We start from the raw sequence: 71,597 nt of genomic DNA, 5'->3' as shown, positions 1-71,597 counted from the left end.
CCACACGCGCGCGCGCGCGCCGCCGCCGCCGCCGGCCGGGCCGTGGTCGTGGCTCGTGGCTCGTGGTAGATCGGACCTTGGTCCGAATATTCCTTTCAAACGGTTGCGCATTTTGCCTGGAGTGATGACCGTCATGATAACCGTCCGTTTCCTGTCTTATGGCTAGTAACGGACGCCAGTTACTGTCGTCAGTTTCCAGTTCTAATGCGCGACCGTTTCTGTCCGTTTTCTTCTCCCTCCTTCTGACCGCCTATACGAATGGAGAGGGAGGGCTCTTCCAGGGACGCGAATTGCAAACAACACATTCCCGTCCCATCTTCTGCGAGCACAGAGAGAGTGGGAGAGCAGGCCTCCGAAATCACCGACCGCAGAGATACACTTGCACGGGTGTGCGGGCGATCAGATTTTTGGGGAGCGTCTTCGCGACTGCTCGCGTGATCTGTTTGTCCAGCTGCTTCGTTCACAGCTTGCTGTTCGTCGCCTTCCCGAGATGACGCGTGCTGCTGTTCTTCTTCCCGGCGACCGTTCGAGGGACTGCACAGCGTACATCTTCCTGCACCGACTTCGTACGGCTACATCGAACAAACACACGAGATGTCTCGTGTGAATGGAGCCACTGATGCCTTGAGCATCGGTCCCTCCGCTGGGTACACTCTGTTCTTCGTATTTGTGCATGTTTCATTGCTGTTTACTGTTTATGCGAGTAGTTATACACACATGCACATACATGTCATCACATATATCGTACCGTTTTTCTGGATTAAATTAAAACAAAAAATGCCTAACTTTCTAACAATCCAAAAATCTGATATTAGGCATTTTTCTGTTAGTGGTTTTGCTGCTGCGTTAAAACCAAGTGAACCTTTTGATGGGACATTTTACAAGAGATGGCGTAGTAAGATGATACTGTGGTTGACCGCAATGAACTGCTATCACGCCGCACAGGGGAAACCCGAACAGTTCACTCCTGAACAGGAGAGAATGTTCGACGTTGCCGATAACCTGTTTCGAGGCGCCGTGATTGGCGCTCTTGCCAACAAGTATGTTGATTCTTATCTAACGTGCACATCTGCAAAAGAGTTATGGGATGCATTAGATGAGAAGTTTGGTGTTTCTGATGCTGGTAGCGAGTTGTACATCATGGAGCAGCTATTTGACTATAAGATGGTGGAAAACCGTCCTGTAGTTGAACAGGCTCATGAAATACAGGCACTGGCTAAAGAACTCGAACAATTCCCATGTGTCTTGCCTGACAAGTTCGTGGCCGGCGGTATTATCGCTAAACTGCCACCTTCTTGGACAGACTTTGCTACCACTCTAAAACATAAGAGACAAGAGTTTAGCGTGGCTGAGCTTATTGGTTCTCTTGATGTTCAGGAGAGGGCGAGAGCAAAAGACACTCGTGGAAAAGGAGTTGAGACTTCTAGTGCCAATATGGTACAAAAGAAGAACTCCAATGCATCACATAATAATAAAAAGAAGAACAAGCAACAGAATGCCACGAAGCCCAAGCAGGCAGCCTCGTTCAAAAAGAAGAACAAAGGAGCTGGTTGCTTTGTTTGCGGGAGTACTGATCATTGGGCAAGCGCTTGTCCAGACCGCAAATTTAAGCAAGAGAAAAAACCAGCTCAAGAGAAGAAAACAGTAAACATGGTTGTTAGCGAGACTGCAGAAGGAACATCGGGGTATGGTAATCTTTTACCTACTGTTCTTTCAGTGTGTCAATCCCCTGAGTGGTGGGCTGATACCGGTGCTAATATTCATGTGTGTGCTGATATTTCTTTATTTTCTTCTTATCAGTGCAAAGGGACTGGAGCCTTGCTGATGGGGAACGGATCACATGCGTGTGTTCTTGGTGTTGGTACAGTCATTCTGAAGTTTACTTCGGGAAAGACGGTGCTATTGAAGAACGTGCAGCATGTCCCCTCCATCAAAAAGAATCTAGTTAGTGGCTCTCAATTGTGTCGAGATGGCTACAAAATTGTCTTTGAGTCTAATAAATGTATACTGTCTAAGTATGGAACGTTTGTTGGAAAAAGCTATGACAGCGGAGGCTTGTTCCGCTTATCTTTGCATGATGCGTGTAATAAGTCTGTGAACAATGTTGTTTCGAATGAGTCGTATATTTGGCATTCACGACTTTGTCATATCAATTTTGGTTGTGTCTCGCGGTTAGCAGATTTAAATTTAATCCCGAAATTTGATTTAGTCAAAGGTTCTAAGTGCCAGGTGTGCGTGCAATCTAAGCAACCTCGCAAGCCTCACAAGGCTGCGGAGGCGAGGAATTTGGCACCACTAGACTTAATACATTCCGATTTATGTGAGATGAACGGAATATTGACTAAAGGAGGCAAGCGATATTTTATTACTTTTATCGATGACTCTACTAGATTTTGTTATGTGTATCTCTTAAAATCAAAAGATGAAGCTTTGCATTATTTTAAGACCTACAAAGCTGAAGTTGAAAATCAACTCGAGAGGAAAATTAAACGGTTAAGGTCTGATCGTGGTGGAGAATATTTTTCGGGTGATTTTTCTGATTTTTGTGTGGAACATGGTATTATTCATGAGAGGACACCGCCATACTCACCACAATCCAATGGGGTTGCTGAAAGAAAGAACCGTACTCTAACTGATTTGGTTAACGCCATGTTAGAGACTTCAGGGCTATCTAAGGAATGGTGGGGTGAGGCGATCTTGACGGCGTGTCATGTCCTGAATAAAGTTCCCACAAAGAACAAAGAAATCACACCATTCGAGGAATGGGAAAAGAAGAAATTAAATATCTCCTATTTGCGCACCTGGGGTTGTTTGGCTAAAGTGAATGTGCCAATTAACAAGAAGCGCAAATTAGGACCGAAAACTGTTGATTGTGTTTTCCTTGGGTATGCTTTCCACAGCATTGGATATAGGTTTTTAATTATAAACTCTGGAGTACCGGACATGTTGGTTGGTACAATTATGGAGTCCAGAGATGCTACGTTTTTTGAGGACGAATTTCCCATGAAAGCTACACATGATACGTCTAATGATGAACCAACGATACCCCATGAGCATTTTATTCCGGTAGAACACACTGAGGAATCCCATATACATAATCATGTGGAAAATGACAATGTATCAACTCGAAAGAGTAAGAGACCAAGGATTGCAAAGTCCTTTGGTGATGATTACATTGTATATCTTGTGGATGACACACCAAGTACCATTGAAGAGGCATATTCCTCTCCTGATGCTGACTTTTGGAAGGAAGCAATAAGGAGTGAGATGGATTCTATTATGTCTAATGCAACTTGGGAGGTAGTTGAGCGTCCTTATGGGTGTAAGCCCATTGGAAGTAAATGGGTGTTCAAGAAAAAACTTAGGCCTGATGGTACTATTGAAAGGTACAAGGCGAGGCTTGTAATTAAAGGCTATTCACAGAAGGAAGGTGAGGATTTCTTTGATACTTATTCACCTGTGGCTCGATTGACCACAATTCGTGTGCTACTTTCTTTGGCTGCCTCTCATGGTCTACTCGTCCATCAAATGGATGTTAAGACAGCATTCCTAAATGGAGAGCTAGATGAGGAAATTTACATGGAGCAGCCAGCTGGGTTTGTAGCAAACGGTCAAGAAGGCATGGTGTGTAAATTATTGAAATCCTTATATGGCCTAAAACAAGCACCTAAGCAATGGCATGAAAAGTTCGATAAAACTTTGACATCTGCCGGTTTTGTTGTGAACGAAGCAGACAAGTGTGTATACTATCGGTATGGTGGGGGCGAGGGAGTAATTTTATGCCTATATGTTGATGACATTCTAATCTTGGGGACGAGTCTTGATGTGATTAAAGAGACAAAAGACTTTCTGTCTAATAATTTTGAAATGAAAGATTTGGGAGAAGCTGATGTTATTCTTAACATTAAGCTACTGAGAGAAGGCATTGGTGGGATCACACTTGTGCAATTCCATTATGTGGAAAAGGTTTTGAGTCGCTTTGGTTTTAGCGAATGTGAACCTGCTCCAACGCCTTATGATCCTAGTAAGCTTTTAAAGAAAAATCGAAGGATAGCTAGGGATCAATTGAGATATTCCCAAATAATTGGTTCACTCATGTATTTAGCTAGCGCTACGAGGCCTGACATCTCATTTGCTGTGAGCAAACTTAGTCGATTTGTTTCAAATCCGGGAGATGATCACTGGCGTACTCTTGAGAGAGTTTTGCGCTATCTAAAGGGTACTATGAGTTTAGGCATCCATTATACCGGGTACCCAACAGTTCTTGAGGGTTATTGTGATGCAAACTGGATATCTGATGCTGATGAGATATATGCCACAAGTGGATATGTGTTTTCACTTGGAGGTGGTGCTGTTTCATGGAAGTCTTGCAAGCAGACCATCTTAACGAGGTCGACTATGGAAGCAGAACTCACAGCATTAGATACCGCTTCAGTTGAGGCTGAGTGGCTTCGTGAACTCCTTATGGATTTACCGGTGGTTGAAAAACCTGTGCCGGCTATTTCCATGAACTGTGATAATCAGACTGTGATAATTAAGATAAACAGTTCTAAGGATAATATGAAGTCGACAAGGCACATAAAGAGGCGTTTGAAATCTGTCAGGAAATTGAGAAACTCCGGAGTAATAGCGTTGGATTATGTCCATACGTCTAAAAATCTGGCAGATCAATTTACTAAGGGGCTATCACGTAGTGTGATAGATAGTGCATCAAGTGAGATGGGCATGAGACCCACTGAAAGGGAATTAGGCTTACACCTAGTTCCTAAATAATTTTGGTGGTTGAATTGCCCAACACAAATATTGGACTGACTAGTTTGCTCTAGTGTATAAGTAATACAGGTGCAAAAGGTTCACATCTAGCCAATAAAAAGACCAAGTGTTGGATTCAACAAAGGAGCAATAAGGCAACCGAGGGCACCTCTGGCTGGAGGCACCGGACTGTCCGGTGTGCACCGGACAGTGTCCGGTGCGCCCGTAGACTTCGTTTTCTACCCTTCGCCAGAGGACTTCGACTTCAACCCTTCGCCCTCGGGAATTCGCGGAGGCCGGCGCGCTATAATTCACCGGACTGTCCGGTGTGCACCGGACATGTCCGGTGCGCCAACGAACCGCGGCCTCCGGAACTCGTCATCCTCGGGTTTTCACGACAGCCGCTCCGCTATAATTCACCGGACTGTCCGGTGTGCACCGGACTGTCCGGTGTGCCAGCGGAGCAACGGCTCTCTGCGGCGCCAACGGCTCCCTGCGCAGCATTAAATGCGCGCGCAGCGCGCGCAGACGTCAGGGCTGCCCATACCGGTGCACCGGACATCAAACAGTGCATGTCCGGTGTGCACCGGACACCTCGGCAGGCCCACAGGTCAGAAGCTTCAACGGTCAGAATCCAACGGCAATGGTGACGTGGCAGAGGCACCGGACTGTCCGGTGTGCACCGGACTGTCCGGTGCGCCATCGAACAGAGGCTGCCAGCAACGGTCACTTTTGGTGGTTGGGGCTATAAATACCCCAACCACCCCACCATTCATTGCATCCAAGTTTTCCACTTCTCAACCACTTACAAGAGCTAGGCATTCAATTCTAGACACATTCAAAGAGATCAAATCCTCTCCAATTCCACACAAAACCCTAGTGACTAGTGAGAGTGATTTGCCGTGTTCATTTGAGCTCTTGCGCTTGGATTGCTTCTTTTCTTTCTCACTTGTTCTTGTGATCAAAACTCCATTGTAATCAAGGCAAGAGGCACCAATTGTGTGGTGGCCCTTGCGGGGAAGTTTTGTTCCCGGCTTTGATTAGAGAAGAGAAGCTCACTCGGTCCGAGGGACCGTTTGAGAGAGGGAAGGGTTGAAAGAGACCCGGCCTTTGTGGCCTCCTCAACGGGGAGTAGGTTTGCAAGAACCGAACCTCGGTAAAACAAATCTCCGTGTCTCTCTTGCTTATTCGCTTGGAATTTGTTTTGCGCCCTCTCTCTCGGACTCATTTATATTTCTAACGCTAACCCGACTTGTAGTTGTGTTTATATTTGTAAATTTCAGTTTCGCCCTATTCACCCCCCTCTAGGCGACTATCAATTGGTATCAGAACCCGGTGCTTCATTAGAGCCTAACCGCTCGAAGTGATGTCGGGAGATCACGCCAGGAAGGAGATGGAGACCGGCGAAAAGCCCACTACAAGCTACGGGAGCACTTCATCGGAAGAGTCCCGCACCAAAAGGAGGGAGAAGAAGAAGAGCTCCTCCAACAAAGGGAAGGAGAAGAAATCTTCTTCTCACCACAAAGAGAAGAAGGAAAAATCTTCTTCCCACAAGCCGCATCGGAAAGGCGACAAGCACAAGAGGATGAGGAAGGTGGTCTACTACGAGACCGACACTTCATCAACATCGACCTCCGACTCCGATGCGCCCTCCGTCACTTCTAAGCGCCAAGAGCGCAAGAAGTATAGTAAGATCCCTCTACGCTACCCTCGCATTTCCAAACATGCACCTTTACTTTCCGTCCCACTAGGCAAACCACCAACTTTTGATGGTGAAGATTACGCTAGGTGGAGCGATTTAATGCGATTTCATCTAATCTCGCTCCACAAAAGCATATGGGATGTTGTTGAGTTTGGTGCGCAGGTACCATCCGTAGGGGATGAAAACTATGATGAGGATGAGGTGGCCCAAATCGAGCACTTCAACTCTCAAGCCACAACCATACTCCTTGCCTCTCTAAGCAAGGAAGAATACAACAAAGTGCAAGGGTTGAAAAATGCAAAGGAGATTTGGGATGTGCTCAAAACTGCGCACGAGGGAGATGAGCTCACCAAGATCACCAAGCGGGAAACGATCGAGGGGGAGCTCGGTCGGTTCCGGCTTCAAAAAGGGGAGGAGCCACAACACATGTACAACCGGCTCAAGACTTTGGTGAACCAAGTGCGCAACCTCGGGAGCAAGAAGTGGGATGACCACGAAGTGGTAAATGTTATTTTAAGATCTCTCATTTTTCTTAATCCCACTCAAGTTCAATTGATTCGTGGTAATCCTAGATATACTAAAATGACCCCCGAGGAAGTTATCGGGCATTTTGTAAGTTTTGAGTGCATGATAGAAGGCTCGAGGAAAATCAACGAGCTTGGCGACCCATCCGAAGCCCAACCCGTTGCATTCAAGGCAACGGAGGAGAAGAAGGAGGAGTCTACACCAAGTAGACAACCAATAGACGCCTCCAAGCTCGACAATGAGGAAATGGCGCTCGTCATCAAGAGCTTCCGCCAAATCCTCAAGCAAAGGAGGGGGAAGGACTACAAGTCCCGCTCCAAGAAGGTTTGCTACAAGTGTGGTAAGCCCGGTCATTTTATTGCTAAATGTCCTATATCTAGTGACAGTGACCGAGGCGACGACAAGAAGGGGAGAAGAAAGGAGAAGAAAAGGTACTACAAGAAGAAGGGTGGCGATGCCCATGTTTGTCGGGAATGGGATTCCGACGAAAGCTCAAGCGACTCCTCCGACGACGAGGACGCCGCCAACATCGCCGTCACCAAGGGACTCCACTTCCCCAACGTCGGCCACAAGTGCCTCATGGCAAAGGACGGCAAAAAGAAGAAGGTTAAATCCAACTCCTCCACTAAATATGAATCTTCTAGTGATGATAATGCTAGTGATGAGGAGGATAATTTGCGTTCCCTTTTTGCCAACCTTAACATAGCTCAAAAAGAAAAGTTAAATGAATTAGTTAGTGCTATTCATGAAAAGGATGACCTTTTGGACTCCCAAGAGGATTGTCTAATTAAAGAAAACAAGAAACATGTTAAGGTTAAAAAGGCTTATGCTCTAGAAGTAGAAAAATGTGAAAAATTGTCTAGTGAGCTAAGCACTTGCCGTGAGATGATTAACAACCTTAGAAATGAAAATGCTATTTTAAATGCTAAGGTTGATTCACATGTTTGTAATGTTTCAATTCCCAATCTTAGAGATGATAACATTGACTTGCTTGCTAAGATTGATGAATTGAATGCATCTCTTGCTAGCCTTAGATTAGAGAATGAAAATTTAATTGCTAAGGCTAAAGATTTTAATGTTTGCAATGCTACTATTTCCGACCTTAGAACTAAGAATGAAATGTTGCATGCTAAGGTTGTAGAACTTAAATCTTGCAAACCCTCTACATCTAATCTTGAGCATGTTTCTATTTGCACTAGATGTAGAGATATTGATGTTAATGCTATTCTTGATCATATGGCTTTAATTAAACAACAAAATGATCATATAGCAAAATTAGATGCTAAAATTGCCGAGCACAATCTAGAAAATGAGAAATTTAAATTTGCTCGTAGCATGCTTTATAATGGGAGACGCCCTGGCATTAAGGATGGCATTGGCTTCCAAAGGGGAGACAATGTCAAACTTAATGCTCCTCCAAAGAACTTATCTAACTTTGTTAAGGGCAAGGCTCCCATGCCTCAGGATAACGAGGGTTACATTTTGTACCCTGCCGGCTATCCTGAGAGCAAAATTAGAAAGATTCATTCTAGGAAGTCTCACTCTGGCCCTAATCATGCTTATATGTATAAGGGTGAGACATCTAGCTCTAGGCAACCAACCCATGCTAAGTTGCCTAAGAAGAAAATTCCTAATGCATCAAATGATCATGCCATTTCATTTAAAACTTTTGATGCATCTTATGTGCTTACTAGCAAATCCGGCAAAGTAGTTGCCAAATTTGTTGGGGGCAAACACAAGGATTCCAAGACTTGTGTTTGGGTACCCAAAGTTCTTGTATCTAATGCCAAAGGACCCAAAACAGTTTGGGTACCTAAAGTCAAGAACTAAATTTGTTTTGTAGGTTTATGCATCCGGGGGCTCAAGTTGGATACTCGACAGCGGGTGCACAAACCACATGACCGGGGAGAAAAGGATGTTCTCCTCATATGAGAAAAACAAAGATCCCCAACGGGCTATCACATTCGGGGATGGAAATCAAGGGTTGGTCAAAGGTTTGGGAAAAATTGCTATTTCACCTGACCATTCCATTTCCAATGTTTTTCTTGTTGATTCATTAGATTACAACTTGCTTTCTGTTTCCCAATTATGTCAAATGGGCTACAACTGTCTATTCACTGATGTAAATGTCACTGTCTTTAGAAGAAGTGATGATTCAATAGCATTTAAGGGAGTGTTAGAGGGTCAGCTATACTTGGTAGACTTTGATAGAGCTGAACTCGACACTTGCTTAATTGCTAAGACTAACATGGGTTGGCTCTGGCATCGCCGACTAGCTCATGTTGGGATGAAGAATCTTCATAAGCTTCTAAAGGGTGAACACATTTTAGGACTAACCAATGTTCATTTTGAGAAAGACAGGATTTGTAGCGCATGTCAGGCAGGAAAGCAAGTTGGAGCCCATCATCCACACAAGAACATCATGACGACCGACAGGCCGCTTGAGCTACTCCACATGGATCTATTCGGCCCGATTGCTTACATAAGCATCGGCGGGAGTAAGTATTGTCTTGTTATTGTGGATGATTATTCTCGCTTCACTTGGGTATTCTTTTTACAGGAAAAATCTCAAACCCAAGAGACCTTAAAGGGATTCTTGAGACGAGCTCAAAATGAGTTCGGCTTAAGGATCAAGAAAATAAGAAGCGACAACGGGACGGAGTTCAAGAACTCTCAAATTGAAGGCTTCCTTGAGGAGGAGGGCATCAAGCATGAGTTCTCCTCTCCCTACACGCCACAACAAAATGGTGTAGTGGAGAGGAAGAATCGAACTCTATTGGACATGGCAAGAACCATGCTTGATGAGTACAAGACACCGGACCGGTTTTGGGCCGAAGCGGTCAACACCGCCTGCTACGCCATCAACCGGTTATATCTTCACCGAATCCTCAAGAAGACATCATATGAACTCCTAACCGGTAAAAAGCCCAACATTTCATATTTTAGAGTTTTTGGTAGCAAATGCTTCATTCTTATTAAAAGAGGTAGAAAATCTAAATTTGCTCCTAAAACTGTAGAAGGCTTTTTACTTGGTTATGACTCAAACACAAGGGCATATAGGGTCTTTAACAAGTCCACTGGACTAGTTGAAGTCTCTTGTGACGTTGTGTTTGATGAAACTAACGGCTCTCAAGTAGAGCAAGTTGATCTTGATGAAGTAGGTGAAGAACAGGCTCCATGCATAGCGCTTAGGAACATGTCCATTGGGGATGTGTGTCCTAAGGAATCCGAAGAGCCTCCAAGTACACAAGATCAACCATCCTCCTCCATGCAAGCATCTCCACCAACTCAAAATGAGGATGAAGCTCAAAATGATGAAGAGCAAAATCAAGAAGACGAGCCACCTCAAGATGATAGCAATGATCAAGGGGGAGATACAAATGATCAAGAAAAGGAGGATGAGGAAGAACCAAGACCGCCACACCCAAGAGTCCACCAAGCAATCCAACGAGATCACCCCGTCGACACCATCCTCGGCGACATTCATAAGGGGGTAACTACTCGATCTCGGGTTGCTCATTTTTGTGAACATTACTCTTTTGTTTCCTCTATTGAGCCACACAGGGTAGAGGAAGCTCTCCAAGATTCGGATTGGGTGGTGGCGATGCAAGAGGAGCTCAACAATTTCACGAGGAATGAGGTCTGGCATTTAGTTCCACGTCCTAACCAAAATGTTGTAGGAACCAAATGGGTCTTCCGCAACAAGCAAGATGAGCATGGTGTGGTGACAAGGAACAAAGCTCGACTCGTAGCCAAAGGGTATTCACAAGTCGAAGGTTTGGATTTCGGTGAAACCTATGCACCCGTAGCTAGGCTTGAGTCAATTCGCATATTATTGGCCTATGCTACTTACCATGGCTTTAAGCTCTATCAAATGGACGTGAAAAGTGCCTTCCTCAATGGACCGATCAAGGAAGAGGTCTATGTTGAGCAACCTCCCGGCTTTGAAGACAGTGAGTATCCTAATCATGTCTATAGGCTCTCTAAGGCGCTTTATGGGCTCAAGCAAGCCCCAAGAGCATGGTATGAATGCCTTAGAGATTTCCTTATTGCTAATGGCTTCAAAGTCGGCAAGGCCGATCCTACACTCTTTACTAAAACTCTTGAAAATGACTTGTTTGTATGCCAAATTTATGTTGATGATGTTATATTTGGGTCTACTAACGAGTCTACATGTGAAGAGTTTAGTAGGATCATGACACAGAAATTCGAGATGTCGATGATGGGGGAGTTGAAATATTTTCTAGGATTCCAAGTCAAGCAACTCCAAGAGGGCACCTTCATTAGCCAAACGAAGTACACTCAAGACATTCTTGCTAAGTTTGGGATGAAGGATGCCAAGCCCATCAAGACACCCATGGGAACTAATGGGCATCTCGACCTCGACACGGGAGGTAAGTCCGTGGATCAAAAGGTATACCGGTCGATGATTGGTTCATTGCTTTATTTATGTGCATCTCGACCGGACATTATGCTTTCCGTTTGCATGTGTGCAAGATTCCAATCCGACCCTAAGGAATCACACCTTACGGCCGTAAAACGAATTTTGAGATATTTGGCTTATACACCTAAGTTTGGGCTTTGGTACCCTCAGGGATCCACATTTGATTTACTTGGTTATTCGGATGCCGATTGGGCGGGGTGCAAAATCAATAGGAAGAGCACATCGGGGACTTGCCAGTTCTTGGGAAGATCCTTGGTGTCTTGGGCTTCAAAGAAGCAAAATTCGGTCGCTCTTTCCACCGCCGAAGCCGAGTACATTGCCGCAGGACATTGTTGCGCGCAATTGCTTTGGATGAGGCAAACCCTGCGGGACTACGGTTACAAATTAACCAAAGTCCCTTTGCTATGTGATAATGAGAGTGCAATTAAAATGGCCGACAATCCCGTCGAGCATAGCCGCACTAAGCACATAGCCATTCGGTATCATTTTCTTAGGGATCACCAACAAAAGGGGGATATCGAGATTTCTTACATTAATACTAAAGATCAATTAGCCGACATCTTTACCAAGCCACTTGATGAACAATCTTTTACCAGACTTAGGCATGAGCTCAATATTCTTGATTCTAGAAATTTCTTTTGCTAAGCTTGCACACATAGCTCATTTGAATACCTTTGATCATATCTCCTTTATATGCTATGACTAATGTGTTTTCAAGTCTATTTCAAACCAAGTCATAGGTATATTGAAAGGGAATTGGAGTCTTCGGCGAAGACAAAGGCTTCCACTCCGTAACTCATGCTTCGCCATCACTCCGAGCAACTCTCTATTCCTTGGGGAGAAATGAGCATCAAAGAAAAGGACTTCATCCTTGGAGGAGAGAGTAAAAGCTCAAAAGCAAAAGGACCGGACCTCGTCTTTGGTATAATCTTAACTCATTTACTTATGACCAAAGGGGAGGAACTTACTTCAAGGGCTCTAATGATTCCGTTTTTGGCGATTCATGCCAAAAAGGGGGAGAAATGAGCCCAAAGCAAAAGGACCGCACCACCACCACCAAATTCAAAAACTTAGTGCTTTCCAAAAGTCTTTATCATTTGGTATCCTATTGTGTTCAAAAGGGGGAGAAAGTAGTATTTCAAAAATGGTATATCAAAACCCTCTTGAACACTAAGAGGTGGATCTCTTTTAGGGGGAGTTTTGTTTAGTCAAAGGAAAAGCATTTGAAACAGGGGGAGGAAATTTCAAATCTTGAAAATGCTTTTGCAAACTCTTATTTATTTACCTTTGACTATTTGCAAAAGATCTTTGAAATGGATTTACAAAAGGTTTTGCAAAAACAAAACAAGTGGTGCAAACGTGGTCCAAAATGTTATATAAGAAAGAAACATTCCATGCATATCTTGTAAGTAGTTTTATTGGCTCAATTCCAAGTAACCTTTGCACTTACATTATGTAAACTAGTTCAATTATGCACTTCTATATTTGCTTTGGTTTGTGTTGGCATCAATCACCAAAAAGGGGGAGATTGAAAGGGAATTAGGCTTACACCTAGTTCCTAAATAATTTTGGTGGTTGAATTGCCCAACACAAATATTGGACTGACTAGTTTGCTCTAGTGTATAAGTAATACAGGTGCAAAAGGTTCACATCTAGCCAATAAAAAGACCAAGTGTTGGATTCAACAAAGGAGCAATAAGGCAACCGAGGGCACCTCTGGCTGGAGGCACCGGACTGTCCGGTGTGCACCGGACAGTGTCCGGTGCGCCCGTAGACTTCGTTTTCTACCCTTCGCCAGAGGACTTCGACTTCAACCCTTCGCCCTCGGGAATTCGCGGAGGCCGGCGCGCTATAATTCACCGGACTGTCCGGTGTGCACCGGACATGTCCGGTGCGCCAACGAACCGCGGCCTCCGGAACTCGTCATCCTCGGGTTTTCACGACAGCCGCTCCGCTATAATTCACCGGACTGTCCGGTGTGCACCGGACTGTCCGGTGTGCCAGCGGAGCAACGGCTCTCTGCGGCGCCAACGGCTCCCTGCGCAGCATTAAATGCGCGCGCAGCGCGCGCAGACGTCAGGGCTGCCCATACCGGTGCACCGGACATCAAACAGTGCATGTCCGGTGTGCACCGGACACCTCGGCAGGCCCACAGGTCAGAAGCTTCAACGGTCAGAATCCAACGGCAATGGTGACGTGGCAGAGGCACCGGACTGTCCGGTGTGCACCGGACTGTCCGGTGCGCCATCGAACAGAGGCTGCCAGCAACGGTCACTTTTGGTGGTTGGGGCTATAAATACCCCAACCACCCCACCATTCATTGCATCCAAGTTTTCCACTTCTCAACCACTTACAAGAGCTAGGCATTCAATTCTAGACACATTCAAAGAGATCAAATCCTCTCCAATTCCACACAAAACCCTAGTGACTAGTGAGAGTGATTTGCCGTGTTCATTTGAGCTCTTGCGCTTGGATTGCTTCTTTTCTTTCTCACTTGTTCTTGTGATCAAAACTCCATTGTAATCAAGGCAAGAGGCACCAATTGTGTGGTGGCCCTTGCGGGGAAGTTTTGTTCCCGGCTTTGATTAGAGAAGAGAAGCTCACTCGGTCCGAGGGACCGTTTGAGAGAGGGAAGGGTTGAAAGAGACCCGGCCTTTGTGGCCTCCTCAACGGGGAGTAGGTTTGCAAGAACCGAACCTCGGTAAAACAAATCTCCGTGTCTCTCTTGCTTATTCACTTGGAATTTGTTTTGCGCCCTCTCTCTCGGACTCATTTATATTTCTAACGCTAACCCGACTTGTAGTTGTGTTTATATTTGTAAATTTCAGTTTCGCCCTATTCACCCCCCCCTCTAGGCGACTATCACCCACCTAAAGTTTATCATAGTGGTAACCTGTTCTATGTGATCGGAGATCCCGTGAATTAGAATGGTGAAACAAGCTAGTGGTAGACTGAGAGGAAAGACCCTTAATAAGGCTCATTTCAGATGCATATCTTTCCTTACTGTAAGGTAGGTTGGTGTTTACACCTTAATATGTTCCAAGTGGCTTTGTGAAGCAAAGATGTTGTCCTACAGAACATCTTTAGAGGAACATACCTATATGGGTTAACTGCTAGTCACAGTTTATGAGATCTGGGTGGTTTCTAGATACCCATGAAAGGCTATGGAGTTTGACTTATATGCTCCAACCAGAGGGGATGCGTTCAACAATCTAGTACTGGTAAAGAGTTTAGATGAAACTCATTCCACGCAAAACTGCCAATTCAAGGCCTAGTCCATTGTGCAGTTGTGGTCAAGTGTAGTCTAAGTTCTAGGTGGATGTTCAACTTAACAGTCTCCATCGAAACACCAGTATATCAAACGTTTGAGATGATGAGAGCTTTTTTGTGTGTGACTTAGCATTTGGTGGGGATTGTTGGATTAATGTGGGCTTGGCCCAAAATAATATTCAATAATAGTCAATGCTAATGGCCCACTTTAATGCTATGGTGTACTAATTATTTAGTACCATATTGGAAGTTCAAAGGACAAATCAATCAACTTAAATAGGTGGACCATTGGTGCATCTATTGAGAAGTTGAGAAAAGGATGAAGGACTGCCACACGCGCGCGCGCGCGCGCCGCCGCCGCCGCCGTGCCGTGCCGTGCCGTGCTCGTGGCTCGTGGTAGATCGGACCTTGGTCCGAATATTCCTTTCAAACGGTTGCGCATTTTGCCTGGAGTGATGACCGTCATGATAACCGTCCGTTTCCTGTCTTATGGCTAGTAACGGACGCCAGTTAATGTCGTCAGTTTCCAGTTCTAATGTGCGACCGTTTCTGTCCGTTGTTCTTCTCCCTCCTTCTGACCGCCTATAAGAATGGAGAGGGAGGGCTCTTCCAGGGACGCGAATTATCTCACACGAATTGCAAACAACACATTCCCGTCCCATCTTCTGCGAGCACAGAGAGAGTGGGAGAGCAGGCCTCCGAAATCACCGACCGCAGAGATACACTTGCACGGGTGTGCGGGCGATCAGATTTTTAGGGAGCGTCTTCGCGACTGCTCGCGTGATCTGTTTGTCCAGCTGCTTCGTTCACAGCTTGATGTTCGTCGCCTTCCCGAGTTGACGCGTGCTGCTGTTCTTCTTCCCGGCGACCGTTCGAGGGACTGCACAGCGTACATCTTCCTGCACCGACTTCGTACGGCTACATCGAACAAACACACGAGATGTCTCGTGTGAATGGAGCCACTGATGCCTTGAGCATCGGTCCCTCCGCTGGGTACACTCTGTTCTTCGTATTTGTGCATGTTTCATTGCTGTTTACTGCTTATGCGAGTAGTTATACACACATGCACATACATGTCATCACATATATCGTACCGTTTTTCTGGATTAAATTAAAACAAAAAATGCCTAACTTTCTAACACACCGCACCCCGTACCCGTAGTCCTGCGCTGGTGACCTGGTCTGCAGTACGTACGTGCATGGCAGAAGATGGCCAGGTTTTGGTTTTGGTGGGTGGGTATGTACGCGCGCCGCGGAGGCCAAGCACAAGCTGCCAAGCACAAGAAGCGCGCAGGCACAGCACAGTGGTGGGGGCGCGGCGGCGGCACCGGGAAAAGGCCGACCACGATGTCACCACACCACGGAGCTGCCGGCCGGCCGGCAGTGGCACTCCGGCAGCGTGGGAGTGGGACAGCCGGACGACAGGCAAGGCAGAAGCCGAACCCGAGAAACCAGGAACGCCGGACCGAGCCTAGTGGGTCTGGGACTCTGGGTGCACCGTGCACACAATATACGCGGACTGCCTGTGGGGTCATCTCATCATGACTGGCGCCGGCTGCCGTGGTCCGTGGTTAGAGTAGACGACGGGGCCGACGACGTTCCACCGCGCCTCCCTCACCCTCCTCGTACGGTCGTACCTCTCCGCCGCCGCGCGGGTTACGTGGTACGGCAGGTTCGGAGGATGTGGGCTACTGCGAAGCGGACAGGCCCGGTCCCTCTCCTTCCCAGCGCGGGCCGTGCAAACATCTCGCGGTCGTGGGCCCGAGCCCATTACCGAAGCGACGCGTGCGTTCGATCGGACGACGGTGCCCTGCCAGATCAGGAACAAACACCGCGGCGAAACTGCCAGCGGTAACACTGTCACGGATCGGTGCACCGTTGCTACGGGGTTGAGAACAACAGTTTAACTGACGAGGTAGAGCCGTAGAGGTAGGTACAACAGTACACAGCAGTACAGCAAAGGTGAGGTGAGCCATAGCCTGAAAACATCTGCGAGTCGGTCGGTGGGTCTGGCGCGTCTCACTGCAACCGAGCGACGAGCGCCGTGAGCGCCGACGCGAGCAACAAGACGGTCACCCCACCACCGCCGCCGCCGCCGCCGCTCCGCCCGCCTGCCGCGGAGGTGAAGAGGTAGTAGAAGTTGCTGGGCCGCCCTGCTCCCTTGCCCCCCTGTCCCGCTCCCGCCGGCGGAGACGGAGAGCCATACCCGCCACCGGTCTTCGGCGACGGCGGCGTGTACCCGCCTCCGGGCTTCGGCGGCGCCGTGCTGTCCGACGGCGCGGGCGGCGAGCACACCGCCGGGCACGTCCCGCACTTGCTCACGCACAGCACGGCCGTGTCGTCCGGCTGGCCGCCGGCCGTCGTCGTCGTAGCCTCGCCGTCACAGGACACCACCGCCAGCAGCGGCAGCAGCAGCAGAAGCGGCGCCAGGCGCGTCGCTCGTCCGCCCACCATGGCCGCGCGGAACGGTGGCCTCGATCGACGCCCGCGACCGGCCGGCGTACGTGGTGATGGTTTGCTTGCTTGGGAAGCTGGGACTTGGGACGAGAATGAGATTCCTGCGCCACTGCAATGCGCTGCACAGCACTTGTGTCCAGCTCCAGCAGGGTCTGTGGCGCGCGTATATAAAAGCAGCACGGCCGGCCGACGGTCGGAGGCACAGCGAATGTGCCGAGCTTGGAGGTGAAGCTTCATGGGGGGTGATGGGAATATGGCGCTGCGGGCGTGGATGTTGCACCAAGGTGGCTGTAAAGGAAGATGCTTCGATTCTTGGCTATACAAAGGGAATGCGGATGCTTGTGCTGCCACCTGATTTTCTACCTCGATTAATAATATAATCCCGTGGATTTTTTTTCCAGTGATGTGGTGCCACGGCAGCAGCATCTGCGTGCTGCCTTCTTCCTCAATCCTCTTCCTCAGACCACAGTACAAGTACCGCTACAGCAGCGCTGGCCGATCACCTGAAACGCGACTCCACTGAACCCCAAGGTCATTATGTAGATAGTAGGCAGGGCACAGTACATTCTGCGAACAATGTTGAATGACAAATGTGTTTAGCGAAAATATGTTGCTCATTTTTTCTAAAGAAAATAACTGACTTTTGCACGAAAGAGATCCGTGGCATGCACCTGCCTTGACATCCTCCCGTGTTTCTAACGTTGAAGAATCGTCATTCCGTGATCTTATTTTTGGTAGCAACGAAGAAGTGCAATTAGTGGTTTATTAACGGAACTGATAAGAAACTTGGACATATTTGGCAGGGGTCGGGAGAGGGTGCTCTTTGCCTTAGCCCAGATGTTTGTGAATTGTGATTGTTGACGCCTTTTCGGAGCGCCAAACACTCAACAAGAACCGGCAGCGTTGCTCTCTGGTCAGGCGCGGACGGTCCGCGGCACAGGGCCGGACGGTCCGCGACCTGGTGCAGGGGCTAAAGTTCCCTGCCTGACGGCCGGACGGTCCGCGCGTGCGCAGGGGCGGCGGAAGGTCGCCGGCGGCGCCTAGATCTCGCTCCCGGGAGGGATCCCGTCGGGGAGGAGAGATCCTAGGTGGTGTCTAGGCTCGGGTAGACCGACCTAGACTCCTCTAATCGACGTAGAGTCGAAGAGAGACAGAGAATTTGGGGATTGGAAGGCTAAATTAGGGCTAAACTAGAACTAGACTAGAACTACTCCTAATGCATAAGGTAAAAACGAGTAATAGACTTGATTTGATCGATTGTTGGGGGTTCAATCGGCCGTAGCCCTTCATCTATATAAAGGGAGAGGTCTGGATCCGTTTCCAACTGTTTTCCGAGTTAATCCCGCGGTTTTAGGTAACAAATCCCACGAGAAACTAGGGACCCTAACTGACTTTGCGCACGCGCGGACCGTCCGCGCCGCCACCGCGGACAGTCCGGACCGTGGACCGTCCGGCCTCGGGGCCGGACCGTCCGCACTGCTCTTTTTAGAGCTCAACATATGCCCCCTGCCTTTTGGTGAAGGTTGACGAACCAAAAGCATATGGACTAAACCTGATGTAGGTCACCGGCTTTTCGATATGGAGTTTATTCAATAAAGCACCAATATAAAGGCCGTTTCGGATTATATCTTTCTCGGCCATGACCATTTGATCAATGGATCAAAAGGAATAGAATGGAGGTGCCCCCCAGTCTGGATAGACGAAGGGACTATACATGTACCATGGATTCATCATCGTGCCATTCCATGTTTGAACAGGATAATATACCGACGATGCGTAAATAGGTGGAAAGTACCCTAGTCTCATAGAATGAATAGGCGATGCTTGTTGTGTCGCCTTTCGGGTCGTTTTGTTTGACCGTTTTGTTTTAGCAGGTGACCGGGGTTTCTTTGTTGACCGATCACGTGGAACAGTCTTTTTGCTAGTATTTTTGGAGAGCAACTGATCAAAAGTAGGATCGGCTTTAATCAGCCGATTATATGTGCTTTGACCTTGCGTCTTTTTCCTTGCTTTGTGTAGAGGTTGACGCCTTTGGTCATAGGTGGACTGTCCAGCTGAGTTAGCCGGACCGTTTGTCTGAGCACCGGATTGTCCGCACGTAGGTGCCGGACCATCTACGATGCTGGGGCTAGGCTGATGTGTTTGGTTCATTAACTGTGCCTGCCCCCCGGCGTCTTCGGACCTTTTAGCCTTCTCGTCCGAAGCCTTTCGAGCAATCTCCTTTTGTGATATATCTGACATGCGAGGATTGCTGATGACGATGCCCTTGCCTTTGCCTTTATCGGCCATTTCGGGTCGAACCAAGACCTTTTTGTGTGTGAGTTCTATTGTATTAACAGGAAAGGGTTGTGTGTCTACTTGCATCTCCTGAAAAGCCAATCGACCCTCATTTATGGCCGATTGTATCTGGTAGTCGCCTAGAGGGGGGGGGGGTGAATAGGGCGAAACTGAAATATAAACACAACTACAAGCTGGGGTTAGCGTTAGTAATAATAAATGAGTCCGCAAGAGAGGGCGCAAAACAAATCGCAAGCAAATAAGGAGAGTGACACGCGGATTTGTTTTACCGAGGTTCGGTTCTTGCAAACCTACTCCCCGTTGAGGAGGCCACAAAGGCCGGGTCTCTTTCAACCCTTCCCTCTCTCAAACGGTCCCTCGGACCGAGTGAGCTTTCCTTCTTCTCAATCAACCGGGAACAAAACTTCCCCGCAAGGGCCACCACACAATTGGTGCCTCTTGCCTCGGTTACAGTCGAGTGTTGATCACAAGAGCACAAGAGAAAGAAAGAATGCGATCCAAGCGCAAGAGCTCAAAAGAACACGACAAATCTCTCTCGCTAGTCACTAAAGGCTTGAGTGGAATTGGAGAGGATTTGATCTCTTTGTATGTGTCTAGAATTGAATGCCTAGCTCTTGTAAGTGGTTAGAAGTTGGAAAACTTGGATGCAATGAATGGTGGGGTGGTTGGGGTATTTATAGCCCCAACCACCAAAAGTGACCGTTGCTGGCAGCCTCTGTTCGATGGCGCACCGGACAGTCCGGTGCACACCGGACAGTCCGGTGCCTCTGCCACGTCACCATTGCCGTTGGATTCCGACCGTTGGAGCTTCTGACTTGTGGGCCCGCCTGGGTGTCCGGTGCACACCGGACATGTACTGTTTGATGTCCGGTGCACCGGTATGGGCGATTCTGACTTCTGCGCGCGCTGCGCGCGCATTTAATGCACCGCAGGGAGCCGTTGGCGCCGCAGGGAGCCGTTGCTCCGCTGGCACACCGGACAGTCCGGTGCACACCGGACAGTCCGGTGAATTATAGCGGAGCGGCTGCCGCGCGAACCCGAGGCTGGCGAGTTCAGGAGGCCGAGCTTCCTTGGAGCACCGGACATGTCCGGTGCACACCGGACAGTCCGGTGAATTATAGCGCGCCGGCTTCCGAGAATTCCCGAGAGTGAAGAGTTGGAGTCTAAGTCCCCTGGTGCACCGGACAGGTACTGTTCACTGTCCGGTGGCACACCGGACAGTCCGGTGCGCCAGACCAGGGGTGCCCTCGGTTGCCCCTTTGCTCCTTTATTGAATCCAAAACTTGGTCTTTTTATTGGCTGAGTGTGAACCTTTTACACCTGTATAATCTATACACTTGGGTAAACTAGTTAGTCCAAAGATTTGTGTTGGGCAATTCAACCACCAAAATTATATAGGAACTAGGTGTAAGCCTAATTCCCTTTCAATCTCCCCCTTTTTGGTGATTGATGCCAACACAAACCAAAGCAAATATAGAAGTGCATAATTGAACTAGTTTGCATAATGTAAGTGTAAAGGTTGCTTGGAATTGAGCCAATAAAACTACTTACAAGATATGCATGGAATGTTTCTTTCTTATTTAACATTTTGGACCACGTTTGCACCACATGTTTTGTTTTTGCAAATTCTTTTTGTAAATCCATTTCATAGATCTTTTGCAAATAGTCAAAGGTAAATAAATAAGAGTTTGCAAAAGCATTTTCAAGATTTGAAATTTCCTCCCCCTGTTTCAAATGCTTTTCCTTTGACTAAACAAAACTCCCCCTAAAAGAGATCCACCTCTTAGTGTTCAAGAGGGTTTTGATATACCATTTTTGAAATACTACTTTCTCCCCCTTTTGAACACAATAGGATACCAAATGATAAAGACTTTTGGAAAGCACTAAGTTTTTGAATTTGGTGGTGGTGGTGCGGTCCTTTTGCTTTGGGCTCATTTCTCCCCCTTTTTGGCATGAATCGCCAAAAACGGAATCATTAGAGCCCTTGGTGTAAGTTCCTCCCCTTTGGTCATAAGTAAATGAGTTAAGATTATACCAAAGACGAAATCCGGTCCTTTTGCTTTTGAGCTTTTACTCTCTCCCCCAAGAATAGAGTCCGTTTTTTTTTATGCTCATTTCTCCCAAGGAATAGAGAGTTGCTCGGAGTGATGGCGAAGCATGAGTTACGGAGTGGAAGCCTTTGTCTTCGCCGAAGACTCTAATTCCCTTTCAATATACCTATGACTTGGTTTGAAATAGACTTGAAAACACATTAGTCATAGCATATAGAAGAGATATGATCAAAGGTACTCAAATGAGCTATGTGTGCAAGCTTAGCAAAAGAAATTTCTAGAATCAAGAATATTGAGCTCATGCCTAAGTCTGGTAAAAGATTGTTCATCAAGTGGCTTGGTAAAGATATCGGCTAATTGATCTTTAGTATTAATGTAAGAAATCTCGATATCCCCCTTTTGTTGGTGATCCCTAAGAAAATGATACCGAATGACTATGTGCTTAGTGCGACTATGCTCGACGGGATTGTCGGCCATTTTGATTGCACTCTCATTATCACATAGCAAAGGGACTTTGGTTAATTTGTAACCGTAGTCCCGCAGGGTTTGCCTCATCCAAAGCAATTGCGCGCAACAATGTCCTGCGGCAATGTACTCGGCTTCGGCGGTGGAAAGAGCGACCGAATTTTGCTTCTTTGAAGCCCAAGACACCAAGGATCTTCCCAAGAACTGGCAAGTCCCTGATGTGCTCTTCCTATTAATTTTGCACCCCGCCCAATCGGCATCCTAATAACCAATTAAATCAAATGTGGATCCCCTAGGGTACCAAAGCCCAAACTTAGGAGTATAAGCCAAATATCTCAAGATTCGTTTTACGGCCGTAAGGTGTGATTCCTTAGGGTCGGATTGGAATCTTGCACACATGCAAACGGAAAGCATAATGTCCGGTCGAGATGCACATAAATAAAGCAATGAACCAATCATTGACCGGTATACCTTTTGATCCACGGACTTACCTCCCGTGTCGAGGTCGAGATGCCCATTAGTTCCCATGGGTGTCTTGATGGGTTTGGCATCCTTCATCCCAAACTTGCTTAGAATGTCTTGAGTGTACTTTGTTTGGCAAATGAAGGTGCCCTCTTGGAGTTGCTTGACTTGGAATCCTAGAAAATACTTCAACTCCCCCATCATCGACATCTCGAATTTCTGTGTCATGATCCTACTAAACTCTTCACATGTAGACTCGTTAGTAGACCCAAATATAATATCATCAACATAAATTTGGCATACAAACAAGTCATTTTCAAGAGTTTTAGTAAAGAGTGTAGGATCGGCCTTGCCAACTTTGAAGCCATTAGCAATAAGGAAATCTCTTAGGCATTCATACCATGCTCTTGGGGCTTGCTTGAGCCCATAAAGCGCCTTAGAGAGCCTATAGACATGGTTGGGGTACTCACTGTCTTCAAAGCCGGGAGGTTGCTCAACATAGACCTCTTCCTTGATTGGTCCGTTGAGGAAGGCACTTTTCACGTCCATTTGATAGAGCTTAAAGCCATGGTAAGTAGCATAGGCCAATAATATGCGAATTGACTCAAGCCTAGCTACGGGTGCATAGGTTTCACCAAAATCCAAACCTTCGACTTGTGAATACCCTTTGGCCACGAGTCGAGCTTTGTTCCTTGTCACCACACCATGCTCATCTTGCTTGTTGCGGAAGACCCATTTGGTTCCTACAACATTTTGGTTAGGACGTGGAACTAAATGCCATACCTCGTTCCTCGTGAAATTGTTGAGCTCCTCTTGCATCGCCACCACCCAATCCGAATCTTGGAGAGCTTCCTCTACCCTGTGTGGCTCAATAGAGGAAACAAAAGAGTAATGTTCACAAAAATGAGCAACCCGAGATCGAGTAGTTACCCCCTTATGAATGTCGCCGAGGATGGTGTCGACGGGGTGATCTCGTTGGATTGCTTGGTGGACTCTTGGGTGTGGCGGTCTTGGTTCTTCCTCATCCTCCTTTTCTTGATCATTTGTATCTCCCCCTTGATCATTGCTATCATCTTGAGGTGGCTCGTCTTCTTGATTTTGCTCTTCATCATTTTGAGCCTCATCCTCATTTTGAGTTGGTGGAGATGCTTGCATGGAGGAGGATGGTTGATCTTGTGTACTTGGAGGCTCTTCGGATTCCTTAGGACACACATCCCCGATGGACATGTTCCTTAGCGCGATGCATGGAGCCTGTTCTTCACCTATCTCATCAAGATCAACTTGCTCTACTTGAGAGCCGTTAGTTTCATCAAACACAACGTCACAAGAGACTTCAACTAGTCCAGTGGACTTGTTAAAGATCCTATATGCCCTTGTGTTTGAGTCATAACCAAGAAAAAAACCTTCTACAGTTTTAGGAGCAAATTTAGATTTTCTACCTCTTTTAATAAGAATGAAGCATTTGCTACCAAAAACTCTAAAATATGAAATATTTGGCTTTTTACCGGTTAGGAGTTCATATGATGTCTTCTTGAGGATTCGGTGAAGATATAACCGGTTGATGGCGTAGCAGGCGGTGTTGACCGCTTCGGCCCAAAACCGGTCCGGTGTCTTGTACTCATCAAGCATGGTTCTTGCCATGTCCAATAGTGTTCGATTCTTCCTCTCCACTACACCATTTTGTTGTGGCGTGTAGGGAGAGGAGAACTCATGCTTGATGCCCTCCTCCTCAAGGAAGCCTTCAATTTGAGAGTTCTTGAACTCCGTCCCGTTGTCGCTTCTTATTTTCTTGATCTTTAAGCCGAACTCATTTTGAGCTCGTCTCAAGAATCCCTTTAAGGTCTCTTGGGTTTGAGATTTTTCCTGTAAAAAGAATACCCAAGTGAAGCGAGAATAATCATCCACAATTACAAGGCAATACTTACTACCGCCGATGCTTATGTAAGCGATCGGGCCGAATAAGTCCATGTGTAGTAGCTCCAGCGGCCTGTCGGTAGTCATGACATTTTTGTGTGGATGATGGATGCCAACTTGCTTCCCAGCTTGGCATGCGCTACAAATCCTGTCTTTCTCAAAATGAATATTGGTTAGTCCCAAAATGTGTTCTCCCTTTAGAAGCTTGTGAAGATTCTTCATTCCAACATGGGCTAGTCGGCGGTGCCAAAGCCAACCCAAGTTAGTCTTAGCAACTAAGCAAGTGTCGAGTTCAGCTCTTTCAAAATCTACCAAGTATAGCTGACCCTCTAACACTCCCTTAAAAGCTATTGAATCGTCACTTCTTCTAAAGACAGTAACACCAGTATCAGTAAAAAGACAGTTGTAGCCCATTTTACATAATTGGGATACGGAAAGCAAATTGTAATCTAAAGAATCTACAAGAAAAACATTGGAAATAGTATGGTCAGGTGATATAGCAATTTTACCCAAACCTTTGACCAAACCTTGATTTCCATCCCCGAATGTGATAGCTCGTTGGGGATCTTGGTTTTTCTCATATGAGGAGAACATCTTTTTCTCCCCTGTCATATGGTTTGTGCACCCACTATCGAGTATCCAACTTGAGCCCCCGGATGCATAAACCTACAAAACAAGTTTAGTTCTTTGTTTTAGGTACCCAAACGGTTTTGGGTCCTTTGGCATTAGAAATGAGAACTTTGGGTACCCAAACACAAGTCTTGGAACCCTTGTGCTTGCCCCCAACAAATTTGGCAACTACCTTGCCGGATTTGCTAGTAAGCACATAAGATGCATCAAAAGTTTTAAATGAAATGGCATGATCATTTGATGCATTAGGAGTTTTCTTTCTAGGCAACTTGGCACGGGTTGGTTGCCTAGAGCTAGATGTCTCACCCTTATACATAAAAGCATGGTTAGGGCCAGAGTGAGACTTCCTAGAGTGAATTCTCCTAATTTTGCTCTCGGGATAACCGGCAGGGTACAAAATGTAACCCTCGTTATCCTGAGGCATGGGAGCCTTGCCCTTAACAAAGTTAGACAAATTTTTAGGTGGGGCATTAAGTTTGACATTGTCTCCCCTTTGGAAGCCAATGCCATCCTTGATGCCAGGACGTCTCCCATTATAGAGCATGCTTCTAGCCAATTTAAATTTTTCATTTTCTAAGTCATGCTCTCTAATCTTAGCATTTAGTTGAGCTATGTGATCATTTTGTTTTTTAATTAAGGCTAGGTGATCATGGATAGCATCAACATTAATATCTCTACATCTAGTACAAATGGAAATATGCTCAACATTAGATGTAGAGGGTTTGCAAGATTTTAGTTCAACAACCTTAGCATGCAACATATCATTTTTAGTTCTAAGGTCGGAAATAGTAGCATTGCAAACATCAAAATCCTTAGCCTTAGCAATTAGTTTCTCATTCTCATTTCTAAGGCTAGCAATGGAAACATTTAACTCATCAATCCTAGCAAGTAAATCAACATTATCATTTCTAGGATCAATGCAAACATGAGAATCTACCTTAGCAATTAATTTAGCATTTTCACTTCTAAGGTTGGCAATAGTGTCATGGCACATGCTTAGCTCACTAGATAATTTGTTACATTTTTCTACTTCTAGAGCATAAGCATTTTTAACCTTAACATGTTTCTTATTCTCCTTGATTAGGAAGTCCTCTTGGGAGTCCAAGAGATCATCCTTTTCATGGATGGCACTAATTAGTTCATTTAATTTTTCCTTTTGTTCCATGTTAAGGTTAGCAAAAAGAATGCGCAAGTTATCCTCCTCATTTTTGTCATCATCCTCATCACTAGATGTTTCATATTTAGTGGAGGACCTTGATTTTACCTTCTTTTTGCCGTCCTTGGCCATGAGACACTTGTGGCCGACGTTGGGGAAGAGAAGGCCCTTGGTGACGACGATGTTGGCGGCGTCCTCGTCGTCAGAGGAGTCGCTTGAGCTTTCGTTGGAGTCCCACTCCCGACAAACATGGGCATCGCCCCCCTTCTTCTTGTAGTATTTCTTCTTCTCCTTTCTTCTTCCCTTCTTGTCGTCGCCCCTGTCACTGTCACTAGACATAGGACATTTTGCAATGAAGTGACCGGGCTTACCACACTTGTAGCAAACCTTCTTGGAACGAGGTTTGTAGTCCTTCCCCTTCCGTTGCTTGAGGATTTGCCTAAAGCTTTTGATGATTAGGGCCATCTCCTCATTGTCGAGCTTGGAGGCGTCAATTGGTTGTCTACTTGGTGTAGACTCCTCCTTCTTCTCCTCCGTTGCCTTAAAGGCCACTGGTTGCGCCTCGGAGGTGGAAGGCTCGTCAAGCTCGTTGATCTTCTTGGAGCCCTTAATCATGCATTCAAAACTCACAAAATTCCCGATAACTTCCTCGGGGGTCATTAGTGGATATCTAGGATTCCCACGAATTAATTGTACTTGAGTGGGGTTAAGGAAAATAAGAGCTCTTAGAATAACCTTAACCACTTCGTGGTCATCCCATTTTGTGCTCCCGAGGTTGCGCACTTGGTTCACCAAGGTCTTGAGCCGGTTGTACATGTCTTGTGGCTCCTCCCCTTGGCGAAGACGGAAGCGACCGAGCTCCCCCTCGATCGTTTCCCGCTTGGTGATCTTGGTGAGTTCATCACCCTCGTGCGCCGTCTTGAGTAGGTCCCAAATCTCCTTGGCGTTCTTCAATCCTTGTACTTTGTTGTATTCCTCCTTGCTTAGGGAGGCAAGGAGGATGGTTGCGGCTTGGGAGTTGAAGTGCTCGATTTGGGCCACTTCGTCCGTGTCATAGTCCTCATCCCCTATTGATGGTACCTGTACACCATACTCAACAACATCCCATATTCTTTTGTGGAGAGAGGTTAGATGAAATCGCATCAAATTACTCCACATAGCATAATCTTCACCATTAAAAGTTGGTGGTTTGCCTAATGGGACGAAAAGTAAAGGTGTATGTTTAGGAATGCGAGGGTAGCGTAGGGGGATCTTACTATACTTCTTGCGCTCTTGGCGCTTAGAAGTGACGGAGGGCGCATCGGAGTCGGAGGTAGAAGTTGATGAAGTGTCGGTCTCGTAGTAGACCACCTTCCTCATCCTCTTGTGCTTATCGCCTTTCCGATGCGGCTTGTGGGAAGAAGATTTTTCCTTCTTCTCTTTGTGGTGAGAAGAAGATTTCTTCTCCTTCCCTTTGTTGGAGGAGCTCTTCTTCTTCTCCCTCCTTTTGGTGCGGGACTCTTCCGATGAAGTGCTCCCGTAGCTTGTAGTGGGCTTTTCGCCGGTCTCCATCTCCTTCTTGGCGTGATCTCCCGACATCACTTCGAGCGGTTAGGCTCTAATGAAGAACCTCCTCTGATACCAATTGATAGTCGCCTAGAGGGGGGGGTGAATAGGGCGAAACTGAAATATAAACACAACTACAAGCCGGGGTTAGCGTTAGTAATAATAAATGAGTCCGCAAGAGAGGGCGCAAAACAAATCGCAAGCAAATAAGGAGAGTGACACGCGGATTTGTTTTACCGAGGTTCGGTTCTTGCAAACCTACTCCCCGTTGAGGAGGCCACAAAGGCCGGGTCTCTTTCAACCCTTCCCTCTCTCAAACGGTCCCTCGGACCGAGTGAGCTTTCCTTCTTCTCAATCAACCGGGAACAAAACTTCCCCGCAAGGGCCACCACACAATTGGTGCCTCTTGCCTCGGTTACAGTCGAGTGTTGATCACAAGAGCACAAGAGAAAGAAAGAATGCGATCCAAGCGCAAGAGCTCAAAAGAACACGGCAAATCTCTCTCGCTAGTCACTAAAGGCTTGAGTGGAATTGGAGAGGATTTGATCTCTTTGTATGTGTCTAGAATTGAATGCCTAGCTCTTGTAAGTGGTTAGAAGTTGGAAAACTTGGATGCAATGAATGGTGGGGTGGTTGGGGTATTTATAGCCCCAACCACCAAAAGTGACCGTTGCTGGCAGCCTCTGTTCGATGGCGCACCGGACAGTCCGGTGCACACCGGACAGTCCGGTGCCTCTGCCACGTCACCATTGCCGTTGGATTCCGACCGTTGGAGCTTCTGACTTGTGGGCCCGCCTGGGTGTCCGGTGCACACCGGACATGTACTGTTTGATGTCCGGTGCACCGGTATGGGCGATTCTGACTTCTGCGCGCGCTGCGCGCGCATTTAATGCACCGCAGGGAGCCGTTGGCGCCGCAGGGAGCCGTTGCTCCGCTGGCACACCGGACAGTCCGGTGCACACCGGACAGTCCGGTGAATTATAGCGGAGCGGCTGCCGCGCGAACCCGAGGCTGGCGAGTTCAGGAGGCCGAGCTTCCTTGGAGCACCGGACATGTCCGGTGCACACCGGACAGTCCGGTGAATTATAGCGCGCCGGCTTCCGAGAATTCCCGAGAGTGAAGAGTTGGAGTCTAAGTCCCCTGGTGCACCGGACAGGTACTGTTCACTGTCCGGTGGCACACCGGACAGTCCGGTGCGCCAGACCAGGGGTGCCCTCGGTTGCCCCTTTGCTCCTTTATTGAATCCAAAACTTGGTCTTTTTATTGGCTGAGTGTGAACCTTTTACACCTGTATAATCTATACACTTGGGTAAACTAGTTAGTCCAAAGATTTGTGTTGGGCAATTCAACCACCAAAATTATATAGGAACTAGGTGTAAGCCTAATTCCCTTTCAGTATCTGTCGACGAAAAACATTACAATCATTGGTGGCATGAGAAAAGGAATTATGCCACTTACAATAAGCACGCCTCTTTAATTCATCAGGAGGAGGAATAGTATGAGTTAATTTAATGTTGCCATTTTTCAGTAACTCGTCAAATATTTTATCGCATTTGGCAACATTAAAGGTAAACTTAACTTCTTCTTGTCGATTCTTTCGAATCGACTGTAAAGCAGAACACGCTGAAGGTTTGGCCTGTCCTGGCCAAACCAGTTCGGCGGTGTATACATCCGTGGATTCATCGTCCGAATTATCGTATCCCACTAGATGCATCTTATGGCTAGCCGATTTTGATGTTTCCTTACTTCGACTTTCACAGGTCATAGCCCGCTGGTGTAAGTGCACTAGCGAAAAGAATCGGGTGCCATCTAATTTTTCTTTTAAGTAGGGTCGCAACCCATTGAAAGCTAGCCCTGTCAGTTGTTTTTCTGCGACATGAATCTGAAAGCATCGGTTTCTAGTGTCCCGGAATCTCCAGATATAGTCATTAACCGATTCTTCAGGCCCCTGTCGGACTGAAGCTAAGTCAGCCAATTCTAACTCACGTTCTCCTGAGAAGAAGTGTTCATGAAATTTCTGCTCTAATTCTTCCAAAGAGTTAATAGAGTTTGGTGGCAAAGCTGCGTACCATACAAATGCAGTATCAGTAAGGGACAACGAGAATAAACGAACGCGGTAGGCTTCCCCATCAGCCAATTCTCCCAAGTGTGCTATGAATTGGCTTATATGTTCATGTGTGCTTTTCCCACCTTCACCAGAAAACTTAGAGAAGTCTGGTATTCTAGTTCCCTGTGGATATGGCATGGTGTCGAATCGGTGGCTATAAGGCTTCCGATACGATTGCCCTGTACCTGACACACTAACACCGAGTTTGTCCCTGAACATCCCGGCTACCTCGTCTCTGATCCTCTCCGCCATATCTGTCGACCATCCATTGAGTTTGTGGGTGGAAATCTCAGGTTGCTTGACATCACTCTGTCGGCTTTCCTCCCAGGGATGTTTGAGGTGTGCGCTAGGTGTCCTATTAATGTCACCAACTCCTGCCCTATACCTCTCAGGCTCTCTTGTGACCGAACAGTATTCAGCCCTATGTCCATGAGGTGGTATGGCATGATTATAATGTGTTACTGGTGGGGCACCATAATGTTGCTGCGATGAATGCAGAAACTGTGCGTATTGCGCAGCTCTCGGCTCTGCGTATGCATATCCGGACGGTCCGGCGTAAGAGGCCGGATGGTCCGCGACCTGGCCAAATGGTCCGAAGGTATATCCGGATTGTCCAGCCGTATATGGTGCTACATGGGTAGTCTCGTACCCAGACCGTCTGTCGTAAAGAACTGGACGGTCCGCGATCGGGCCGAATGGTCTAGGGCTGTACCCGGACGGATCGGTCATATATGGCGCGACTTGGGTAGTCTGTGCGTGGACTCGTGTAGAGTCGGATGGTCCAGCGTAATACATCAGCCGGTTCATGCCATATCCGGACGGTCCGGCGTAAGATGGCAGACGGTCCGCAACATATCCGGACGGTCCGGCGTGATGCACCGGACGGTCCGTGATAGGGCCGAAGTGTTCAGGGTTGTACCCTGATGGTCCGGCCATGTACGGTGCGATCTGAGTGTTTTGTGTGCGGGCCTGCATCTGGTCGGACGGTCCGGCGAAATACGCCGGACGGTCCGCGGTATAACCGGACTGTCTGAGATGATGCTCGGACGGTCCGGTCGCGTCCAGTACCTGTCGTGTGCCTAGTGGTTGCGGCTGTGATGGTGACACGAAAGCGTGCATCGGCATACCATATGATGGCTGGGTCAAGGGTGACCCGTTTATAGCCGATGTGTTTGACGTGGGTGGCACTGTATTAGACTCTCGTGATGGAAAGTTAGGAGCAGCTGATTTCTCGTATGCACGTAAATGCATTTTAATAGATTCATCTACATATTGCTTTAACTGATCTCCTCGTTGATCCATGAAAGTCGTAAGAGATAGGTCTGGAGTACTTACAGCGGGACCCTGAAGTGGAGGTAGGAGAGATTCCATATCGATCTCCCCTTGACGGACGATCTTCTGGTGGCGATCTACCGTGAAGTGTGACAAGTACTTGTCCGCCGCCTCCTTACGCCTTTCGGAGAGTTTATGCAGCAGTTCCGCCTCTTCCTTGTCGCGTTGTTCGTTCCATTGCCGCATCACCTCCTTCTCATCGCGCATTACGAGGTCTTCAAAGGGCCTTTGGTCATCAGCCGGGAGCGCCTCCATGGCCGGCTTGATGATGTTGGTAGTGGAGATCTTGGTGTGATCCTTAGAACCGGCCATTTATGGGCCGATTTTTAGCAGATCTAGACACCTAGTCCCCAGCGGAGTCGCCAAAAAGTATGTTGACGCCTTTTCGGAGCGCCAAACACTCAACAAGAACCGGCGGCGGTGCTCTCTGGTCAGTCGCGGACGGTCCGCGGCACAGGGCCGGACGGTCCGCGACCTGGCGCAGGGGCTAAGGTTCCCTGCCTGACGGCCGGACGGTCCGCGCCCTGGGGCCGGACGGTCCGCGCGTGCGCAGGGGCGGCGGAAGGTCGCCGACGGCGCCTAGATCTCGCTCCCGGGAGGGATCCCGTCGGGGAGGAGAGATCCTAGGTGGTGTCTAGGCTCGGGTAGACCGACCTAGACTCCTCTAATCGACGTAGAGTCAAAGAGAGGCGGAGAATTTGGGGATTGGAAGGCTAAACTAGGGCTAAACTAGAACTAGACTAGAACTACTCCTAATGCATAAGGTAAAAACGAGTAATAGACTTGATTTGATCGATTGTTGGGGGTTCAATCGGCTGTAGCCCTTCATCTATATAAAGGGGGAGGTCTGGATCCGTTTCCAACTGTTTTCCGAGTTAATCCCGCGGTTTTAGGTAACAAATCCCGCGAGAAACTAGGAACCCTAACTGACTCTGCGCACGCGCGGACCGTCCGGCCTCGGGGCCGGACCGTCCGCACTGCTCTTTTTAGAGCTCAACAGTGATGTCTTTGGTAAACAAAAGTGGATGGTCTCTAGTATACATATACATATATGTGTGTTGTTCAAGGCAACTCAAGCATCTCCAAGGGTTACTTATCGAGTATCAACGAGTATTTCTACGACAGAGCAACAAATAATTATTGAAAACAAATAATAAATTGATGGTTAAACAAAGAGTAAATTCATCAATCTCATTTACACAATTTACTAGAACAATATACCTTACTTCATCAGTGACATTATATTATAGATATATAATTCATTGGCATACTCATACAAATAACACAATACTAAAAGTAAAGTAGCAACCAACAATTTATACAATCTCTTATTCAGCTATCCATAAAAATAATGTCATCACAGTCTGATGTTCATGTTTCTTGCTATTAGATCAATAATGATGGTTTGAATATATACTAACGATAAAAAATTAACATGCACCCATGGTAAAATTATCATCCTTGCCACCTCATTTTCTGCACTTTTCAAGATGTCAACAATAGCCTTGCAACATATGACTTTTTTAAAAAAAAATAAAAGAAGAAAAGTGGTATTGTATTTGCTAGAATGTTTAATTTTTTAGCGCTTCATGAGGCTAAGGGTGTGTTTGGAAGCAAAATATTACAAAACTATGATCCATCCCATGCACCTGACTTGACATCCTCCGTGTTTCCAACGTTGAAGAGTCGTCATTCTGTGATCCCGTTTTTTTGGTACCAACGAAGAAGTGTAATTCAGCTAACATTCTCCTAAATGTCACATATCTTTACCTGTGGTTTATTAACGGAACTGATAAGAAACTTGGAAGACCATATTTGGCGGCGGGGTCAGGAGAGGGTGATCTTTGGCTTAGCCGAGATGTTTGTGAATTGTGATGTCTTTGGTTAAAAAAGCGAAATGGATGATCTCTTGTATACATATACATATGTGTGTTGTTCAAGGCAACTTAAGCATCTCTCCAAGGGTTACTTATCGAGTATCAACGAGTATTTTTATGAGGCTATCGCTAGCAGATCCCTATATCATCCCCTATTTCAACTTTTACTGTGCAAACAGTGTCATCTACAGTTACACGTTCCCTATTTTACACGATCTACTGAAGACATCCTGACAGAGAAACAAATAAAATCATATTGATAACAAATAATAAATTGATCGTTAAACAACAGTAAATTCACCAATCTCACTTACATAGAGTTTCTAGAACAATATACCTTACTTCACAAGCGATAATACATTATAGATTCATGATTCATTGGCATACTCATACAAATAACAAAATACTAAAAGTAAATAGCAACCAACAACTTATACAATCACTTATTCAGCTATCCATATAAATATTATCATATAGTTCGATGTTCATGTTTCTTGCTATTAGATCAATAATGACGGTTTGAATATATACTAACGATGAAAAATTAACCCGCACTCATAGTAATATTATCATCCTTGCCACCTCATTTTTCTGCATTTTTCAAGATGTTAACAATAGCCTTACAACATATGACGGTTTTAAAAAAAATAAAAGAAGAAAAGTGGTATTGCATTTGCTAGAATGTTTATGTTTTTAGCAAATGGTTTGGCTTGATGAGGCTTTGGAAGCAAAGTATTACAAAACTACGATTTTGGAATACTACGATTTTAAGATGTCACGACATATTGGTAGTACTTTTTACATCACTCTTAGCTACAGGAGACAAAGTATCTCAAACCATGGTATTTAGTATACATATGCAATGCTAGTTATAGACAAAAACCTTGGGTTGGAGTAGAGTTTTAAATACTCTAAAAAAATACAATGGCATTCAAAATAAACTTCTTTTTACAATGTAACCAAACACCTCTTAACAAAAAATATTGTAGTATTCTTCGATACCATGGTTTACCTCAAAACTCTAAAAATACCTGAAAGTTGCCTAGAGGGGGGGTGAATAGGCAAGTTAAAACTTTTTCAACAAAAAACTAGAAGCAAACTGAGTAAAACTAAATTGATCTCGAAATTCACCCAGTTAACTTTGGAAATGAGATGTTCTAAATGATCCACAGGGTTCAAAGTAATAGATCTGAGAAGGGCACTTCTCAAAATCCACACACCAAAAAGATATAAACAAATCTTTCACGGAATGGTGAGAGAACGAAGAACATGAATAAGCACAATGAACAAGAACACAAGAGACACAAGATTTATCCCGAGGTTCGGTCACACCACCAAGGTGCCCTACTTCCTCGTTGAGGCGCCCACAAAGAGCCAGGTCTCTTTCAACCCTAATCCTCCCTTTGCCGACCACAAAGGTCAAGCCCACACACTAATCTTTGCTCAAACGAGCGAGTAATACAAACTTTCTTGTGGTCTTCCACAAGATTTGGAGACTCACAAGAGACACCTAGTCGTCTAGGAGCTAGAAGCTCCAAGAGTAATGAATCCACAAAGAACTCGATGTAGTACCAAAGCTCGAATGAAGAAGAGCAAGAGAGATTTGGAGATGAAGCACAAAAACCGCAGCTCTCAAACTCACTCAAAGATTTCTCTCCAAAGGTTTGAAATGGGAGAGGCAAGAGATGTGTGAGAGAGAGTGGGAGGTGTTTCTCAAGTTGAAAATGGAGTTTGGGTCGTGCTCTTCGCTGTGGGGAGAGAGGTAGGAGGGAGTATATATAGGTGGAGCTCAAAACTAGCCGTTGGGCAGATTTTTTTGCCTGAGACCGGTTGAACCGCCCCTGGCAGGCCTGGCAGCCTGTCTGCCAGTCTGACTGGCAGACTGACGCGCAGACTGACCGCAGACTGGTCAAAGTTGACCAACACCGGTTGAACCGCCCAGGGGGGGCGGTTGAACCGCCCCTGACAGCTCCTGGCGACCTGTTTGCCAGTCTGACTGGCAGACTGCAGATCAGAGGTCAGAGGGGTCAGAGACCAGCTAAACTGCCCCTCAGGACCAGTTCAACCGGTCTTGACCAGTGAGTTTAGGAGAGAAAACCCCATCTCAACTGCCCGGATGCAAGTTTAGCTGGTGTATGGTCAAAGAGGTTCACAGCTGAAGTTGAGTTCAGCTGAAGTTGAGAAAGCTCAACTCAGCTGAAGTTCAGCTCAGCTGAAAAGCTCAGCTGCAGCTAAAGAAGCTAAACTCAGCTGAAGTTAAGTTCAGCTGGAAAGCTCAGCTGCAGTTGAAGAAGTTCAGCTGCTTTTCAGCAAGAACACTCTAGGTTTCTCAAACCTAACCATGGTCAACCATAGAATGTTAAAGAGATTTTTGCTTTTCAAAAAATATCTTTTGAATATAGAGGCTTGAGCTTTGGCAAACACCAACCTTCTTTTTGGATCCCCCTTTATAGTACGACGATTCCTATACTCAAGTTAAATAAAATATAATTAAGTAAACTCCTTGAGTAATTGGCGTCTCATATGTGATTTCTCCATGGCGTTGCTTCATAAGGATCACAAACATCTTTGTATCACCTTTTGAAACAAACACAAATCAAACCCTGTGACTTGTACCATATCACCATGTATGAGTTCAAATCATGGCTTCAAGTCACCTCACTGATGCATCAACATGTTATAACTCTTCATAGCTGATTAGTTCATTGACTTAGTGCAAGTACTCCCTTCTTCACCTTAGCCATGGTACCTCGGTCCACAAGCCGTCGCTTGGCCTTCACCTTCGCTTAGTTCCTCGAAGCCCTTTCCTTGCTATCTTCACCCTATCAAGCCATTATTGAGTCACATCATATTGAGCATCCATTGAGAGAATCATTTCTTCAATATTGTGAACCTTGCTTGAATGTCTTCTAGATATAACTGTTAAGATCAATCAAGCTCTAGTTTGATTCTCATAGAAGCATATATGGACTGGTAGTAATATGGTCAAGCCAATTCACAATTCCTCATATCTTATTCACTTTGGCTTGACTAATCCTCTTAATCACTTCAACCTCTATTCTGATCATATTTATGCATAGTGATTTCTCAGGTCTTGTCCATATATTCAAACCAATATAGAGACCATATTATATCCATTTGCATTGTCTCACTGGTTATTTAACCTCGTGTTGAACCTTTGTTCATTGATCATTATACACTATTCAAGTATGTTCATCATACTGAATTTCCTGTTCAACACTTAGCAAACTCATTAGACCTTTAAATGTGTTGTTATCCAAATCACCAAAACTCACAAAAGGGATGAATGCACTTTCAATCTCCCCTTTTTGGTGATTGATGACAACACATTTAAAGCTTACATAAGATTTGATAAATAAAATTTTGAATCCTATGATATAGTTTCCTCCCCCTAAATATATGCATTTCAGAAAATAACACTTTTGTACTCAAATGCCAAAGCACATATTTGGGTCAAAGTATGGAGATAACTTATATCATACTATTCATAGGGTGCAGTGTGTCATAAAATAAACGTGATGCTCATGACATAGAATGCACTTATCAACTCCCACATCTCATGTTTTACTTATGATTCTCCCCCTTTTGTCAATTATTTCTCCCCTTTTTAAAATTCTTCTAACACTTAGTTACATAGGACTAGAGGTAAGCTTTAATGCACAATTTCTCCCCCTTTGTCATAAATCTCCAAAAAGGATACAAAGGATATAAAGGGAAGAAATTTTGATTAAGCAATATTTAAACACACTATCATGAAAAGGGTCCTTAGATGGCACAAAGATAATGTAGAGGTGACATGAAGTGATGTACCTTTGCATTTTACCTTTTCAAGGGAGTTCCAAACTTGTGTTGGATTTACAATTCATTTGCAAGCTCTTGTTGGCATAGTTGTGACATAGGTCCAAGATATTAAATGAATATTGTCATAATAAATCAAAGGTGAAACTTGATACCTAGAGTCTAGATGTCACCTAGCATTTTCTTATCACAACAAGAGGCAACATGAAAACTGCACAAGTATGGATTATGCAACTAGTGATCATGTATGAAAAATATCAATTGAAAAACACCAATTGATACAATTTGATAGATAAATAGATCACTAATAGCATATTACACTAAGTTCTCCTCAAGTTTTAGTGCACACATCTCTACTACTCTATATGAGGTTAGTGTAGGCGTGCACAGCTCCTGTTCTGCCTCCCGCGATCGGCTGCCGCCGCGCCAGCTCCGCACGCAAATCACGCCGCCGTCCTCGCGGCCGCATCGACCCCGCACATCCCTGTTCTGCCCGCACGCGAGCACGCCGCGATTCTTTCCATCCGCGCGCGCCATCCACCCTCAAGAATTCCAAATCCGCCGCACGCGAGCACGCCGCGATATCAGGTCCGCTGCCGCTGGAAGGTGCCCGCCCCGCAGCGGAGAATGGAAGGCCCTCACGCCCGCACGCCCGCTGGAAGGTCCTTGATTGAGCGTACGCGGATGGAAGGTCACCGTACGCGGATGGAGGACGAGGATGGAGGACGCGGATTGAAGGTCCGTGGCCAAATCCCGGGATCCGCAACCTCCTCCTCTATCATGGACGCGGATGGAATGTTAGAGATCTCCGCTCAGGTCCGTCAATGGAAGGCAGACCTCCCTTGAATGGACTTTCCATCCGCCCTCACAAATTACAGACGCCAGTGAAGCGACGGGTCCCTTTATTTCCATCCGCCCTCAAGAATTCCAGACGCCAGTGAATCCACGGGTCCCTTTTTTCTCTCGTAGCATCCTCCTTGGACGCATCCGTTTGTTCTCTCGGAGCATCGCCCTCAAGATTCCACGGGTCGCTAACGTCACAGTGCTGAAGGTCAGTGTTTCATAGTTTGTTTCTTGTATCATAGTTTGTTTCTTGTGTTCATAGTTTGTTTCTGGCGCACGGGTCAGACGCAATAGATTTAGTTCACCAAATCTGGAATTTGATTTAGAAATTCTGGAATTCTGGCGCACGGGTCAGACGCAATAGATTTTTCTTGTGTTCATAGTTCAGACGCAATAGTTGTTTCAGGAATTCTGGAATTTGATTTAGAAATAAACTTGAACTATGAGTTATAATCTGCAATAGATTTAGTTCACCAAATCTGGTGTACGGTTCGCCAAATCTGGTGTAACTCATAGTTCAAGTAAACAACTAATCACTGGAATTTGATTTCTGGCGCACGGGTCCCTTTTACTCTGAACTATGAGTTAGGAATTTGATTTAGGAATTCTGAACTAGGAGTTATAATCTGAACTATGAGTTATGCACTTCTCTTTTACTTGAACTATGAGTTATAATCTGAACTAGGAATTCTGGAATTTGTTTACTCGGGCATCGCTTTAAAATGCTAGCTTTAAACCAGTTTGTTTCTTGAACCAGTTTGTTTCTGAAATATGATTAGTTGTTTACTCTGAACTATGAGTTATAATCTGGAATTTGATTTAGAAATTCTGGAATTCTGGCGCACGGGTCAGACGCAATAGATTTTTCTTGTGTTCATAGTTCAGACGCAATAGTTGTTTCAGGAATTCTGGAATTTGATTTAGAAATAAACTTGAACTATGAGTTATAATCTGCAATAGATTTAGTTCACCAAATCTGGTGTACGGTTCGCCAAATCTGGTGTAACTCATAGTTCAAGTAAACAACTAAACACTGGAATTTGATTTCTGGCGCTCGGGTCCCTTTTACTTTGAACTATGAGTTAGGAATTTGATTTAGGAATTCTGAACTAGGAGTTATAATCTGAACTATGAGTTATGCACTTCTCTTTTACTTGAACTATGAGTTATAATCTGAACTAGGAGTTCTGTAATTTGTTTACTCGGGCATCGCTTTAAAATGCTAGCTTTAAACCAGTTTGTTTCTTGAACCAGTTTGTTTCTTGAACCAAACTGGTTACTCGGGCATCACAAGTTACCTTGGATCAAATCTCTTTCCGTGTTCATAGTTTGTTTCTTGAACCAGTTTTTTACTTGTAGTAATCCTGATAACGTACAGAAAGAAGTACCAAGTGATCTTGAAGAACTATACCTTCAGCGGCAAAATCCAAGGTAACTTGTAGTAATCTGAACAACTACTCATATTTTTTCGTGTGTTCTACCAGTTCCTGCTGATATATAATAATTGCTGCACTGCGAATTCCTTTACTTGTGTTTATTCGGATTGCGTCTCTGGATTAGTTATTACCTAAGTGTTGTACCTTGCACTTTGATGATCTATATTTGAGACTGGCTGTAGTCCTTGCTGTTTTTTAGGGGAGCTCTTAAGTTATTTTTTCCTGTATTTGAGGCAACTCTTAAGTTATTATTGCTTGCTGCATTGGATGTTTAGGTAATCTATATTTGAGTCTTGCTGTAGTCCTTGCTGTTTTTTTAGGGGAGCTCTTAAGTTATTTTTTCCTGTATTTGAGACAACTCTTAGTTGTTTACTCGGGCATCGCTTTTGGTTTCAAAATTTTTAAAATGCTAGCTTTACAAACGTGTTCATAGTTTGTTTCTTGAACCAGTTTTTTACTTGTAGTAATCCTGATAACGTACCGAAAGAAGTCCCAAGTGATCTTGAAGAACTATACCTTCAACGGCAAAATCCAAGGTAACTTGTGATGAACAACTACTCATATTTTTTCGTGTGTTCTACCAGTTCCTGCTGATATATAATAATTGCTGCAATGCGAATTCCTTTACCTGTGTTTATTCGGATTGCGTCTCTGGATTAGTTATTACCTAAGTGTTGTACCTTGCACTTTGATTCAGCATTGGATGTTTAGGTAATCTATATTTGAGACTGGCTGTACTCCTTGCTGTTTTTTAGGGGAGCTCTTAAGTTATTTTTTCCTGTATTTGAGGCAACTCTTAAGTTATTTGTTCATGTATTTGAAACAGCTCTTAAGTTATTTGTTCCTGTATTTGAGGCACTGTTCCTGTATCGTCTTAGTGGAGCTCTTAAGTTATCCTATGTGTTTTATTTTGCAAAATTACTCATTCTTAACAAATAGTTTGTTGTTTACTGAAATTGATCATAGAGTGTTTACTGAAATTGTGTATCGTGGTTTCATTGTAGTAGTTTGTTGTTTCATCTAGCGAGGTGTCTGTAAGAAGGAATGGATAAGGCGTTTGGTTGACCCGGACCGGACGGCAGGACACCGTCGGGGGTTCGCTGCAACGCATCGACGGCTTCCGCAGCTTCTCAGGCCAAGGTAAGCTTTCAAGCAATGTTGTTAATACCACTTTGTTTCATTTTTTCGATCATGTTTCAGTTGATTTTTCTTAACAAGCAATGTTGTTAATGCCGTGTATGCTTGTGTGTATTGTTGGTTTGTATTGGGGTATAAAGTTTATATGCATTCTTCCGGTATATATCGGTTGATGCTAATCTCTACTACTATAAATCAGAACAATAATTCATGTTTTTTGTGCACACATATGTGCAGCTATCTGTATGGGATCTCAAGGCTATATATCCTTGCTCTCCCTCCTTTTGTATTGGGGTATAAAGTTTATATGCATTCTTCTGGTATATATCGGTTGATGCATATCTCTACTACTATAAATCAGAACAATAATTCATGCTTTTTTGTGCACACATATTTGTGCAGCTATCTGTATGGGGTCTCAAGGCTATATATCCTTGCTCTCCCTCCTTTAAAATAAAATACTTATACCGAAAGACCCGTACACCACGAACATGTTATCAAACATCTAGCATTGAAGAATGCACCCAGGTAGCTGATAATTGAAAGAGACCTCTGTCTGCAAAATCTAATGTGTAGCAGACTTTAGTAACAAGCACAACCTGCACAAATTGTTTGAATTAAGAGAACTATTTGTTTGAATTAAGTTTTGATTCTCACCTGTAGAGGCTTCATCCATACTCACAATATTCAGTGAACTATTTGTTTGAATTAAATTTTGATTCTCAACTGTCGAGGCATGATATATATTTTCATGAACCATTAGACAACAATAAAATATTGATCCGCGAAAGTATGACATGTGTTCCATTTAATTTTAAATTTTAAATTATGTTAAAGGCTACAAGGTTTTGATGGAACCGGTCGTATTGAACCGTGAAAGAGCCGCAGCTGACTGCCTAAAACGGATGCCTATGTAAGTTATTATAAATATATTTACACAAAATTTGTCTATCAAAGTTATGACCATTATTTAGTCGTATGTTTAATATAGCTTCAGATTGTTCGACGACTACCGTGATGAAGATTTTTATGGGCTTCCGCGGAAATACAGTATTGTCGCTCGGGTCGAAGTTAAATTCCCGATTGAACCACGTTTTCGTGATAGACAACATTTCGTTTTGTCTGACATCAATGTAAGCCAACAATTCTTTAAGTTTCATTTTCAAAGTTACACGATATTCATACCATGGCCTCATCTCCTACTAAAATACTATTAGGGAGCCAAGATCGAGGCCATAACATATATGTATGAGACAGTCAAACATTTCGACAATTTGCTCCATGAAAAGCATGTTTACAAGATGCATAATGTGAAGTTCAGTCTTCATCCGGGTGAATTTAATTTTCGTCATCTAAATGGTCCCATGGAATTGTGTCTTGACCAACAAACTATCGTGGAGCCATACACTGTTCCAATTCAGATGGCGCCATTCCCAAAACAAATACTATTGAACCTTGCTGATATTGCCGAGTTGCCAAACAGGACTTTAGTCGGTAAGAATATATCGAACTCTTAATATTATTAATATATCGTTTACACAAAATTCAGTATTAATCCATTTATAAACTGTTATTTTTGTAGACATTATGGCTGTTGTAGTCCACTTGGATACAATACATCGCACAATGTGGGGCCCTTTCAGAAAGATTGTTATAATGGATGCTAGGTATATTCTGTTAATTGTCGAGTTATATATCCAAGTCTAAATATTACTAACCTATTCTTACCAAAATTAATGTCGTAGGGGATATTTACATATCATTAAAGTTTGGGGTGACCTACTAAACAAAAATGCACTCCGCTGGGCGTTGGCTAAGGAGGATTATGGCATAATAATTGGGACTATGTTTAGACGGTTCAGAAGACAAGGTACATCATGTCTTTACGTCTTTCAAAACATCTGTCACTAGGTTTTGCTTTATAATGATTCGTAACGGAGATTTAAATGTGTAATTCTAGAGTGCCTCGAGTCTTCGGATCATACCGCAATACACTTCAATCCGTTCCATCACAACACCCATCATTTTCGACGTAAGTATATTCTAAAAAAATAGTTACATTAAATCGTGATTGTTTTTATTATATCATGAACTACGTGTAGATGTGATTAATTGTGGCATTCATTGCAGCAATCCAAAAAGCTTTGGTGGCGCTGAACAACCGTCAGTTTGCTGTTACATTTCTTGAAGAAGAAAGGCGTAGATAGATTCTACAAATTCGCAAAGAGCAATAATTGGGACTATGTTTAGGCGTAGAGAGATTTGATAGAATACGTGTCGTACTGTTATTGAGCAACCAAACGCAACAAGAGGCAAACTTGTATGTCTATGAATCTTGTTTGTAATACCTATGACATGGGTTTAATAAGAGATATTTTGTGAAGTTTTTGACCGTGCAAATGATAATTAAATATTTTGTGCGAAAATTTGAATTCCCGTAATATTTTGTGCAAACAGTCTCCAAATCTGTAGGTAATCCTGATCACCCCTATCTGTTCTTTAAGCTTTCAGTTTATTTACTGACTAAACCATATCCCTTTGTTTAATTCTCTTGAAACATTCTAATCACAGCCCTATCTGAGAGTGTTGTAAAATCAGTATATATATAAAAAAATGTGAACAGATGACTCCGAGGGTGGCAAAATTAGTTAGAGGGGAGAAACTGAGAAGTACACACAGTAATGTGTATTCACCCTTGCATCCTTTGCTGTAAATAAAAGGTCACTCTCTACAGACTACAGATGTAACTCAATAAACAAAAAGATCAGAGGTCACTCAAAAACGAAAAGAACATATGTAACTCCAGAAACAAAGAGAGAACAGTGAATATATAAACTCTTGTTTTTTCTCTGATTCTGTGTTCCTTTGTTCTTGCTGTTCTTTATGCTTGTGTGCCATTAAGAACTCAAATTATTCTCAGTTTGTCGTCGGTGAGACATACCACAGATTGGTATTGTTGCTCGCCTGCAAAGACAGCTGAAGACTGTTGCATGTATAGCAGCCACGCTCTGGTCAACATTGGTATTGTTGATCTTCGGCACAAGATGCTTGTCAGCTCGGTTGCATAGGTATTCCTGGATAGCTCTAATATTTCGAATGTATTTGATGTATCTGTTCTTTGCTGGATCTAGAGTCATGTACTTTGCACGTACACCAAATCGTTCCATGTGTTTTCTTTTGGTAACAGCAGAAGAAGACTTTAATCAGTGGCTACAAGAAATGAGATATAACTAAATAACGGAAAACAACATAAACTAAACAATTTTATGAAATACCCCTCACCCCTGCACTGTTTCTTGCCACCTCCACTTGTCCCACACAAGAGTATTGCCACCGATTCCTTTGTCTCTTTAATTCTGATCGGAAAAGTTGGAAAACAAAGAAGGAAATGTTACCAAAAGAAATATTTGAATTGGGTGAAGGAACAAATCACAACCAGATCAAATGCACTATTACACTTTGTTGCTTGTAAAATGTGGTTAGGTAGACACAGGTCAATACCGTTCAGATTATATAAGCACTCGGCTCGCCTGAGGATGGATGTATGTGAGACCTGAATTTGTATGGTAGCAACAGCGTGGTGATTGATTTACTGCTGTGAATCCCTTGCTTTTCAAATCCATGTGTGAGGAATCTCCTTGCTATTTGAATGGCAAGCGGAATTCCTCTCCATGGATCCCCTCACAAGTCCCTGATCACCAAATCAGACCTTACTCAAGTACTGTGTGAAAACTTAACTAAGCCATTCCACTGTCCATGATAGGGTTTCTTTATGGAGAACGGAGAACCAACAGAAACAGATCAGATGGAACATAATGATGGACGCACACCATTGACAAACATCTCAAACACCATTACTATAGGTAAAGGTTATTACACGCGTGCCGATTAACGTTTGAAACATAGTATTAAGGGTAACACTAATACTAAATTTTATATTGTAGCTGATGAAAATGGATCGAAAAGGCTTGGTCCAAATGTCGATGCTAAGGAACGTAAGAGGCAAAGGGAAAGGGAAAGATATGCCGCGATGACCGTTGAACAAAAAAACGAGAAAAGTAGAAAACGTCGTGAAGCAAGCCAACGAAATAAAGGACCTCCTATACAAACAGAGGGATCTACAGGTGATGAAAAAGTTAAATTCCTAATTATTTTAATGGATCCTCTTGTGGATTAGTGAATGTCTATTAATCTTATTTTGGTTTTCATTTTGTTTCATAGTTAGTCTTTCAGATGGCTGTAGCACAATTGATTTCACAAACTTTGCAACACAAGGTATTGCGGGTATACCTATCACAATTTTTTCCACCAATCGTTTTATAAATACAGAAATACAGATTTGTAGCCATGAAAATCATTTTGCCACTGTTGATTTGGTAGTTCCAAATGTGAATCGAGATGATGATAGCGATTGGTTGCATAGGAATGAGACATTCAAGTCAGACGATGTTTTCACAACAAGAGAACTTCTGACACCAGGTACATGACTGTTCACTCAACTAATTTTGCAAAACAGCTGATTTCATGCGGTTTAACGTATACATGCCTTATTCCAGGCGGTGTGCATGAAACTGTTGGTAACACGCCTAACCATAATTTGGGAAGGGCTGCCTACTTTAGAGAGCGGTACAAAAACTTAACTCCAGCCGGGAGGGAGCTTAATCGTGAACGCCTTAGGTTGTATAATAATACACCAAAGCGGAAAGGGTCAAAGATAGAGTACATAAGAAAACGTAGAGCACTGTTGGCTGACACATTGAGTCAGGAGTCCATCGCCATGGAGTCCCCAACATATACCCCTGAGGTTGTACACCCTACAACAGATGCAATTGAACCTAATGGATCCGCTCTTACCCCCTGCGACTGGGTTATCCCTGATATCGCCAGTAACCCGTTCCTACCAGCTTCAACACAGACCGAGGATGCCGATTCACTGCGTATGTCTACTAGACCACTAAGACGTAAACAACATGTGCCACGTGGTGAAAGACAAGCTATCTTAGCCCGTCGAAACCGGCAATTTGAAGCATCCATTTCAAGGAACATGGCTACTGTGGCTGAGGATATCATTAGTGACGCCGAGGAAGGGGATGATCGGACACAACCCCATATGACTGCAAAGATCAACAACAATGGTAATTACTATCATTTTTATCCCCCCCTTTTATCCTGAATGCCCAGGTATTTTTATGTGGCTTGTATTTTCACCCTCCAGTTGATGACGATGACGGTGTCGTATTTGAAGACGATGCTGATGAGAACGAGGGATACCTATTCGCTGGGCAATGTACTAATTTCAATCTTTTTATGATATGATACAAATGCTTATATAAATACATATATGTCTTACTCATTGTTTCCAAAAAAATATCAGATGAGGATACCGATGAGGATATAGAGATCGATGGTAGTCAAGATGAATCGAGTGCCATTGATGTTCCTGACCCGTACGACAAGGTGTATAGCAACATCCCTGAAGAAACCCATATGCTAAAGACTGTTCCCAACTGCGGTTATTGCACCGCGAAGAAGTTTGAGTATGAGACACCTGGTTTTTGTTGTCGTGGTGGGAAGGTTGAGCTAGCCCCACTGGAGACCCCTCCCCAACTCAAGAGGTTGTGGGATAGTGCAGACTCTGATGCTAGGCACTTTCGTGATAACATTAGGTTTTTTAATGGCCATTTCTCTTTCACTTCCCTATACTGTTGCCTCGATAGTATGACAACTAATGTAAGGGATTCTGGTATATACACGTTCCGAGCACAGGGCATGATGTATCACAATATCAAGTCATTTGGTAGGGATGGTGGGGCAGAGCATAAACACCTTGAGCTTTACTTTTATGATGATGATCCCACTCTCGAGCATCGGTACCGTAAGTGTCGCGAAGAGCATCAACAGAAAGACAAAGAGGTTATTCGACAGATAGTCGACATACTACGTGGAAACCCGTACTCCGAGCACCTTAGGACCATGGGTCACGTTGAGAACCTTGATGACTATCGTATCGCGTTGAACCTAGACCAGACGTTGAACCAGAAGACATATAACACACCTCTCACTTCGGAGGTGGCCGCTGTCTGGATCGAAGGGAGCGAAGGGCGAGGCCAGTTCAGCAAGAGTGTTATGCTCCATGGGAAGGACAGTTCAAGCCACTGCATCCGCTCATACCATGGATGCTACGATGCATTATCATATCCATTGTTCTTCCCTAGAGGCGAACTTGGCTGGCACGCAAATATCCCAAAGGTTGGAGTATCCATGGACGAAGTGGATGCATACCGTGCGACACATAGGGCAAGTAATGCAAATGATGAAGATGCGGGTTAGTTGTTTGTTTATATTTTGAAATATTTGCGCATTATTAACTATTTTTTCATCATCACTCACTTTATAATCCTTGCGTATGCAGAATCTCCTAGCCATTTATGTGTGTCTGTACGTGACTACTACTGCTACAAATTCCAGATTCGCCCCGGGGTATTCAATCCTATACTTCATGGAAAGCGGCTTTTTCAGCAGTTCGCGGTCGACACGTACATAAAGATTGAGAACTCTCGTTTAGATTACATACGCAAGAATCAGGATCGGTTAAGGGCAGACCTGTACCAGGGCTTGGTGGATAGCATGCTAGATGGAGATATTAGAGGAGAGAAGGTTGGCAAGCGAACTGTGCTGTCGACGTCGTTTATCGGCGGTCCTCGTGACATGAGACGTCGGTATATGGATGCTATGGCTCTGGTGCGGAAGTTTGGTAAACCAGACATATTTCTTACCATGACATGTAACCCTAACTGGGATGAGATAAGGAGGGAGCTTCTCCCTGGACAGACACCGCAAGATCGTCCGGATCTTGTAGTGCGTGTCTTTCATGCGAAGCTACAAGAGTTAAAGCATCGGCTGACTAAACAGGATATTCTTGGTAAGGTCCGAGCCTACGTCTATGTCGTGGAGTTTCAGAAGCGGGGTTTGCCGCATGCCCATTTTCTACTCATAATGCAGAGGAAGTACAAGCTCACATGTCCTGAGCAGTACGACCTTTTGATCTCAGCCGAGATCCCAAGCAACAAGTACCCTGAACTACGAAAGATGGTTATCAAGCATATGATGCATGGCCCGTGTGGGTCGCTAAACCCTAACTGCCCATGCACTAAGGGTCGTAAATCGTGCAAGAATCATTACCCTCGGCCTTTCAGTGACACAACCTTGCAAGGGAAGGATTCGTACCCTATTTATAGACGTCGTGACGATGACCGTAAAGAAAAGGTCCGAGGGTGCGAACTGGACAATAGATGGGTTGTCCCTTATAACCCATACCTCCTTCGTCTCTTCAACTGCCACATCAATGTCGAGGCATGTGGGAGCATCAAGGCTGTTAAATACCTGTTCAAATACATATACAAAGGCCATGATCGTGCGTCTGTTGTTATGAGAGATGCGAGCAAGGCAGATGATGATGTTGATGAGATCAAGCAGTATAGAGATGCAAGGTGGGTGACTCCTCCGGAAGCCTTGTGGAGGATATACGGCTTTGAGCTTAGTCAGATATCTCCACCTGTTATGCAGCTTCAACTCCATCTTCCAAACATGCACATGGTGGCGTTTCACGAGCGGCAAATGGTCGAGCGAGTCGTCAACCGTCCAGGTGTTGATAGGTCGATGCTCACATCATATTTTGAGGCGAATAGGCTACACGAGGAGGCTCGTGGCATCCTATATCGTGACTTCCCTGAGTGGTACACTTGGCAGAGTGGTAAGGGAAAAGTATGGCAACGGAGGAAACGAGATACAGGTGGACAAGTCGGTAGGATAGTCTCTGCTCATCCGGCTGAGGGGGAGCGCTACTATCTTCGTGTTCTCCTAAACCACGTGACTGGCGCCGCCTCCTATGTGGATCTAAGGACAGTTGATGGTGTCACCCTACCGACTTTTCGTGAGGCAGCAGAGAGAAGGGGACTACTTGAGTCGGACAACACACTGGATGAGTGTCTCACTGAACGTGCTCTTTTCCAGATGCCATCGTCTCTGCGACGGCTTTTTGCCACAATACTGGTTTACTGTGAGCCAAGCGATGTGGCTGTACTCTGGCAGAAACACAAAGATTCTATGTCCGAGGACTATCAACACAAGAGTCAGAACAAAACTCATGTTGAGCAGATGGTATTGATTGACATTAGGAACATGCTGCAGTCAATGGGAAAGGACATAAAGACATTCCCTCTACCTCCTATGATCGACGCGTATGACGATGCTATTGGTACTGCTCGAGAGGTTTACGAGGAGGAAAGTATCCAACCGACAGTGGAAGATGTGGCTCTTAAAGACTCTCTTAACGAGGAACAGAGGGCCGCCTATGATAAGATTATGTCTGCCGTTGACACCGATCAGGGCGGATTATTCTTTGTGGATGGACCTGGTGGCACCGGGAAGACTTATCTATACAGAGTGCTGCTCGCGACGCTACGCAACCAGGGCAAGATTGCAGTGGCAACAGCTACATCTGGCGTTGCGGCTTCCATAATGCCTGGAGGAAGAACCGCCCATTCACGCTTCAAGATACCACTCACTATTGACGATGGCGTTGTATGTAGCTTCACGAAGCAGAGTGGAACAGCAGAGTTGCTACGGAAAGCATCTCTCATTATCTGGGACGAGGCTTCTATGACTAAGAGACAAGCCGTGGAGGCACTGGACAATAGCATGCGCGATATAATGGGTCGCCCCGCACTACCATTTGGTGGTAAAACCATTGTCTTCGGTGGAGATTTCAGACAGGTCTTGCCTGTTGTTCGTAAAGGGTCAAGGGCTCAAGTGGTCGCGTCTTCGCTACGAATGTCTTACCTATGGGAGTCCATGTCCCACTTAAAGCTTGTTAGCAACATGAGAGCAAAAAACGACCCTTGGTTTGCGGAGTTTTTGCTGCGCGTAGGCGGTGGAACTGAGGAAACAAATAGTGACGGCGACATTCGTCTTCCTGATGATGTGTGTGTGCCTTACAGTGGGAGTGACAACGATCTTGACAACCTAATAGACTTTGCTTTCCCAAATCTCAACGAAAATATGTCTGATTCCACCTACATCACTTCAAGGGCGATACTGTCAACACGGAACGACTGGGTTGATATGATAAATGTTAAGATGATTGATCGTTTTCAAGGGGAGCATATGGTGTATCATAGTTTCGATAGCGCCATGGATGATCCCCACAACTACTACCCACCCGAGTTCCTAAACACATTGACGCCTAATGGGCTACCACCTCATGTTTTGAAGCTCAAGATTGGATGTCCTGTTATATTGCTCCGGAATATAGACCCTGCAAATGGACTTTGCAATGGCACCAGGTTGGTCGTTCGTGGCTTCCAAAGAAATAGCATTGACGCAGAGATTGTACTGGGTCAACACGTTGGAAAACGGATTTTCCTACCGCGTATACCGTTGTGTCCCTCCGATGAAGAGATGTTCCCTTTCCAGTTCAAAAGAAAGCAGTTTCCTGTACGGCTTAGCTTTGCAATGACGGTTAACAAAGCACAGGGTCAGACTATTCCCAATGTTGGTGTATACTTGCCTGAACCAGTGTTCTCTCATGGCCAACTATATGTTGCTCTATCTAGAGCGACAGCCCGATCGAACATAAAGATTCTTGTCATCCCAGCTGTCGATGGGAGGAAAAAGTCAAGGAAGGGTGTAAAGAAAACCCCCACCGTAGATTGTGGGACATATACCAAGAACATCGTCTACAAAGAGGTCCTAACAAATTAGACCCATGGTAAGAGTTGCATGTTCAGCTAACAAACTAATAGGATGATGTTTGTCTTATGTTTGATTGGTCTGGTGTATTATCAAGTCATGTTTGCATGCTACAATTGTTTTTATTAGAGACGCACATGTTTGTGTATTATTAGAGCATGCATACTATCTTAAAGTATTGTTGAGTTTTGGATCATTTGTGAAATTAGCAATAATAATTTTTATGCATCTAACAATTTGTTATGAATGTAGGTTTTTGTCCCGCGAGAATGGAATCTCTATTTGTAGGCTTGTCTCATAACAAGCCAAAAAAATCGGTGGCAACCGCAATAGTTCGAGAAGGTATTAAAATTTTCATAGTTCTGTATGGATCAATTTGTATTTTTTGTAATAACTAATTTTAGTTTTATCTCATGACTGGTTGCTCCTAGACTATATTTGCACGCAAGGTGATCTTGCTCTCATCGATTTTATCAAGGAAATCCCTTGTGAACCAAGGGTAGAAGTCGTTCTTATTGATGATGCCTTTGTTGAAAGGAAGTGGATGGAGTGTTTATTTCAGCCGAGCGCATATTTAGGTGATGAGGTAATGCATGCTTAGTTTTTATATTTGGCGACGTTGTTATGTATAAGTTTTTTTACTCATCCTGGTATTTTTAACCACAACTTACACACTTGCAGGTTATAGACTGTTACATAAATTTGATAAAAGCTCAAAAGCATCTAAAGTGCCGATCTGGAGGTCGCGTTCACATAGAAAATGCTTTCCAATTCAATTTCCTGAAGCGAGATGGTGATCTTGAAATTAAAACAGAGGAGCTATATCCAATTAAAGACATGACACACATATGTAGCGCTGAACGAAGGGTGTTACTTTACCTAGACCATGACATGGTATATATGAGTTTGCAATCTGAACAGTTAGTGTTTATATGTATTTTATTCTTATGCAAGTATTTATGATTGTTTTGTAGGTGTTTATTCCGATAAACATCCGAGAGACGCATTGGTATCTTGCTGTGATCCATGCAAGAAATATGGAGATACAAGTGCTCGATTCACTTGGTACTTCACAAGACCGCAAAGACCTCACTGACTCTGTGAGTATGCACAAACTAAACAATTATGAATTCAATATTAACTTATCCCAATCTCTAATTTTATTTTACCATATATAAAGATTAAAGGACTGCAAAGACAAATAGATATGATATCTCAACGTAAGGAGTTAAAAGACCACAGGTGGCCAGACCTCCAAGTTGCTTCTTGGCCGCTCAGAGAAATAGACATGGGATATGCAAAGCAGACAGATAGGTACGTCCTAAGATCTTCTTTACCAATTTCTTCATTCATACTAATGTTTATGTTGGTATTAATGTATATTGTAGCTCTTCATGTGGCCTCTTTCTTTTGAACTATATCGAATACTGGACAGGGGATGAACTGTCTGACAGTTTTACCCAGGTATATTATTACTACTATGACATATATGGACATCTACAGTCGGTGTTACATATATAATGCTAAATAATTGTTTCTTATTTGTAGGATGACATGTCACACTTTAGGAAAAAAATGGCTGCTATATTACTATCTTCAGACCTGAATAAGAGAAGAGGGTGTCTGTTATACAAAAATGAAAAAGAAGTTGACTCTGGAAGCCCATCTGATGTTGAGATATTAGAAAACCCAACAGATTCTAATAAGAGGAAACTACTCCACGTGCTTGATGATAGCGAAGTAGTGTTTGAAGATGAGGAAGGCCCTATTACTCAAGCAGACTTGCAAAGGTGGTTTGTTGATGATTGGGATAAAAGAGCTCCTGTAAAAGTCTCTAACGATTGTTGCACCAATGACTTTTTAATGGTTGGTCTTTCCACAAAGGACATGCCAGTGACCAAAGCCGATTCAATAGATGTTTTATGTGATTATATCATGGCAATAGAAGACGATACGACACTAGAGTAAGTGCTCATTGATTTATTTATTTTATGTATATCGACTACTTAGATTCTTGATATAGAGTTTCGTCATGCTACATTACAGGAGAACATGGGTGCGAAGTTTCAATCCTTTTAAGATAGAAATATCTGTCAAAGACCTGCAAAACATATTAACGACAACTCAAGATATGATTCTAAGATGTTTTGATATGGCTGTTCGGCTGCTTGCCAATAAAGAGTCACGTAAACCGAAAGAAGAAATCATAAATAATAGAAAGCATTATATGGACATGCGTTTTTGGGTAAGTTTGTTTCCAATCATTAATGTATTAATATATAGTATCTACATCTAATCATCATGTGTACATGTATATATACTGTCCAGAGAATGGTTGGTTTTGGTAAACTTCCAAAGTACCATCAGGATCCTACAACAGAAGAGTTGGCCAAAACACTAGATTGTTGGCCATCAATGAATTATTATATCACGGGTTGTAGATATGTAAGTATGTGTTCATTTCGAATGTATTTATAAAGGACACTTCTGTTGTAGGATCCTAATGACTGATATTTTGCAGGTTCTCATGCCATGGAAATTCAATGGATGTCACGCCCTTTTCGTAATAGATCATGTTAAAAAGCATGTGACTTTTATCGATTTTACACCGACTCAAGATTGGTGTAAACACATGCCATACAAGAGGTTCGCGGAAGCGATTATCATGGCCTCAAAAAAATATAAGATTGCTTACAGCAAGAAACGTTCTGGATGGGCGGAGGATATCTTTAAGTGGGAACATACAATTCAGACTGGTGTTCCAATTGACTTAAGAGGGTATTTTCTTCTTACCACCTTCTCAGCAGTTTAAATTTTTTCTATGATAATCATTGTATAAAACATAGTTGCCCAAATATTATTCTATAGGTATAATACCAGCTACCTCGTTCTACAAGCTATGGCCATGTGGGGGAATGACAGACGACTGAAATTTGTTGGGGTGAGTGTAGTACGTTTGTTTTTTGTTCAAAACTTACATTCTAGCTATCTCGTTCTACAATATAATATATTTTGTTCTCTTATCTCTTTGTCTGTAGGATGCAAAGACTCTTCGAAGAAACTTTGTGATTGATCTTTTAAGTTATGAGGACAATTCGTGCCGATATGCCATCCCTGCAAACATACAACAAAGACTTGTCGATATCGCTAAAAAGGATTAGCTGATTAGTGAACAGTTGTCGACACATTTGTCTGTAACTAATTTGTGTGATATTGATAATGTTTTCCAATATATCAGTGCAAACTATGATATTGAATGAATTAGTTTTTATATGAATCTCTTTTGAAGCCATTGAGATTCCCAACACTTAACTAGCTTCTTGAAGGATTCTTGTTTTCTTATTTAGTTTCAGTTAGTTCTTTATAGTACTGTATGTTTATTTAGGATAACATTGGGGTATTCGTTGATCAAAATGGTAAACTTATTCAAGACGGCAGAATTATTTGGTCAGACACACCAGCTTCTGTTGTTATACATAAACCATATGCTGTGGCCCGCCTGCCACGACATGTTGAGGTGAGGGATTACTATTAGTTACTGTGTACCACTGCTTGTTTATTTCAATGCACAAGATATCAACCATTTGAACCCTACTTTGGACAGTTTTAAAAACAATGGCCAAAATTTTCAGATTCAGCTCCAGTTGAGAAAATAATGTGGTGCACACTATATTAAGGGCACCATGCTTACCATGGTACTGTTGGGTATCATATATTAATCACTGTGTCTGATCACTTCACAGGTAAGCGTCTCCGTGGATGGAGCCTGAAGTATATTCAGTTACTTCGGACATGTTGTGAGCAGTGTGAGTACAAATCAACACACTGTGGTTCCTTGTCTGGATTACTCAAGAACATTTCTAAGTGACGAACAATACCAACATAGTTTACTGCAGCCATTGAATAAAAGTAAGTTCCGATACATTTAGGAATTCTACTACAGTTTGTTTCTGTTTCTACATTTTCTCACTGGAATTTTAAAACTGAGTTTGATTCTTGTGCTAAGGTTTCTAACCCTTAGTTTTATGCAAATAACGTCACAATAGATTATGGTGAATTTGAGTTGTCTATTCTGGTAAAAGGGTGTCATATTTTATCTCGATCCTGAGAGCACCCATTTTTTATCACTGCTTGTGTATGGTTTACACTTAATATACTAAGGTCAGAACTATGAACTATTTCAATCCAAGTATAATTCATTAATATTTATTCTATGATACTTCCACAACACTGTTTGTGTTGATATCCCTGAGCCCTGAAAACCAAAGCTTATTGGTTTATATGGGCAAATGGTAACACTGAAAGCTAAGATAGCTTGATGGAGAATTTGACACTTCCTTTGCTGAGATCCTATCTGGCATTTCTTCTAGATGGTCAGATTTTGCAAGCATTGGATGGAGGCTCTGATGCGTTTGTTATGGGATTGAGTTCTGCTCAATCACAGCTCTCAGTTCTAGATAGTTCTTCGCGGCTTGGACTAAAGCCATGGCAAAAAACAAAGCCATGTATTGAGATATTGTGCAATAACCAGGTAAGTTCTCAAAATATAGCTGCATTCTATATTTAGACATATGTTTTCCTACATTACGAATAAATGTAAGAATACCATGTTCCTGCAGGGGGGAAAAGTGTCTTAAGGCTCAATTGATGCCTTTTTCCATTTATTTTCCAGCTTCGTTAGGGGGTATTTTGTTTCTAGACACTAATTTTTAGTTCCTCCAATTTATTCCATCTTAGTCCCTAAATTACCAAATACGGAAACTAAAACTCTATTTTAATCTTATTTCATGTTCTCCCCCCATTTTTCTGGATCTATTCATGTGGCCTGCATTATATTATAAAGCAATTTTCTGCATAGTCTGTCTTTTGCTGTTGCGCTCACGTGTTCTCTGTTGCTCAGGTTCTATCACCAGAGATGAGTTTGGCTACTGTGCGAACATATATATGGAAAAAGCCAGAAGATTTGATTCTTCATTACAGAGTGGTCCAACCGAGATGATCACGGCTTCAGATGTACATGCTGACATGGTTCTCAGCATGGCTGCACCATAAACGGTGTGGTTGAAGACACCCTTGGCTTAGCGAGGAAACCGTCAGAAATATTTTGCTCTTTGGCTCCGGTAGCCGCTCTCCTAGAATCCCGACTTCGTTTGCTTCTTTGTAAAGTTCCTTCCTGATCTTGCCCTGGTAGTAAGATGTATCATAGCACAGGTATAAGGCCCTCTGCTTGTACATGTAGAAGATTTAGGTGAGTGCCCATGCGTGACAACGGGGACTTATATATTATATGTCTCCGTTGCAACGCACGGGCATATACCTAGTATATATATATGAATTCAATTGATATCTGTTGAGAGTACTTATTTGCAACTTAAAGTACCATTGGCATAAAAGGAGTATCAATTGAACATAATCATGCAACATAAGAAACATGTGCACTATTTAATCAATTAAGTTCTAGACAGGAGAATTTATAAGCTGTGCTACTTTAGACATTTGCAATCCAAAAGGATGTGATACATATTTACCAATTTTAGATGACGTTGGAGTAGCATATACAAGAGAAATTCATTCTCTTATGAAATGTATAGAAAATACATTTATTGGAGCAAAGAATCTTTGATACCCATCAAAATTTGCAGTGGAAGCGATTGTCTTTGCTTGAAGATTCCTTTCTAATTGGAGATTACACACATAATAGACTTGAAAATGAAGTTAGTCTCAAAGATTCAAATTATAGACCATTCTCCCCCTAAATGTGTGCATACAAGTGATGAATACTTGTTTTTACCTTATGCACTTGGACTTGAGGCTAGGGGATTAAGTTCTACAATTTGAACCTTTGTACAAATAAAGTATGAAAATGTAAAATTGTACCAATTTAAGGAATTACTCATAATCAAAAGGTATACTAATAGACATGATATGCAATATTTTAAGCCAAGATTCAAGTGCAACTTTATGATGTGACTTAAGATATTGCATTTACATGCATACACTAACTTGTAAGAGCCTAGATACACAAATATAATACAATAGTTCATGGAGTGACACACCTTTGTTCAATGCCACATGGTCTCCATTATAATCATGAATTTCCATATTAGCTTTTGATAGGCTTGACATTTCAAAGAGAAACTTATCCTCTTTAAACAATCAAGAGAAACTCATTTTCTTGATAGGTTTAAGAGAAACTCATTTTCATTTCTATGGAACCATTCATCCTCATTTGTTGTTCTCCAAGGTGTGAGACTACACAACATGAACTTGAAAGAAATCATTAGTTTTCACAAGATATAGGCTGAACTCTCCCTCAATTTGTGCATGCAAGAGTACACAAAGTACACTTATGCACATCAACAATACGAGGTTAAAGGAGAAGTTTGCACTATATCTTGGTTTAACATAACATGCTTTAAATAGATGATGAGAAATATACCAATTAAAAGTTTAAGAACTAAAAGTATATCAATTGAAATCTTGGAGGGTAAAGCATGCTAATATGAACCTCAAACCTCATAATGAAGGATATCATATAAATATGTCACTACATCTTCCTTATTTGGTTGACAAAAAAATATAACTCCCTTCTTGATTCACTGTGATCTCTTTTCTCTTTATGATTTCATCCAACCAAGTGATCTTGAACTTCATTCATTTTTTGTAGATTTTGAATCCATCTTTAAAGCTCTTGGAAGGACCTCGTTGTAACACTTAGAAAAGAGAGCATTAGAAACAGAAGAGAGGGTTTCACAAATGATGATCCTTATATGTGGATGGCAATGAACCATCATTCTTGAAACCCAAAAGGATAGACTAAATTCCTTTAAATTAGTGCACACATATAGTTGATGTCAAAGTTATATTCACTATTGAACATTTTATAATGCAATGAATTTAACCTATACTATGGTACATCCCACTAAGGATAGAATACTAAAACAACTGAAGGAGAGGAAGTTTTCATACCTTGGCCTCTTTTCAACTTCTTCTTACTTTAGTTGAATAGTATCCTTTAAGCTTGTGATTTATCCAATTTAAAACAAGCACCATCTCTTAACATAGATTTTCTATGGATAAACTCAACACAAGAGATGACATTAGTAGCACAAGCACTAGTTTCTTATTTAGCAACCCTTTATATGTGGAAGACAAGCGTGTTGCTAAAATAGAGAAACATCATAATATGGACTAAATTTCCTTGAACCCTCATGCACAATATATATATTGAATGACATGGATAATATGCATGGTTATTCAATGAAGTCTAAAGGGATGACTTAATCCATATTATGGTGAGTGTCTAATATAGAAGAATCAAATCCAAATTAACTAGATAGAGAATACATCACATAATTTTGGATTGTTCACCATATGATAATATTCATTCAACTTCCAATTAGACCTTTATTTCATAATCAACAACTGATGTATATCCTCAAGTGCTTCTTTTCCCTTAGTGGCTACACAAGTCACAAAAGAGATAAGATTTGAAAATAATATGCACTTGAGATTCAGTTGTTACCACCCTTGCTACTATCTCCAAATATGATTTATACATTCATTATCGAGCACCCAACTTGATCCATTGAAGGAGTGATCCTGCAAAACAAGTTTAAGCTTCATATCTTGGTACCCAATTTGAATTAGGTCCTTTGAGATTAGTAGTAAAAGCCTTGAGTACCCACACAACCCTTATTGTGGCCTTTCTCTTTGTGTAGGCACCCACATATACATGACAACCATCTTACATGGTTTCAATTCAATATTTAATCACATAGATAAAAACTAGAGTTAAGAATAAGAGCCTTTTCTCCTTTTCTTGATACATCGTTGTGTTGCCTTCTTGATGATGAACCTAGCTTGACCTTGGGTGCACCTAGCTCATCAAGGTTAGTCGCACAAGCATTCATATCATGAAGACAAGTTATGCATGGAATTTACAACTTAGTGATCCAATTCAATGTGAAGCATATGGATACCGATTCAAGTAGATTTCTAAGATATCAAAATATGGGTTTCCAAAATTTAGAGAGTATGGATCGCTAATTGTACCTTTACAGTTTAAAAAATCATATCCATGTTAGTGCATATGTATGTCATGAATATCACCAAAAAGATTCTTATGCACTTTTAGATTTAACGATAAGGCAATTTTAAACTGCATCAAGAGTAGCTATTTAGAAAACAAAGATTACAATCCATATGAATGAGATACAAATTTACCATTTTGGATTGTCTTAGTATAGCTTACTCAAGTGAAACTTATTCTCTATGACACAAGATATATAATGTTCTCCCACTAGATATGTGCATAAAGTATTTGAATGACTTACCACATGCACTTTCAATTCAGATAAGGGTCTCATGAGGAGTACATTACATAGCATGGTCAAGGAATGACAAATTTGCAATGAATTAACTTATGCCTAAGAATACTTACCACCATATAGAATGTACCATTTTTTATACCAATTTGACAGATCTTACTATCTGTGGTGGTGTCACCTTAGTATTCTTATTTTCATCATTTGTGGAGACTTCCTTCTTTGTTATCTCTTTTTCCTTTTAAAACTAGTCGATAAAACACTTTGAAAAGAGGCATTAGTAGTACAAGGAAGTATTTAATGAATGATGATATCTATATATGAATGGTAAACAAATCATCATTTATGAGGCATAAAGGCATAAAATAATTCCTTTTAAATTAATGCACATGGATGAGTGAATTAATAATATGCACCAATTTACAAATTTAAGCCAAAAGGAATTTAACCTTCATATTGGCATTTCTTTCCATAAAATAGATTATTACCAATTGAAAGAATGCCACTTGAAAGGAACTATCATTGGTCACATACCAAATGAAACAACTAGTTCCATACCTTTGCCTTGAGCATTCCTCATCTTTCTTTGTTTGAAGATTAACCTTTAATGCTTGTGATTTTACCAAATGAAAGAGCACAATCTCTACTTATGAATTTCCATGAAATGGCTTAAAAGAGATTGCATTAGAAACACAAACAATAGTTTCCTATTTAGAAACCTCTAGTATATGAATAACAAGAAGGTTACTAAAATAAGGAAACTTCATGATATGAACTAAATTGCCCTTACAAGCATCATGCATAACACCAAAATTAAACAAGGTGAGAAAACATGATTATTTAATTAAGTTTACATGGCAAGTTTAATTCATAGCATGGTGAGTGATTAATGTAGAAGACTCAAAACCAATTTAAATGAGAATGAATACATCACATAGTATTGGTTAGATCTTCTTTGAACGTTGAATGTCACACTCCATTTGGGAAACACATTCTCATGTTGTGAAACTACATAAATCACTTAGATAAAAACATTAGTCTCACAACTCTAGTCATATAGAGAATTTCCCTTTTGGTAAGTGCTTTAATAATTTGAATTTCTTACTTAGCACTCTATTCATTTAAGAACATGAGATAATCCTCTTTATGTCTAGGTCATGGCAATAATACGATAATCAATTTGAAATATGCCACAAGATACATACAACCAATTTAAAGCATGTAGATTGTCATAATATAAAAATATGAACTTGCAATCTACCATATAATTAGATCCTTTCCAAAGCAAGGTAAAATCTTTTAAGTTCATTCTCAAGTGCTTCATTTTTCCTATGTGGCTACAAAAGACACAAAGGAATATACCAATTAAAAGCAATGTGCACTTAAGAATTAATTGTTACCATCCTTTGGATATCACTTGGTTGTAGGCCTTTTGCTTGATTCCCACAAAGGTTAATCCTTATTCCCTACAACACAAGTTCTTGCTAGAGATGAATATGAAGTTAGTGATATAACAACTCAATTCATCTTTGGTTCAATCTTAAAGGATAGACAATGTAAGATTGATAGCTTGGGATAAGAATTGAGTTAAACCGCTCAAGCACCCCAAAGCTTCATATCATCTCTGGGTACCTGCAAAACTTATTAAGTACATTTTGGTACCCATTTTTGGATGGGTCCATCAAGGTTAGCTAATAAGGACTTAGGCACCCAAATAGCCTTAGTCCTAGAATGTGGTGAACTCATCACCTTTCTAGCACAAGAGTCAAATTTGGGTCTCCTAAGCATATTTGAATGTATTGTTAAGTTAGGCTTAGGATTTTTAACCCTTTGGACAAACCTTGAATAGATGACCCTTTTCACGGCAATTGTAACAAATGTGGTGCTTGTCCTTGCAATGCATTTGCCCTTTGCTTTCATCCTTTTTGATGGTCATCTTTCTTGATCGTGCAAGGTTTTGGTTCTTCATGTGGGGGCATGAATCAATTTCATGACCCTTCTGCTTGCATCCATAGCACCTTCTATCGCTTCTCTTTGATCTTTCTTTGTTCAAGCACATAGGTACATTGTTAGAGCAAATAGTATGAGCATTAATTTTCTTACCATGAATTTTGCTCATGCCCTTCTTGGAAAGCTTGGTATTCTTTTGAAGGGGTTTTGTGCATGCTACGGTTGTCCCCTTCTCAAGCTTTTTCACCATATTATCACAGTTATCTTGAGAAGGTTGAGCATGACACTTTCCCTTCAAACGAGTTAAGCTCCTTCTTAGCATTCCAACTTCTTCCTTGAGCTCTTTATTTTCTTGTGTGATAGAAATATCACTAATTCCTGAAATGTCTAGCTCAATGGAAGATTGGCTTTCTTGAGAGCAACATTTGTTAGCACATGATAATATAGTTTCTACTTGAGTACATGTGCATATGTGAGGTTGGTATGATTTCAAATTAGTTAACACAACCTCATGAGCCATTTCTAACATGATATGTGAATCCATAAATTTATTATGAGAGCACACAAGCATATCATGTTTTTCTTGCAAAGCTAGATTTTCAATATTTAGCCTTTCTATCGTGTTCTTGAACATAGTTCTAATTGAGCAATATATGATGAATGATTAACAACTTTAAGTTGCTCAATTGAAATGTCTTCATACCTTTGGACCAAATCATCATGAGAGCACTTTAGCTTCTCATGCTCTTTGGTCAACTTCTCTAAGTCTTCGATTTTTCTGATGAGGAAGTCTTCTTGCTTATGAAGCATTCCTTTTTGTTCTTCCGCTCTTTTCATGAGTTTGAGCAAGCTCATCCGATGTTTCTTGCTTAGCTGAGCGAAGAATTGTTGAAGATCATCCTCATCTTCACTATCACTTTCTTGCTCCTCCTCATCCTCACTTTCGCTTTCACTGTCACTCCCATTAGCGACAAAGCACATATGAGAAGTGGATTTGAAAGACGAACCTTGTGAAGAGGTGGATTCGTCGTTTGGTCTCCATCGATCATTTTCTTCTTCAATTTTGTTCTTTGCCTCATCTTCCTTCATTTTGAGGAACATCCTTTTGGCGATTCTCATGGCAAGATCTATTGCCCTAGGATCAACATCTGCACCAAAAGATGAAGTCGAGGCAATCTCAACTTTTTCAAGCTTAGAAGCACTTTCGTTTCTTAGTCCCCCCGACATGATCTTTTCCTCACGCGGTTAAGCGTTAGAACGAGGATTAGGATCTGATACCAATTGAAAGTTGCCTAAGGGGGGGTGAATAGGCAAGTTAAAACTTTTTCAACAAAAAACTAGAAGCAAACTGGGTAAAACTAAATTGATCTCGAAATTCACCCAGTTAACTTTGGAAATGAGATGTTCTAAATGATCCACAGGGTTCAAAGTAATAGATCTGAGAAGGGCACTTCTCAAAATCCACACACCAAAAAGATATAAACAAATCTTTCACGGAATGGTGAGAGAACGAAGAACATGAATAAGCACAATGAACAAGAACACAAGAGACACAAGATTTATCCCGAGGTTCGGTCACACCACCAAGGTGCCCTACTTCCTCGTTGAGGCGCCCACAAAGAGCCAGGTCTCTTTCAACCCTAATCCTCCCTTTGCCGACCACAAAGGTCAAGCCCACACACTAATCTTTGCTCAAACGAGCGAGTAATACAAACTTTCTTGTGGTCTTCCACAAGATTTGGAGACTCACAAGAGACACCTAGTCGTCTAGGAGCTAGAAGCTCCAAGAGTAATGAATCCACAAAGAACTCGATGTAGTACCAAAGCTCGAATGAAGAAGAGCAAGAGAGATTTGGAGATGAAGCACAAAAACCGCAGCTCTCAAACTCACTCAAAGATTTCTCTCCAAAGGTTTGAAATGGGAGAGGCAAGAGATGTGTGAGAGAGAGTGGGAGGTGTTTCTCAAGTTGAAAATGGAGTTTGGGTCGTGCTCTTCGCTGTGGGGAGAGAGGTAGGAGGGAGTATATATAGGTGGAGCTCAAAACTAGCCGTTGGGCAGATTTTTCTGCCTGAGACCGGTTGAACCGCCCCCTAGGGCGGTTGAACCGCCCCTGGCAGGCCTGGCAGCCTGTCTGCCAGTCTGACTGGCAGACTGACGCGCAGACTGACCGCAGACTGGTCAAAGTTGACCAACACCGGTTGAACCGCCCAGGGGGGCGGTTGAACCGCCCCTGACAGCTCCTGGCGACCTGTTTGCCAGTCTGACTGGCAGACTACAGATCAGAGGTCAGAGGGGTCAGAGACCAGCTGAACTGCCCCTCAGGACCAGTTCAACTGGTCTTGACCAGTGAGTTTAGGAGAGAAAACCCCAGCTCAACTGCCCGGAGGCAAGTTCAGCTGGTGTATGGTCAAAGAGGTTCACAGCTGAAGTTGAGTTCAGCTGAAGTTGAGAAAGCTCAACTCAGCTGAAGTTCAGCTCAGCTGAAAAGCTCAGCTGCAGCTGAAGAAGCTAAACTCAGCTGAAGTTAAGTTCAGCTGGAAAGCTCAGCTGCAGTTGAAGAAGTTCAGCTGCTTTTCAGCAAGAACACTCTAGGTTTCTCAAACCTAACCATGGTCAACCATAGAATGTTAAAGAGATTTTTGCTTTTCAAAAAAATAGCTTTTGAATATAGAGGCTTGAGCTTTGGCAAACACCAACATTCTTTTTGGATCCCCCTTTATAGTACGACGATTCCTATACTCAAGTTAAATAAAATATAATTAAGTAAACTCCTTGAGTAATTGGCGTCTCATATGTGATTTCTCCATGGCGTTGCTTCATAAGGATCACAAACATCTTTGTATCACCTTTTGAAACAAACACAAATCAAACCCTGTGACTTGTACCATATCACCATGTATGAGTTCAAATCATGGCTTCAAGTCACCTCACTTATGCATCAACATGTTATAACTCTTCATAGCTGATTAGTTCATCGACTTAGTGCAAGTACTCCCTTCTTCACCTTAGCCATGGTACCTCGGTCCACAAGCCGTCGCTTGGCCTTCACCTTCGCTTAGTTCCTCGAAGCCCTTTCCTTGCTATCTTCACCCTATCAAGCCATTATTGAGTCACATCATATTGAGCATCCATTGAGAGAATCATTTCTTCAATATTGTGAACCTTGCTTGAATGTCTTCTAGATATAACTGTTAAGATCAATCAAGCTCTAGTTTGATTCTCATAGAAGCATATATGGACTGGTAGTAATATGGTCAAGCCAATTCACAATTCCTCATATCTTATTCACTTTGGCTTGACTAATCCTCTTAATCACTTCAACCTCTATTCTGATCATATTTATGCATAGTGATTTCTCAGGTCTTGTCCATATATTCAAACCAATATAGAGACCATATTATATCCATTTGCATTGTCTCACTGGTTATTTAACCTCGTGTTGAACCTTTGTTCATTGATCATTATACACTATTCAAGTATGTTCATCATACTGAATTTCCTGTTCAACACTTAGCAAACTCATTAGACCTTTAAATGTGTTGTTATCCAAATCACCAAAACTCACAAAAGGGATGAATGCACTTTCAATACCTTGATTCCAAACATCCCATAACAAGCGACAATGACAAGGACTAGGCAAAAACGAGTCGACTTTACAGTCCGAAAGCCCATTTTTGGACTAAACTTTAGTTCTAGGATTAATGAAACCAAACACGATCTAACTAGTCCGCAGTCCTACGATTACTGTTTGTCTTAGGCCCCGTTTGGTTTGAGGGTCTAAAAATTAGTTCATCGATTTTAGTCTCGTTTAGTCTCTAAATTGCCAAACAGTAGGACTAAACTGTTTTAGGTTCTGTTTACGCTTTAGTAGCCTGCCTTTTACCACTTACTATACCACAAGTACACACAAATACTGGCCTTAATCTTTGTCATTAAGTCAATCCAGTTTTTAAGAAACCAATTTCTATTTTTTAGCTAGAAGAGACTAGCCTTTTGGTTTTTAAGAATATGAGAATCCAATTTCTATAAACTAAGCATAAACTAGCATGTTTGGAACCAGCTCAATTTATATAAACCAGTTTTCTTAAAAACTTGGTGGTTACAAAGAGACCCTTATGATGTGTTTGGTTTGTGGAGTCACCCAATGCTTAATGAGATGATGCATTATAAGTTCATTCCATCAATTTTGGTGGAATCAACTCACTCCTCATGTATATACTAATTATTAGCTTATGAGGAATGGGATGATGATGGAGCAACTCATTCTATTCAACAAACCAAATAAAAATGTGAGGAGTGAGAAGAAGATGAATCACTTTATTCCTCAAACCAAACACACCCTTAGTCTCTAGTCTCTCAAGAGGTGACTAAAAAACACTAAACCATATTAATTCTATTTTTTGTCTATTCTTTATTTTAGTTACATTAATGATGGGAAAATGCTAAAGGTTTTTTTTTAAATCATCTTATGATTCATTAATACATTCTGAAACTTTTAGTCCCTAATTTTTTAATACCATAACTAAACTTTCACTAGACAAAGTAACCAAACGGCGTTTTCCCGTCACCAACTCGGACCGAGCCTACAGTTAAAACAAGATCCAGCCGTCCATTTGCAAACTGCCATGACTTGCACGAATTCACAACGGTGCTCACGCTTCCCACGTCTCTTCCCTCCCGTTCCGTCCGCGTCGACGCCGGTACACCACCCCGAGACCCGAGTCATCGACCAGCCACACCAGTGACGCACCTGTCCGCATTGCGGTTGCGGCACCCTTCCTGCAGAGTCCTCTATAGAAGCGCCTCCACGAGACCACGAGTCCACGACTGTCCTCCTCGGTCCTCGCACAAACGTTCCAGGAGTACAAGCACCACCTCCGCCGACTCGCCGGGGAGAGGGGGACGGAGCGATGGACCAGACGGTGTCGGCACTGCACAAGCGGATGGAGACGCTGTCGCTGCAGGCGAGCGCTCTGCGGGACGCCTTGCAGCGGAGCGAGGAGAACACGGACAGCGCGGTCGCCGCCCTCGACTCGTTCGACCACCACATCTCCGCGATCGAGGCCTCCATCCGTCCCGCCCAGGTTCAGCCACTCTCCGTGTTCCCGTCCGGCTAGGAGGGAGAGGTGACCCGTGTCCGATTCGGCCGTGTCGCAGGTGAGGGCGCAGGCCATCACGATGGCGAACGAGAACATCGACAGGACCATCGAGACCGCCGAGGCCATCCTCGCGCAGTTCGAGATCATCCGCCGGGTGAGAGACTGCTCCCGTCCCCCGGCTTCTGTTCGAGAATGCTCTAAACCCCTAGCGAGCTGGCCGCTGGGGCGGGGTTTTGAATTCGATTGTTGTATTGGATGGCTATAATATGGATGTGATTCAGGGCGCCAAAATTTGCATCCAGTGTCACAGTTTTGGTGCATGCCTCGTCGGAAGGTATAAAGGCCCACGGATGGGTTGCAACTTGCAAGTCAATGATTCTGTATGTGAATGCGTGCATATTGCCATACTGGTGTAGTTGCGATCGGTTGTTGTGATGTCAAGAATACAACCAATGATCGACGATTGGCTTGTTATTCTTGTTAGTTCATTGCTTTGTCGGTTTCTTCTGCCGGTGTTGAACTCAGTATCTTCGTTACTGTTAGATTACAAGAGCATTTATCCATATTGGTGCAGTCGCAAAATGCCAGTTGGGTTTCATGTTGTAGGGTTAGCATTGATAGTTATTGATCGGCTTGTGTGCTTTTGCTAGTTCAGTACTTCACCACTTTCCCCAGCAGATGTTATATTTGCTATCCATTTTCTCCAGCAGATGTTATAGTGGATATCTTCGGCACTCTTAGATAATTACCGATTTATTCAAACAGTGCACTCATTACTATTTCTTATGAACATGCTGGTGATTTTTGGATAGTTTTGTGCCATTAAATATTTTTGGAACGTTGTCAGTTTTTTACTTATATTGGTTCGAGCATAAGGTTTAGTCTGTTCACTTAATTAATGTGAGCTGTACTTTTGAGCTTTAGGCTGAAGCTGTGATAGTGAGGGGTCCACGTGCGGATCTGAAGAGCTTCCTGGAAGCTATGGCTCTGCTGAAAGGCGTCATCCACTTCTTTTCCTCAAATAAGAAGTTTACGAGTTGTGAAGGAGTACTGAATCAAGTTAACAACCTCTTAACCAAGTCAAAGCTGAAGATTGAGGAGGAATTCAGGCAGTTAATGAGCACTTACAGGTAAATTTACATGTACTTTAATGCGTCTGTTTCTGAACCAAGAACTTGCAGAGTCGTTCACTTCTTTTGGTCGAACAAGAACTTTAATGCGTCTACTTCTGAACCAAGTTCATTCTTGATCCTTATAATTGCAGGGAATTACGCCCTGTGTTTCCTAGAGGGTTTCCATTAATGATGTACCAATTCTTTTGATGGATGTTCAAATGTAAACTATTGCGTCTGTTTTTTCAGCAAAGCTAGTGAGCCCGCACATCTATTTGATTGCTTTCCAAACCCGCTATTGGCATCAGAAGGGAACTCTAGAGCAGTTGGAGAGCAACTATCCAAAAGCTTTGAAAGTGCTACATACAGGACTCCAACACTAATTCCCCCAAGAATATTACCACTTCTGCATGATATAGCTCATCAGTTGGTTCAGGATGGAAATCAACAGCTGTGCTATAGAATATACAGGTAGGTTTCTTGACCTGGATGTAGCATCTAGCTGTTCTGATTATTTACACACAGATCACAATATGATAATGTGTCCAGGTTGTTTGTGGATATCTGGCCTGAGTATTGAGAGTAAATGAGTTGATGGAAATACATCGATAGCGACAAAATATGAAAGCAATGTGGCACACCTAGTCAGGTCTTGGTCAGCAGCTTACACTGTATGACTAAAAATTGTTGGAGATTGGAAATCGCCTTACCTACTGAGTAACTTAATATATGTCAGTTCGAGCATCCTTGATTTGGAACATTTATGGTTGCCATGCAGTATGAACGACCGTTACTTTTCCTTCTCAACTTATATCATCATTCTTTCTTGATTTTTAACTGTGTGATCTACAAAATCATGCTTGGATTTGTTTCTTTTGTCAGAGATGCTCGCAGCTCAGCATTAGAACTGAGTCTTCAAAAACTGGGCATAGAAAAGCTAACTAAACGTAGCATGCAGCCGTGGCTGGCCTCAGGAACCTGGATTCAGATTATGCACGTTACAGTAAGGATGCTTCTATAATTCTGATTGTATTGTATGTGTTTAGACATCAAACTAATATACGATGCTGAAATCAGGTTAAAGTATTACTGGCTGGAGAAAGAAAAATTTGTAATCAGATTTTCGATGGTATCACTTTCAACAAGGATCAATGTTTTGCTGAAGTGACAGGAAGCAGTGTTATGACTCTTCTCAGCTTTGGTGATGTTATTGCTAAAAGTAAAAGATCTCATGAAAATTTGTTTGTACTGCTGGAGATGTATGGATTAATGCATGGACTTAGGTCAGAGGTATGTAGAGATAATGCATTCAGCACTTCTCATCGCAAGGATCATTTTTTTGTGTCATCACAAGGATATTGTTGTCGTTAATTGTCTTGTCATCAACTTCAACAATGTTGATTTTTAGAACTAGAAAATCGCTATCATCTTCATCTTTGTTTGGCTTATTATCAGATTGAAGTGACATTTCAAGGAAAGTTTTGCTCTGGGATGCGGGAGGCTGCATTAAGCCTGACTAAGAGCTTGGCGCAAGCTGTACAAGAAACTCTGGTTGATTTTGAGGTGGCAGTTGAAAAGAATAATTCAAAGACTACCGTACAGAATGGAAATCTTCATCCTTTTACAATCGAAGTGATTAATTATGTAAAAGGCCTATTTGAGTTAGTACCACCCTTTCCATCTTGTTATACCTTCCTGCAGGGCCGTGCCGGCAAAATCTGAGGCCCTGAACAGGTTTTAAAACGAGGCCTTTTTTATTGGTGGAGGGCACCAGTCGCCGGTGAATGAAACGTCGTAAAACTACAGATATACACGTTATGGCTAAACTCACGTCTCACAGTCATATAATAGAAGCATGTGCAGAGACGGAGCCAAAACGAATGAGAGGACTAAATGAAACTGCTAACGTATAAGATCTTTTTTGCATTATATCATATATATACATTTTAAATTTTAGAGGAGTCTTTAGTGGAGTAGGGGCTGGAGCCCCGTTTACTTCACTATTACTTGCGTTACTGAGCATAAGTACAGACAGATAAGTAAAAAAATAAGGATTAATATTGTATTTCTATTTTATAAATGTACTATAAACCTACACGTTTGGGCCCCAAAGATTTAGGGGCCCTGTTCCATCGCACACCTCGCACGCCCTCTGGCCCGGGCCTGCCTTCCTGACAAACGAGTATTACTATAAGCTCTTAATCCAAACCAGAGAGATCTATAAATCCATCTCCTGACCTCCTTTGGTCTTGAGTTGTCTTATGATTATTCCTTTTCTTTCATCTGGAAAACTCAATGTAGTTTCTTATGGTTGCATTGTAAACATGTGTGAGTGTTGTAATACCTGTTGATGCAGAGGTGGTTAATGACCATTGACAATCCTTTGTGCTCTAAGGGTATATAGGTGACACCACCAAAACTAAGGGCACCAATTTAAAAAACCCTTTATTTTTTTATTCAAAAACTCCTGAAGCATTTTGGAGTCTACGGTTTGGCACAATATCTTTAGTCTCAACCTGCTAGTAAGAGTTTTCCAGGTTTACAGCTTGTCTTGCTCTGTACGATTGCCTTACTTTACTTGACGAGGCAGTATGCTTGCTATAAATAATGATGAACTTGTTTTTTTATTTAAGCATGGTTTAATTTATCAGTTATCTTTCTCCAATTCACACTAACATCTCTTTATTCTGAATTGAACAGTTACCAATCAACACTGAAAATACTATTTCAGCAATCTGAAAGTGACAGTGAGACTGAATCTGAACTTGCAACTGTAATCATGAAGATTATGCAGGCCCTTCAGAATAACTTGAATGGGAAAGCTAAGCAGTACAAGGATCCTGCATTGTATCACATATTTCTTATGAACAACCTTCACTATATGGTTACGTCTGTTAGCAAGTACGCCTCTTTTGTGCTTAAGATCCACATCCACAGATGTCTTGGTGGTCTCCCTGTTCAATAATTTGCTATGTCTCACCTCAGATCAGAATCCAAAGATATACTCGGTGGTGACTGGATTCAGAGACACCGTAAGATTGTGCAGCAAAACGCTAATCAGTACAAGAGGGTAGCATGGGCAAAGGTCAGTGCATCATCGGCAATAGGATGCAGGTTTTTCTATTTTACTACTTGGTGTTAAAGCTTATCATCACCTTTTAACCATTATATTTTGTTGTTCATCATGGACCTCTACCTGTTTCAGTGTTTGAGATCTATAAAATACGATGATTTGCATGCTGCACTCTAGTGGTAGCTGATGAAAAATTCAGTTGTTATTTTATTTTTCTCTGATAGAATGCACTACGAGCCAAGGCGTAGAATTCAACCACAGAGATTATCCTCTATAAATTGGATTCAGGTTCCTATTGGATTTTCAGGTTTAAAGGAACTTGCGATCTACATATCCCATCATGAATTTTGTTTCATTTCTAGAGTAAACTTTTTGTGTGATGAGAAGAAGACATACTTTTTACTGTGCACTCTCCCTTGCCTACCACACTTTACATTCAAGTCCGGTAGGTTACATAGGGGCTGATTGGTTCTCGGGCTATCTCATGCCTGCTTCGAGCGGGCCTGGACCGCGAGGGAAGCCCACTCCCCACTTCTCCACGCGTGCAGGCCAGACAGTGAAAAAGGCGCTAAACTGCATGCGCGCATGCAGGGCGGTGGACGAAGGCACACGCAACCGAACACGCGCTTGCGCGCGTCAATGCACGGTGCGAGCCTGGGCGCGTGGGGCACGACAACTAATCAGCCCCATAGTGAAGTTCTTATTTCTCCTGCATGTGCATTATAGGAAACATTGAACAGATCGGCATCCTATTCTAACTATTTCAACCTTGCTTAGGGGTTGTTTGAATGCACTAGAATTAATAGTTAGTTGGCTAAAAAATTACTAGTGGAATTAGTTAGCTAGCAAATAACTAGCTATCTATTAGCTAAACTGTTTGGATGTCTTTAACTAATTTTAGCAGCTAACTATTAGCTCTAGTGCATTCAAACATTCTCTTAGGAAGCTTTATGTTCATGTCCCTGTAGGTTAGATGGTTTAAGATTTTCTTTGTTGTCTATGTGCACGATTGGAAATATTGTATAGAATCACATCTTGTTAAAACTACTACACTTCTATGATTTTAGATTTTCCAGACACTCTCCATCCAAGTTTCAGGTGGCAATAGTTCGTCATCACCATGTGATGTTAGCAAAACTGGAGTTTCAAGGACTATGATCAAAGAACGGTCTGTACAATGGCATGTTTTCTGTAACACGTTAGCCTTTTTTTTAATGAAATTAATATAAAACAGATAAGGAAATTGTATGCTCCCTTGACAGGTTCAAGTCCTTCAATATACAATTTGAAGAGCTTCATTCAAAGCAGTCTCAATGGACTATACCTGATCAGGAATTGCGAGATGAACTGAGGCTTGCCGTGGCTGAAATTCTCTTGCCAGCATATATGTCTTTCATTAGCCGTTTTGGGTATGTGAAGTTATCTTCTTTATCCGCTCGGGATGCCCTCGCAATTTCTCCACTCAATTAATTGTTTACAGTTAATAATTATTCGATTATACAACCTGCAGTAACAAAAATGTGTTCTGAAATCATGCAACCAAACTCTAAATAGTCCAACCCAATTATACAAGTACTTAGATTTATCACATAAAAAAATTTATTAGCGATGGTACTATGGTAGTGCGACGTCGCCTGTGTCTTAAATGGCAAATTGAAGATCTGCTAGGGTGTTGTGTTTTACCTCAAATGTTAACGAGGCGAAAGAAAATTATGAATGCACCAACAACTTGTTCCAATTTTCAGTACTTCATTCAATGATGAATTGACAAATGTCATATGGGGTGGCGGTGCAATGAACATTGATCTCTGTATCCGTTTTCCTTCTCATTATATGGTATAATTTTTTAGTAATCAACTGTTTCATAGAGACAATCGCACTGGCTTTCATCTTGTTTTATTATATGACTGTAGCACTGTTTTTAACTTTCAGGAATCTTGTTCAACGTTCGAAGAACCCTCACAAGTACATCAAATACACACAAGAAGAATTGGATCAATTGTTGGGTCAGTTCTTCCAAGGACAGTAAGTTGGTGAACAGAAGCTGTTAAAACAGAGTAGTA

General features: G+C 42.9%; 4 protein-coding genes and 1 long non-coding RNA gene across 6 annotated transcripts in view; 4 read left to right on the top strand and 1 right to left on the bottom strand.

The window, feature by feature from the left end:
- Positions 1-16,688: 16,688 nt before the first annotated feature.
- Positions 16,689-17,286, bottom strand: LOC100278735 (uncharacterized). The gene has a single exon (NM_001151914.2). The coding sequence runs from the start codon at positions 17,145-17,147 to the stop codon at positions 16,713-16,715; it is 435 nt and encodes a 144-aa protein (NP_001145386.2). The 5' UTR covers positions 17,148-17,286; the 3' UTR covers positions 16,689-16,712.
- A 23,837-nt stretch (positions 17,287-41,123) lies between these two features.
- LOC103640786 (uncharacterized) lies at positions 41,124-42,605 on the top strand. The gene is made up of 7 exons (XM_008664265.2): positions 41,124-41,135; positions 41,214-41,355; positions 41,440-41,716; positions 41,805-41,889; positions 41,968-42,092; positions 42,183-42,254; positions 42,353-42,605. The coding sequence occupies exons 1-7, from the start codon at positions 41,128-41,130 to the stop codon at positions 42,427-42,429; spliced, it is 786 nt and encodes a 261-aa protein (XP_008662487.1). The 5' UTR covers positions 41,124-41,127; the 3' UTR covers positions 42,430-42,605.
- Positions 42,606-49,917: 7,312 nt separating this feature from the next.
- LOC109943075 (uncharacterized) lies at positions 49,918-52,741 on the top strand. The gene is made up of 11 exons (XM_020545882.2): positions 49,918-50,314; positions 50,404-50,558; positions 50,654-50,866; positions 50,947-51,072; positions 51,153-51,286; positions 51,361-51,436; positions 51,521-51,936; positions 52,019-52,217; positions 52,301-52,417; positions 52,494-52,527; positions 52,725-52,741. The coding sequence occupies exons 1-11, from the start codon at positions 50,215-50,217 to the stop codon at positions 52,739-52,741; spliced, it is 1,587 nt and encodes a 528-aa protein (XP_020401471.1). The 5' UTR covers positions 49,918-50,214.
- Positions 52,742-53,791: 1,050 nt separating this feature from the next.
- Positions 53,792-54,982, top strand: LOC103640787 (uncharacterized). The gene is made up of 2 exons (XR_559854.4): positions 53,792-54,503; positions 54,873-54,982. It is a non-coding gene; the product is annotated as an uncharacterized lncRNA (long non-coding RNA).
- A 9,920-nt stretch (positions 54,983-64,902) lies between these two features.
- The window catches only part of LOC103640783 (exocyst complex component EXO70A1), a 6,935-nt gene continuing 240 nt past the window's right edge, over positions 64,903-71,597 (top strand). The window contains exons 1-12 of one of the 2 annotated variants that reach the window (XR_004853098.1): positions 64,903-65,334; positions 65,408-65,503; positions 66,274-66,479; positions 66,711-66,932; positions 67,344-67,464; positions 67,539-67,751; positions 67,917-68,122; positions 69,162-69,362; positions 69,447-69,546; positions 70,633-70,702; positions 70,797-70,943; positions 71,467-71,597. The exon at positions 71,467-71,597 is cut by the window's right edge and continues 240 nt beyond it. Coding sequence is in view for 1 of the 2 variants with exons in the window: in XM_020546077.3 (XP_020401666.1) it covers positions 65,161-65,334; positions 65,408-65,503; positions 66,274-66,479; positions 66,711-66,932; positions 67,344-67,464; positions 67,539-67,751; positions 67,917-68,122; positions 69,162-69,362; positions 69,447-69,546; positions 70,602-70,702; positions 70,797-70,943; positions 71,467-71,563 (1,884 nt within the window). In the remaining variant the exon portion in view is untranslated. Of the gene's footprint in view, positions 65,335-65,407; positions 65,504-66,273; positions 66,480-66,710; positions 66,933-67,343; positions 67,465-67,538; positions 67,752-67,916; positions 68,123-69,161; positions 69,363-69,446; positions 69,547-70,601; positions 70,703-70,796; positions 70,944-71,466 lie in introns of both variants that reach the window. The other variant, XM_020546077.3, reaches the window with a different exon arrangement.

Source organism: Zea mays, chromosome 10 (assembly GCF_902167145.1).
Source record: "Zea mays cultivar B73 chromosome 10, Zm-B73-REFERENCE-NAM-5.0, whole genome shotgun sequence".
In the NCBI taxonomy this organism is placed as follows: domain Eukaryota; kingdom Viridiplantae; phylum Streptophyta; class Magnoliopsida; order Poales; family Poaceae; genus Zea; species Zea mays.
Note: the sequence above shows the minus strand (reverse complement) of the source record. Positions and strands in the feature narration are given on the sequence as shown.

What these genes read in the sequence shown, in the direction of transcription:
- LOC109943075 (XM_020545882.2), top strand. Translation starts at nt 50,215, where the DNA reads ATGAATGTAGGTTTTTGTCCCGCGAGAATGGAATCTCTATTTGTAGGC. An exon ending in TTTACCTAGACCATGACATG is followed by an intron (nt 50,867 to 50,946) that starts GTATATATGAGT and finishes ATTGTTTTGTAG; the next exon opens with GTGTTTATTCCGATAAACAT. An exon ending in TATGCAAAGCAGACAGATAG is followed by an intron (nt 51,287 to 51,360) that starts GTACGTCCTAAG and finishes TGTATATTGTAG; the next exon opens with CTCTTCATGTGGCCTCTTTC.
- LOC100278735 (NM_001151914.2), bottom strand. Translation starts at nt 17,147, where the DNA reads ATGGTGGGCGGACGAGCGACGCGCCTGGCGCCGCTTCTGCTGCTGCTG.
- LOC103640786 (XM_008664265.2), top strand. An exon ending in TCGTTTTGTCTGACATCAAT is followed by an intron (nt 41,356 to 41,439) that starts GTAAGCCAACAA and finishes AAATACTATTAG; the next exon opens with GGAGCCAAGATCGAGGCCAT. An exon ending in CAACACCCATCATTTTCGAC is followed by an intron (nt 42,255 to 42,352) that starts GTAAGTATATTC and finishes CATTCATTGCAG; the next exon opens with CAATCCAAAAAGCTTTGGTG.